The following is a 72089-nucleotide window of genomic DNA, read 5'->3' as shown; positions in this document are numbered from 1 at the left end:
CACTCCCTGCCAGCTCTCCTCACCTTTCATGGTGTTTGAGGTCTTGGGATTGAGGCTGGGCGTTTTCCAAGTTCATGCTAATCATTGAAGAAGTACGAGTGGAAGTGCGACATGAGAGAGAGTGCGAGAAGAAGAGCACGACGATATGGTGAACTCGCTCTACTGTAATGTGTAGAGCATAGTGAGTTCTTATTAGGTTTTTACAAAAGAATATGTGTACATACCTGGCGGCCCGCCCACTTACCTGGGCGACCACATTGGGCTTTATACCCCAACAACCTCCCACTTAAAGTCCAATGTGGTACTTTAAGTGTGAGAGAAGCTACTATACAAGCTAATATACAAGAGATGTAGAGAAGTGATGTACTACCCTACACCTATCTGCTTGCGAAAATGCGCAAAGCTGTCTGAGGGAAGTCCTTTTGTAAGTAGATCAGCAGGATTTTCTGTGGTGTGAACTTTGACAGGCTGAAGTTGCTTATCCTCGAGCATTTCCCTGATGAAATGATACTTCACATCCACATGCTTTGTCTTTGAGTGATAAACTGGATTGCGAGCCAATTGTATAGCACTTTGACTATCACAATATAACACAGGCATCTCTTCTTTGATTCCCAAATTTGTTACTAGTCGATTAAGCCAAATTGATTCTTTGCATGCCTCTGATGCTGCAACATATTCAGCCTCTGTAGTAGACTGAGTAACACAATCTTGTAATCTAGAACGCCATGATACTCCTCCACCAGCCAATGTAAAGACATACCCTGACGTAGACCTTCGGTTGTCTAAGTCACCTGCATAATCTGAGTCTGTAAAACACTTTACACTTAGCTCCTGACTCCCATAGCATATACGCATACTCTTTGTAGCTTTCAGGTATCTCAATATTCCTTTCACTGCCTCCCAATGTTTCTTGCCTTGGTTAGACATGTATCGACTTACTACTCCCACTGCAAATGCAATGTCTGGGCGAGTAGCAATCATTGCATACATCAAACTACCCACTGCAGATGCATATGGAATCTTATCCATTTCAGCCTGTTCTTCCTCAGACATAGGACAATCTTGTTTGCTAAGTTTCACATATGGTGGCAATGGAACACTCAATGCCTTTCCCTTCTCCATATTGAAACGTTGCAAAACCTTGTCAATATACTCTGTTTGAGATAACCAAATCAACTTCCTTGATCTGTCTCTCTCAATGCGCATACCAAGTATATGACTTGCCTCACTCATGTCTTTCATGTCAAACGATTTTGCCATCTTTGACTTCAAAGCTGAAATTTCTTCCAAGTGCTTGCCAGCAATCAACATGTCATCCACATACAAAATAAGGATCAACCAACTGCCATCATTAGCCTTCTTTGTATATAGACAGTGATGGAACTCACTACGTTTGTAGCCTTGAGAAAGCATAAACTTGTGGAATTTATGGTACCATGCCCTCGGTGATTGTTTTAAGCCATAAAGACTCTTTAACAACTGGCATACCCAATCTTCCTTGCCTTTCTCAACAAACCCTTCTGGCTGCTGCATGTAAATTTCCACATCTAAATCACCATGCAAGAACGTTGTCTTGACATCCATTTGGTGCAACACCAAATCTAATATGGCAACCAATGCAAGAAAGCATCTCAATGTAGTCATCTTGACCACCGGAGAGAAGACTTCATCAAAGTCAATGCCTTGTTCTTGCTTAAAGCCCTTGGCAACAAGCCTTGCTTTGTACTTTGGCTGACTATCATGAGCGGTGATCTTATACCTGTAAACCCATTTACAAGGTAGAGCCTTTTTGCCCCGTGGTAATTTAACTAGCTTCCATGTCTGGTTTCTATGCAGAGCTGTCATCTCTGACTGCATGGCGAATTGCCAATTCCCGGAGTCCTTCATTTGCACTGCTTCCTTGTAACATGAAGGCTCATTTCAATCAGTCAACATGAAATAGTTCATAGATGGAACAAACCTATCAGGAGGTCGCGTGACACGTCCAGATCTACGCACAATAGGTGGCTCAGGCTCAGCCACAACCTGTGGTTCCAATCTATCTTGTCCTTGCTCCTCTTGAGCCCTGACATTTTGTCTTGCACGTGCAGTTCCATCTTCTTGGAAGACAACTCTTCTAATCTCCTCAACCCTCTCTGGTTTAGAATGATATTTGGATTCATTAAAGTGAACATCATTGCTGCGGACAACCTTTCTGGATTCGGGATCCCAAAGTCTGTACCCCATCTCACCAGAATTACCATAGCCTAGAAAGATGCACTTTCTACTCTTTGGCTCAAGTTTGTTCCTAAATTCCTTTGGAACGTGACTATATGCCTCACAACCAAAGACTCTGAGATGCTTGTATGAGGGCATTTTGCCTGACCATACCATCTCTGGCACTGAATCCTTCTGCAAAATCTTGCTAGGAGATCTATTTACAAGATGAACAGCTGTTGATACAGCTTCATCCTAAAACCCATTTGGCAGTTGTGCATTAGACAACATACTTCTGACCTTCTCTTGTATGGTCCTATTCATCCTCTCAGCAACACCATTTTGAGGAGGATTGTAAGGAGCAGTAAGTTCACGTTTTATACCTTTTGACTCACAAAAGTCCTAAAAGGCCTTTGAAACATACTCTCCACCATTGTCAGTGCGTAAGCATTTAAGCTTCTTGCCACTCAGATTCTCCACAAGTGTCACAAACGTTTTGAAAACACTAAACGCTTCATCCTTGTGCTTGAGAAAGTAAACCCATACTTTCCTCGAGTAATCATCTATAAATGTCATAAAGTAAGAAGCTCCCCCTAGAGATAGGTTAGGCATAGGTCCACACAAATCACTATGAACAAGTGCCAACTGTGTATCTCTTCTACTGCTTCTATGCTTATGTGGCTGCTGTGTTTGCTTACCATACAGACAATGTTCACAGAATTCAAAATCATTAAATGAAAAGCCAGGCAAATAACCAGAACGAGACAAGATTTCCATTCCCTTCTTGGACATATGTCCTAACCGGCTATGCCACAAAGAAACGTTCGGCTGCTCGGTTACATTGATTACATTTTTAGAGACATTTGATACATAAATCATGTAAAGTCCTCCAGACTTTACTCCATGTGCTACTGTCATAGAACCCTTGGATATCTTCCACATGTTCTGTCCAAAAGTGGTGACGTAGCCAGCATCATCAAGTAAACCTGTGCTGATCAAGCTCTTTGTAATTGCGGGAACATGTCTCACATTCTTCAGCATGAACGAAGAGCCATTCTGAAACTTCAATTGAACATCTCCAACACCTAAGATCTCACATGTCTGCCCATTGCCTAGCCGAACATGATCTTTAGTGGTCACATAAGAGGTAAACCACTCCTTGTTTGGAGACACATGAAGTGATGCCCCTGAGTCTAGAATCCAGTAACTCAGTTCATTTCCATCAGATGTTGTAAGAAGAGCTGAGTCCATTGTATTCTTCAAGAAGTAGATGTCTCCTGACACTAGACTGTCATCCTCTGCAACAGTGTTTGTCACATTTATTTCTTGAATCTTCACTAAGGACTTGTTCTTCTCACCATGGTCTTCAGCTTTCTCTTTGCCTTTTTCTGCTTTCCATTCTCTGCAGTCTCTTTTCATGTGACCCTTCTTGCCACAATGGTAGCATTCTATGTCACTCTTGCCTTTAGCACTGCGGGACTTGCTACGAGACGGATTCCTCTTTCCACCTTTGTACTTTTCTTTGGTCCTTCCCCTGACAACTAAGGTTGTTCCTTTGCCTTTGTCCATTGTCTTTCTATTGTTTTCTTCAGTAAGCAGACTTCCTTCTACACCTGCTATGTTCAAACCATCTGGAGGTGCAGAATTACTCAAAGCTGTGCGAAAAGTGTCCCAACTTTCCGGCAATGTGATCAACAGGAACATAGCTCTAACACGTTCATCAAACTTGACACCTTGAGCTAACAACTGACTATAGATTGTGTTGAATTCATTCAAATGATTGGACATAGGTGTCCCTTCTTTCATATTCAAGTCAACAAGCTTCTTAAGCCAGTATACCTGTGAAGCTGCACTCTGCTTCTCATAAAGATCACTTAGCTTTAACCATGCTTGATAAGCCGACATCTCGTCTGCTACATTGAAGTAAACGCTTTCTGCCAAAGTCAGCATAATGGTAGAAAGTGCCAATTCATCCATTTCGCTCCATTCATCTTCGTCCATATCTTCTGGTTTTATCCCCTTGAGCTTTATAGGTTTTATCTGCTTCTTTTGTACCAACACGTGCCAAATCTACTTCTTCCACAATGGGAAATTGGTTCCATCCAGCTTCTTGATATTGTAAAGAGCAGTGTCCTGTGATCCAGCCATAGCTACGCATCACAGTGGTTTACTTTCCTGGGAAAAATTCGGCAGAGTTTCCCCTGTAAACTGACCTCTAAACCAATATCAACCTGTCAAATGAACCAAGAAAGCTTCAGATTCTGCATAAATTTCGGCAAAGTCTCCTTTGTAAAATGGCTCTGGTGTACTAAAAAACAGACCAAAAAACAGCTCAAAAAACACTGTCTCTCTGACACTATAAGCTGCGGGTAAACCTGTCCTACACCTGTACTGTCTCTCACTGTCCTGTCACTGTCCTATAAGCAGAGACTGCGACAATGCCTCAACGGCAGTAAAGCAACAATGCAATCCCAACTGTCTAACTCACAGTCAATACATCCTAGCTGCCTATCTAAGGGTGCTCGAGGGATCGCTCCAAGACCTGTATCACCGAAAGGATCTCAACATTCGAGAATCCCCCAGCTCAATAAAACCTCACTCGACCCTCAACAAAGGCTGCAGTAAATCTGACAGTACATAGACTTCCCACAAAGTCATACATCCACAAATTTCCCACTGTATGCTGTAACCGCTGCGGCGGTTGTTTGCTGCATGACTCACAGCCAGCAAACCCTCAACAGACATACATCATCTCTGACAATACATCCCATGTGGAAGTACCTGCAATGTCAGGATGAAATCTGGAATATCAAGCAGCAAACACAAGCTACCTGATGAACTAGTGGATGTTGCCTACAGTCTGTGTGTAGATGCGCCCGTGTCGTATGTGACACGCCTCCAAGAACTTTGAGCCGTCCTTCGATGTGTAGACAGCCACAAATCAACACTCTGGGAGTGTCGATATCCTCAGCACCTGTAGTCGTAGGCCGAAAACCCCAAATTTGCAGAGTCGGATCTGCACCCGCCGAGACCACGTAGTCGAAAATGGCCTGCGCAGACCTTTGTCGAAGCCGAATGGTGACCGAGATGACCTCAGAATGAAATTCTGAGCACGAGATTTGGGGCTCTCCCACAAGATTTGGGGCCGTGTCTTCGCCTGTCAAATTTCACTCCAATCTGAGCTGGTGACTCTAGCCTCCTGCACTGCTGCCCCGAGCCTCGATCTGAGCTCTGATACCAGTTGAAGGAGTACGAGCGGAAGTGCGACGCGAGAGAGAGTGCGAGAAGAAGAGCACGACGATATGGTGAACTCGCTCTACTGTAATGTGTAGAGCATAGGGAGTTCTTATTAGGTTTTTACAAAAGAATATGTGTACATACCTGGCGGCCCGCCCACTTACCTGGGCGACCACATTGGGCTTTATACCCCAACAATCATATTTATTGTTGTTGTTATACTAATGCTTGGTGAGTGAAGCTTTCCATCCTTACCTCATCAAGAAGGTCTCAAGGAACACAATAAGTTGTATTGTAAACAAGTCTTCTGTCTTCGAAGAATCTATAATACAAATGCCTATTGGAGGGGGTACCGGCTCTAACTAATCTGGTCCTCTATTGGTGTCAATTTCTCTAAACTCTCACTCTCTTTTACAAGTATTGTTCAGGCCATGTTAATGAAGTAATGTGTTAGTGTTTCTCTCTCCATCCAAGCACCCTCTTTCTCATTCTACATCTACACACAAAGGAATGCTCAAGGAAATGCTCAATATGTTATTCACTTTCGGCTCCAACTCGAGTTAAAAGGCTAATTCCATTACACATCATGCTCACAAGCTAACACACTTAGTATGCTAGTGATCATTCTCAAAGATGCTCACTAGCATATTGATATTCTTGTTACTATACCTGATATGCTAGTTATCATTCTAAGTTTGCGGGTGAGACATTTTCTATGCTTGTTAACATACCTGGTATGCTAGTTAGCATATTGGGTATGCAATCTAACACACTTTGTGATCATTCAAAGATGCTAACTAGCATACTAGGTATGCTTGTTAACATATCTGGTATGCTAGTTAGTAGTTTTGGTATGCTCGGCCGACCACTGTCTATGCTAATTAGCATAGTGAGTATGCTAGTTAGCATATTGGGTATGCAAGCTAATGCACTTTGTGTGCTAGTGATCATTAAAATATGCTCACTAGCATACTAGGTATGCTTGTTAACATACATGGTATGCTAGGTAGCAATCTGGGTATGTTGGTCGAAACATTGTCTATGCTAGTTAGCATACCCAGTACATACCTTGTATGCTAGTTAGCATATTGGATATGCAAGCTAACACACTTTGTATGCTAGTGATTGTTCAAAAATTCTAGTTAGCATACTGCCAGGTTTACTTGTTAACATACCTTATATGCTAGTTAGCATTTTGGGTATGGTGGTCAGTACATTGTCTATGCTAGTTAGCATATTTGGTATGCAAGCCAACACATCTTGTATATTACAGCTAGAATTCTAGGAGCATAAGTTGACCATTTATGGATATTGCAGGTTGAGTTGTTTTACAAGTTCAAAGAGAAGAATCCAAATTGCAAGATTGGCATGAGAATGTTTGAGATGTTGAAGGCATTCTTTTGTAGGAAGCTAAAGGTTAGATACACATGTTGTTGTGAATACCATGTGCAAATGTCCTTTCTAAAGGACGCATTGAACCACATGCGCTCTCGTGCTTTTGGGCTGCATGAAGCAGGTTGCAATTGTGTATGCAATTCTTGTGCAACCGGTGATAACAATAGCATGGGTGGCAAGGTGTCACATGTTGTTGTGAATACCATGTGAAAATGTCCTTTCTAAAGGACGCATTGAACCACATGCGCTCTCGTGCTTTTGGGCTACATGAAGCAGGTTGCAATTGTGTATGCAATTCTTGTGCAACCGGTGATAACATTAGCATGGGTAACGAGGTGTCACATTTCACGTTCAAGGTGTCACACAACTATGGGAGTCAGTACGTTCTCTATCCAAAGCAAGTAGATGCAAGTTTCCATAGAAGGGAATGTCTGATGGGAGATTGTAAGATATGTGGAGTGAAGAGGATGAAATTATGCTGCTTGGAGATAACAAAGCCAAGTAAGAGTATTATTGTGAAAGTATTTACGTATGTAGAAGAAAAAGACAAGCATTGAAACAATAAAAAAAAGACCCATGCAGGTGGTCACGCGGAATTATGCCTTCCATGGTCACAACTTTCAGGATCCAACTATCCTTGTAGCTAGACCATTGGCATGCTTCTATGATGCATGCATGCACTCAATTTGGAATTTCTGCATAAACATACCTCACGTGCAACCTTGGGAGTGGAGTATCACCTTTTAATGCCATTACCTAACGAGGTTGAAGTTGAGGTTGATTCTGAGCCGACAGGTGACATTCCAATAGATGAAGTCATTGTCTATGATGACTTCACGTTGAAGGGCATCATGATGCATTAAGTAGTGCTCTATGTGTTGGTGACACATTTGTGGTAAATCCAGATTCTTCAACCAATGTTGAGGATGTGGATTTCTACCTAGTCCAATGTGTTGCAGCAAGGGAGAAGGTGGAGAAGGGGTACATCAATGAATGGAGAAATGTAATTGATAGAGGCTTGTATGTTGTGAAAGAATTGTATTACAAGAAACTGGATGCATACACATTCAAGATAGACCAATAGCAACTTATCATCCACCTACTTTCACATCTAGTACGATGTATCAAAATACCTACGCAGCACATCCCAAAGATAAGGCAATTGCACAAAATCACCCCAGAAAGCCATGAAGCAATCTATAATAGCATGCCCTTTAGTTTTTTAGTTGTAAACTAAGGATTTTCAATAAACTTTTGTTGTGGGAAATGCAGTTATCTCACATCTGTGTCTCTTGTGTGCGTGTGTGTGTGTGTGTATGGCTATGGAATTTGTCGTTGCCAATCATGATAAATTCCTTGCATGCTTGTCAAGCCTATCTTCACAGTTATGTTTAAGAAACCAGCATTACTCAAGTGTATGCTCTAGTTGTGCTAATTAGCATATTGGGTATGCTAACTAGCTTACTCAGACCCTATGTCAACACAAATATAAGGTTTGCAAACTAGCATACTAGGTATGCTAATTAGAATACTTGGTATGCTAACTACCATACTTTTTATGTTGGCATAATGGCATATTGTATGCTAACTCCATACCAGGTATGCTAATTACCATACAGTTAGCATACTGGGTATCCTAAATAGCAGGTATGCTAAATAACTTATCACAACTATCTTCATAGTTATGTTTAGGAAAGAATAAAAGGTTTGCAGCCTAGCATATCGTATGCTAACTAGGATACTCGGTATTCTTATTAGCACAAAATATAAGGTTTTCAAACTAGCATATTGTATGCTAACTAGCATACCAAGTATGCTAATAAGAATATTGGGTATGCTATACTGGGTATACTAAATAGCAGGTATGCTAAACAGCATACATGATGTCCTAGTTAGCTTAGACCCTAAGCAAGCACAGAATATAAGGTTTGCAAACTAGCATACTGTATGCTAACTAGCATACCAGGTATGCTAATAAGAAGATTGGGTATGTTAACTAGCATACTCAGTATTCTTATTAGCACAAAATATAAGGTTCTCAAACTAGCATAATATGTATGCTAATAAGAATACCGGGTATGCTAAACTAGCATACTTTTTATGTTGGCTAGCTTACTCAAGTGTATTCTATAGTTGTGCGAATAATCATATGACATATGCTAACTAGCTTACATAGTATGCTAACATCTTACTCAGACCCTAAGAAAGCACAAAATATAAGGTTTTAAAACTAGCATACCAGGTATGCTGAAAAGAGAGTGAAAAGAATACTGGGTATGCTTACTAGCATACTTTTTATGTTGGCTAGCTTACTCAAGTGTATGCTAACTAGCTTACTCAGACCCTTAGCCATCACAGAGTATGCTATTTAGCACTGCTAAATAGCATGCCTGGTGTGCTAACTAGCATACTAGGTATGCTAAATAGCATACAATCAGCATACCCACCCAATATGCTAATTAGCATACCTAGTATGCTAATCTGCACATAACAAACCCATTTTGGTCACAAAAGAATCTTATAGCACAAAAGTTGGTTCTTAACATCTCAAATGAAAATTAGAACAGTTTAAAACATTGATATTGGGAACCCATCATGATATTACAGCATCAAATGGTGTTACATAGGTTTGAATTTTACAAAGAGTCTGCTGCTACTAACTCCATAAAGTTACATCACAAAAAAATACATAGCCAGCATTGATTGCTGCCTTTTGAATACACAATCTAGATTTCCATGCACCTTATGCAGAATGTTGGTGTTCCCTAGCTTGCCTAAGGTCAAAGGACTTTTAACACTAACCATCTATATTCTAACCCTTGTTCTTGTTTATTCTCCCACATTAAATGATTAGTAATATAAGAAATCATTTGGGTTGTTTAGATATTAGATTTTATGGCATTCAATATTTGGTATTGAATGTGTTTTACCATTGTATAACTCTAGAGGCTAAGTAACACTGTTAATCTTTTTAAATAGATTTGGGTATAAACTGGTTACCTTAAATAGGGTGATATATTGTTTTATTTGATAGCCAATTACTAGCACAAAATTGAAACATTCTTGACTCATTCACCACAATTTACTATAAATTTGATAGTTATAGCTATCTCCAACTTGTACAAGAATTATATATTGACAGCTCATGAGGTTCAAGTTATGATTCTTTCAATTACAGCTCTCTCCACGTGAACACATGAGTAAATTTTTAGATGTAAAATATTCTCCATCTTTAAAGCTACTCACATGAGCTAGGGTGCTTTGGGATAATGGACAACAGTTTGTGAGTAATCTGTGAGTAATCTTCTACTCAAACATACTCCAATTTGGTGTCATTAAATAGGTAGTGAATGTTTTCTCTTTTAGGCCTTGCCTAGTCCATTGGTCATCTGATGATGAGAAAAATTTACATTATTTCATGGATGGGACACATGCCTAGGATGACTTTATTTACCTTGACAATGATGAGGATAGAGGTTTAGACTTAGGACTGCTAGCCCATTACAATATCCTATTTCCTTGACCCTATAGGGGGGTGCACATAGATAGGTTAGGGATCTTTATGTTGTTTTTATTTTGTTCAATAAAGCTGGTACCTCTTTCCACTGATGTGCCCCTAGAGGTATTTCTTAGTGTTTTCTAGTGTGTACAGGAACACATTGCAGTAGTTTTCTTTCGAACATCAAGAAATATTTTTCCACCCCATTGATCAAATTGAGCATGATGGCCATTACAAACAAGTGTTTCTTGTCCATTATCATTTCTTGTTGTCTTTTCTTATATCCATGTTTGTCTGCTTAACCGTGATTGGTACCAAAATGCTCAACACATTTGCTTAGTATTCGACATTAGAATCAATATAATTTTATGTCATAGTCCCTTATCTAGGTTTATTAATCAAGAAGTCTGGCTAAGCTAGTTTGACCAAGGTAGGGCGCTCAGGGAGGTCACTATGTATAAATTATGTATATCATGTGCGCTCAAGGACTATTTCTAAAACTCTTTATCATTGAATTTTTTACAAATAAAATACACCCTTTTCCTATTCAATTTGTAAATTTTTCTCCCAATTCCATTGTTAACCCTCACGGCACACGGACACCCATCACCTACGATGGACGCGTATTATGTATTTGGTAGAGTCAGGTACCGGGCTTGTCGGACCAATAGGGAAAGGTAGAGTGATCGTCGATGAGAGGCGCACTTTAACTTGGACATTCAAGGGTTTAGTTGGCTAAGCATGGGCGCCCAAGTGTGAATGGGGTGAGCTCCTATAAAAGCCAACTAAACCTAATTTTTACTTATTCTCTCATTTGTGCAATTGAAGAGTGCTCTTGCTCCATCTCCATCTTCTTCTTCTTCACCTCCTTGTGTGTGTGTGTGAGAGAGAGAGAGAGAGAGGGAGAGTGTGTGTGCGATCGAGCATTACGAAGGCACGACGGCGGCGAAGCGGTTGAGCGCGGCACGACTGCAGCTTCTTCTTCATCGCGGCGAGGAATCCACCACAAAGGCGAGCGTAGAGCGGTGAGTGACACACCCTTTGTTTTCTTGAGCTTGCTAGTTTAGGCTTGTTGTGTGCTTGGAGCCGTTTGTGGCTCGCATACGGTGTATTGGCAAGTCCCTTGCTTCGACAGTGCGGCAAGGAGCGCACATTTTTGGCGCCGCTGCCGGGGATATGCCCTACACTAAGCTCGGTTAGCACTTTACGCTTCCTTGTGGTGCAATTTGTATCATAGGAAAGGCAGGGGAGGAGTGCGTGGAGATTTCTGTTTTTTGCGTTTTCTGCATTTGCTGTCAAGTTTCAATTTCTGCTATTGTCTGCGTTTTTTCAATTTCTGCAATTTCTGCGTTTTCAAGTTCGGCGTTTTCAATTTCTGCAATTTTCTGCATTTCTGTCAATTTTCTGCAATTTCTGCGTTTTTTCTGCAACTTTTTGCAATTTCTGCGTTTTCTGCAATTTCTGCGTTTTTTCTGCAATTTCTGCATTTCTGCGTTTCTGCATTTCTGCGTTTTTTTTAATTTCTGTATTTTCTGCATCAACAAAAAAAAAATCTAAGAAAAAAAAAGTTTTTTGAGAAAAAAAAAATAATTTTGAAAAAAAAAAGAAAAAAAAAAAAAAACGCGAGCAACGTGACTCTTAAAACGAGCGGGTTGGTTTGTATAAAAGATAGATCGGGATCATTTTCCCAAGCCCAAGCCCAAGCCCAAGCCCAAGCCCAGGCCTCAGTCCTCAATCTTATGATATATACTAGACTCACTCTTATATATATACCCTACTCCCTCAAGAGAGAATGAGAGCATGTGGGACAAGTCCTCCACTCTCCTCCTTTCTCTTCCCACTTGCACCCTTAGACTTTCTAGTTTGGGCCTAGTTCCCTACTGGAAATTGACAGTTTTAGGAATTCCGAGGGCATAGAGTGACCAAACGGAGGGTTGTAAAGCACGGCACGACCCTCTGACCGATACGCTCGTTTCGAGCTATCACACGGCCCATTCCACGACACGCTCTAAAAAATCTAGCAAAAAAACAAACAAAAAACACGCTAAAAACTAGTCACAAGGCCTCCTAGAGCAGCTTTTTGACACCTTAGGGTATCAGAAGCACATGCACTTACGCTCTGGGCGGGTGCTAGAACACGAGCATATTGAGGGTGCCTCTGTTCATACGGACACCCATTACCCATCCACGATAAGCTCTAGACCCTCAGCGGGGACACAAGGTAGCACCACCCAAGACCCTAAAATAGCCGCTAGTGATTCCTCCTCCGACTCAGAAATCATGGAAGCATACCCTACCCAAAACACTGAGAGAGAAGGCCATGCACCTCCCGAAGCTCCACAGCCTAGTACTAGTATGTTTAGCCGTTTCATGGAAACATTAGGTAGAGCTACTCGCTCGGAACCTGATGCAAATGAAGCACACGAAGAGGATGGGTTGGACTCTGACACACCTCTACGATACCCCATTGAGTGAAATAGTGCCTATGGAAAAGTGCTATATAACGCCTTATTGGACACGGGTGCTAAATACAATCTGCTATCCTATGGGGTGTGGTGTCAGTTAGGGAAGCCACCTCTATCTGAGAGTATTATCCAAGTCAAGGGTGTCAACAAGAAAAAAACTGCGGTTTTTGGAATCTGTCACACTTCTGTCAGTTATGACAATGGGGTGGTAGCTCAAGACTTTTTGGTCATGCCTACTGGAACTATGGAGGGTAATATAAACCTAGGCCGCACGTGGATGATAGCCACCAAATGCACTATTGATTGGGGGACTGGGGGTGTTACAACGCAAAAACCAACTCTTAGCCCTACCACTCAAGCCATAGTCCCTGAGATATTGCCCAAGGAAATAAAACCCAAGACATTGCATGTCCAGGAGATTGAACCATACGTCCCCATAGCCCAACTCTCTAGAGCTTCAACTAATGTAGTTGAAAGAAAGCTTGAGACACACAAGAACCATCCTAATATAACGAAGAAAACATACAAGTGGGTCCCTAAAGCTTCTTTAGTGACCATACCTAGTGCTAAAAAACAGAAGCCTTGTAAGAAACGTACCACTCGCTCCAAGAAAAGTAAGAAAATGTTGCGATGGATCCCTAAACGACTATTGGAAGCCCAAGGCTACTATCAAGGAAATGATTAAATCTGGGTTCCAAAACGTAGATTGTGCTCTTACCTGTCACCTGACCCAAGTGAGCCCAATCCCGTAGCTCCAAAACGAATCAATGATCGTGAAAAGAAAAAAATTACAGAATGCTACACACTCGCTCCCGAGCTAGTTTGGGTACCAAAGAAAGAACGAATTGTTTCACCTAGCTCAGGAAGGGGGGAGTCCCATGAAGATTCTAGCTCATCATGTAATACATCCATAGAGGTAAAAGCTTCTACACAACCTCCATCTATAGTAGTGGACCTCCATGAAGCTACAAAAGAATCCACACCTCCCAGTGTTCAAGAATCACCTAATGAACCACTTCAAGTTCGATCCTGGGAGAGTACCTTACCACCGTTGCAACTTGACGAGGCACCTAGGGTAATAGAAAACTACTGGCAAAAATCCTCACATATTACCAACTGGAACAATTGGTTTCAAAGGGTGACAAGCTCATTTCAAACGGTATGATCTACCCAAGGAAGGGGGGAGTGTTTGCTGATAGTCATCATTCACTTGCTTCCCTCTCAACCTTTTTCCCTGACCTCTCAATTCCAATCTTAGGGAATGTACATATAAAGCTTTATACTCACAAAAAAAAAAAAAAAAAAAAAGAGCAAGAGCAATTAGCAAACGAGTATGCACATTAAAGTCAAAACATTGACTCAGACCTACACATGTCACATCTGGTACAGTGAAACAGAAACCTATGCCATGAAACACCTTTGATCCTCATCACTTGAGTGATGGAGGGTAGGTAAGATTAGTACGATAGGAGTGTTTCTGTTTTAGAGTTGAGTGATTAGCGAAGTTCTCTTTTCCCACTGATGTGCCTCCTGGAGGTATTCCTTGTGTTTCATAGTGTGTACAGGAGCGTGTTGCTATTGATAGGATTTGGATCTTCATGGAACCTTCAGATCAAGCGCGACCATCAACACAAACAGGTGTTTCTTGTCCATTAGCATTGCCGTTATCTTTTTGCATCCATGTTTGTCTGCTTTGATTGTGATTGCTAGCATAATATTCAGCGCATTTGCTTAATATCAAACATTTAATTCAATGTAATGTTTTGTCATAATCACTTGTCTAGGTGTAAAAATCAAGCAGTCCGACTAAGCTAGTTTGACCAAGCTAGGTATTAGAAATCTTCTCTTAATACCATGGGGAATGCCTTCCTAATAAGCAATGGTTACTTAGGTTCTTAATCCGATTTAGGCAGCATTGTATGAAATGTACTAGGGCTTTCTAGTGGGCTTAACCCTATTGACCTTTAGCTTAAGTATTATAAAGGGAGTTTACTAATGTGATGAGCCTGGGGAGTGTAACAATGTTATATGACCCCCCAAAGTTACAAAATTTAAATGCTGAAAATGAACAAGCAAAAAATCAAAGTGCCACAATGTAAAATTTTAAGCTGGAAGAGAAATCTCGGCTTGATTTGGTACTTCACTCACATGTATTGCCTATGGTACTAGAGCCCTAGAGGTTCCCAGCGTGGGCGCTTTTCCTTGAAAAGCAAAAAACCCAAGGCATACAAAATAAGCACACACATCATAATTGAATCAGTGTGAAAAGACTTTGGGGGGTCAAAGAAAAAGTAATCAGACAGGCGATGATTTCATGAGAAATTCCTTTTATGGTAGCTTAACTACAAAGTCTTCTAGATATAGCCTCTAGTCAGCCCTTGAACATGAATACTTGGCTCTCGCGATTAAACAACTTAATTGACCACAGAAAATTAAGAAGCTTACCCATGGTATTAATATTCGATCTCTAGTGCTTTTCGACCGTCAAATTAGCGACCCCAGACTTGTTTAATTTTTTGCCTTTACATCTGTTTATGCATTTGATTACATTGCAATTTAATGTTCATTGCTACCAAATTGTTTGAAATTCTTTTACCAATCAATTTTTCTATCTAAAACTGCATATGCTTTTTAAGAGAATGCAATTACTGTGCCAATGTTGTTTGATTTTGCAGTGACTGAAGAAGGCTAAGGACATTCATCTCAAATGCTCTTCCACCTCGACGATCCAGCTTCAACTCAATAGCTTCCGAGGACGGAATCTACATCAGGAAGGGGGGCATGTTAACCCTCACGGCACACGGACACCCATCACCTACGATGGACGCGTATTATGTATTTGGTAGAGTCAGGTACCGGGCTTGTCGGACCAATAGGGAAAGGTAGAGTGATCGTCGATGAGAGGCGCACTTTAACTTGGACATTCAAGGGTTTTGGTTGGCTAAGCATGGGCGCCCAAGTGTGAATGGGGTGAGCTCCTATAAAAGCCAACTAAACCTAATTTTTACTTATTCTCTCATTTGTGCAATTGAAGAGTGCTCTTGCTCCATCTCCATCTTCTTCTTCTTCACCTCCTTGTGTGTGTGTGTGTGTGTGAGAGAGAGAGAGAGAGGGAGAGTGTGTGTGCGATCGAGCATTACGAAGGCACGACGGCGGCGAAGCGGTTGAGCGCGGCACGACTGCAGCTTCTTCTTCATCGCGGCGAGGAATCCACCACAAAGGCAAGCGTAGAGCGGTGAGTGACACACCCTTTGTTTTCTTGAGCTTGCTAGTTTAGGCTTGTTGTGTGCTTGGAGCCGTTTGTGGCTCGCATACGGTGTATTGGCAAGTCCCTTGCTTCGACAGTGCGGCAAGGAGCGCACATCCATTTTATGGTACACTTCTATATGTGAAAATGTGAGAAAAAATTTAATTTAATAACCTCTTATATTGCACACATGTGATAGTCACATAATTATTAAGTGACCCCCCGTCCCCCCCCCCCCGAGCTAGGGCGTTGGAGATCTTCTCTTAATACCAAAGAAGATGCCTTCCTAATTTTCAATGGTTACCTTAGGCTCTTAATCCGATATTATGAAACATGGTATGCAATGTGTCAGTTCTTTCTAGTGGGCTTAATTCCTCGTGACCTTTAGCTTAAGTATTATAATGGAAGTTTGACTATTGTGATAAGCTTGGGAAGGATAAGAATGTCAAAATGACCCCCTAAAGTTACAAAATGGAAATGCACTGTCAAAAACAACCAAAAAACAAAAAGTAAAAGTTCCAACAATGTAAAACCTTAAGCTAGAAGAGAAATCTTGGTTTGAGTTGGTACTTCACTCACATGTATTGCCTAGGGTACTAGAGCCGTAGAGGTTCCCAGTGTGGGCACTTTTCCTTGAGAAGAAAAAATGCCCAGGCATACAAAATAAGCACACACGTAATTGACTTTGAATCAATGTGAACCAAAGAGAGCCCGAAAGATCAATTAAGGCTCTACGTGGAAACAAAACATCTATCATAAACACTTTGGGATCAAACAAAGGGAACCATTCAGGCGATGATTTCATGTGCAATTTCCTTTATCGTATCTTAAGGAGATGGTCTTCTAGGTATAGCCTCTTGTCAGCCCTGGGACATGAACCACTCTGCTCTCATGATTAAACAGCTTAATTGACCATAGAGAATCGAGAAGCTTTCGCATGGCGTTAATAGTTGCCCTTTAGTGCCTATTGACAGTTAAACTAGCGAGCCTAGACCTTTTGATTTGTTGACCTTTACGAGTACTTATGCGTTTGATTCTATAGAATTTTTATGTTTATTGCTCAACAGATTGTTTAATATTTTGTTACCAATCACTCTATGTGCTTGTTCACTGCATATGATTTTTAATTATCCATGTTCTTATGAAAATGCACTTAGTGTGCCATTTTTGGTTGATTTTGCGGTATTCAAGTGAAGCTAAAGAGTCGAGCTCTTTGTAGAGGACCAGTGTAGCCTCTTGTCGTATTAAACTTCTTGATTGAGAGTACGTCCATGGGCCACTACTCTCATCAAGATTTTTAACTATTATGAGATCGATCCGTGAGGACCCACCAAGTTCCTACTTTCAAACACACCTTCCTAAATTTTGAGGTCGGAATTTACATCAAGAAGGGGGGCATGTTAACTTTGGTCATCCTCGTTATTATTATTGAGCTATAGGCCGGGGTTGTTGGCTCCATACATGTATTCATGGGTGATCGCTGATGATAGGCGCACGCCACAAAGAGAGAGAGAGAGAGAGAGAGAGAGAGAGAGAGAGAGAGAGAGAGAGAGAGCATACTAACTGTTGGCCAAGTGTGGGCGCCCAAGTGTGGTTGGGATGACTCACATAAGGGCTTGTAACCCTAAATTTTATCTCATTCTTGAATGTATGGTTTGCTTGCTCTCTTTCTCTGCACCGTAGACTCCTATTGTGTGTGAGTGTTTGAGAGCCTGTGTGTACGAGCAACCTTACGGCAACGGCGAGGCGGCTGAGTAGGAATGACGACGGGCTCCTTCTTCATGGCGGTGCAAGATTCCTACAACGACAAAAAAACAAAGGTGAGTGACACACTGTCTGTGTTTGTGAGCTTCCCCGCACACAGGTTATGTGTTTGTAGCCTTAGTGGCTCACACACAGTGCACAACAACTCCCCTATGACACGACATTGACCAAGATTGCATATGAAGCTATTGGAGCAAAAGGAGAGTGGATAGACCCACCCACACATAATGAATGGTTGAGATTAAAGGAAGATATAGACGATGAACCTTCTACAACAGTAGCACCGCCTGTCTCTACACGGCTTCAAAGAAAGCTTGAGACAATACCAAAACAAAAGGTAGAGGATCCGCCAAAGAAGAGGGGGAAAACTATAATGACCAAGGAGGAAAGACCAAAAGAAACCAACAATCATAACGCATCCCATATTGAAAGGTTAATAGAGTAGTTCAAGATTGAGAGCAAGCACAAAGAGTATTGGGTGCGAGACCCAAAGAAAATGGCTCTCGACCCTTGGAGAACCAATTTGACCACTATATCAAGGCCTATGAAGAGACCGAATGGGGAATTGAACAGCTAATCTAGAGCCATTTACCATTGAGGAAGTCCAAGACATTAAGAAGAAGCTACAAGAGTAGCCAGAAGCAAGAGAGCAAAGAAAGAAAAAGAAGAAGGAGATACCAAGGTTGAGGGAGGAAGTGTGACACCACCAGCATCTCCCCGTCAATTCAACCGACCACCAAGCCCAAAACCCCCAACATCCCAGCAAAAGAATCTGCCAAAGATGAAATCTGAAGCTTAGCCAATGCCGGAAGAAAATAAAAAGACCAGAAGATGCACTTATGAAGATCTCCTGAAAGCAGGGTACACATCCGAGGATGCTTTTGAGACTGTTTACGATACATCTAACCCACCATGGGCGGTACAAAAAGAAGAGAAACCTGAGAAGAAGTCTAAGGACCGCAGTACACAAGAAAGGGCACCTGAAGTGCATATATCATCGCTCAAGGGACCAGGGATGATGCCAGTCCCGCCAGTCCCGCAATGGAGAACCCTGGAGAGACTGTGGTGTTCCCCTCCAGTAGGAGTGTTGTTAAGCATGGGCCATCAAATCCCCTAAGCTGGACCACTGACAAAGCCTATAGCAAGGAGTGTGGTGGCAACTAATGAAGAAGATGCTAGAGCTGCCAACAAGATTTAGACCAAATCAGGACGGGATCCCTCTCTGTGGTTGAAGAGAACATTAAGCTCAAAAGGAGAGAGGAGAACATGATGAAAGAGCACGACAACCTTGAAGGAGAGCTGCAAATATATATTCAAAGAGCACAAAGTGCTAAGAGAGAGCAAGATGCACAAAGAAAAGCGCTACAGGAAGCTGAGGTTCAACGAGACACCCTCACACTGCAAATAGGGGAAGTGTCAAAACAAATAGCAAAGCTACAAGAGAAAAAAGACAAGACTCAGGATGAGCTGGAATCAGCTAGAGACAAGATTATGGAGCTGAAAGACAAATTAGAGCTCCAAGGGCTTACCATACAAAGGCTAAGAGGAACCCCAAGGGTCACTAGAGCAAGCACAAGAGCACATAACCAAGTTATACAAGCCTTGGAAACCCAAATTGTAGATTTACAAGAGAGAAATAAAGTTAGAGCAAAGGCAAAGAATCCATATTGCAGAAGGGTCTTTGGCAACGGAAGAAAGATTAAAAGCACACCAGCAAGAGCTCCAAAAAGAGAACGATGAGCTAAAGCAACAATTGGAGAAGATGCAAGAGCTACTGCTCAATAATGCAGAAGAGGCAACAAGAAGAGATGAGGTGGTGCAACAACAACTATTAGACCTAAGACAAGAGGTAGCGGACACATGTCCAACCTACAGAGGACATGTGCTAACTGCGGAAGAAGAGAGCCGTCTCCTCAGTTTAATAGAGAAAGCCACGGAAGATAGTGCTAAAGATGCAATAGAATGGGAGCAGCGGATGCTACACTCTGTAGGCGTCCTAAAGATTGATACAAATGTGGTCAGAGAGGAATGGATGCAGTCCTTCCTTCCCTACACTTTACTTAAATATGAAGTGCTTACAATGAAGAAGCGCATCCAGGCAAAGGAAACACTACCTCTCTTTGAAGGTGATATCAAAGATCAAGATGTCTCCAAAAGAATAGTAGACTCACAACACAAATGGAAAAAGGTTGGCTCTGCAAGTACCCATCATACATTGTATGTTTGGTTGATGCACCAAAGTCAGTGTGGGATGATGTTTGCTTTTGCTCGGTGCCAAGAATGAGAACCTGGAAGGATCACTCCAGATTACTAGAGAAACATCTGAATTTGGCTTAACTATCCTAAGCTTCCACCGCCTAAAGAAGGAGAGAGAATAAGTGGAACTTACATGGTGAAAACCATCACGGGCGCCATTAAGCTTTTCACTGGCTCTCCAGATTTGACACGTGTAATGCTTAGAAAGATATGCAAAACACTGCTAGCCTGCATCGAAGTGTTCACGCTACAAAAAGCTACGGACTCAAGTCTAATGTCAACGAGCGACACCCTCCTCAAGCTGGATTACAACCTCTCCACCCAAACCATCACCACAAGTGCTACATCATTTCTACCAGAGATTGATGTTCCTACCAAGCTATCACATGCAGGCCTTTGAAGAGGCATTTTATACATGGTTTTTCACTTACAATAGCAATTTTTTTGGGCCAACAGTGAGCACCGGCAATATAAGCTAGGAATCATATTTGAAGATGATTAAGCCACCAGGGTTCTATTAAGCAAAAATTCAGCTTGGAGAGCCTACAAAGACAAAGACAAAGACTCGTCATGTCAGGAACGACATGGACGCGAAGGGGGAGAGTGTTGACGGTTGAACACGGGAAAGCCACATCACTTTTGTATTATTTAATTTTGATGAGAAGCGGGATATTTTGTAAGGGTTAAGAGATCATTTTTTGTGGGAATGAGACTCTAAAGAGGATTGATATAAGCTAATTTTTGTAACCCTAAAACAACTTTTGAATTAATCAAACTATTGTGTTCACTATGATGTGTCTCTGTAACTGTGAGAGAGAGAGAGAGAGAGAGAGAGAGAGAGAGAGAGAGAGAGAGAGAGAGAGAGAGAGAGAGAGAGAGAGAGAGAGAGAGAGAGAGAGGTCTTATGAAGCCGACACCACCAAAAAATTAGCAACGGCGAGGGCTACGCTTCAATGCCAAGCTTGTAAAGTTTTGGCTCCATCGCAAGGCGAGCTCCCATGACCTTCCGAGTGAGTTATCTTGCAAACCGTGTGTCTGTTTTACAATTTCTTTATATTGATGGATTCACGGTGAGTAGAGCTACATGTTAGGACCATATGTGACAAAAAATGATGACATGTAATACACTGTCTATCTTCATACGTGTTTGCTTCAGGGAGTGGTTACATGCATGATATCGGGTCAGAGTCCATAGGGTAGTGACCTCTTGGTAAGTAGAGTGTGCCCTATGAGTTTCGTGGCGTTTTGAGCACATTTGGTCTTGATTCGGAGAGTGTGAGTGTTGTAGGTTGAGTTGCATTCATGAGCACATAGGATGTCCATGTTTGATTTCCTCGAGTAGTGATTTTCTTAGAAGGTCGAGTAGGTGATTGACAACCATCCACTTGTTTCCATGCGCCTACGGGTTGAGCTTTATCCTTGGTTGACATTTAGTTTTTTGGCCTTGTTCTCGCTATGCTAGTGTCTTCTCTAAGGACTACACCTTATAACATGGTGTTTGGACTTAATGCTATTTTACCCATAGATTTTCTGCTTCCAACCTTGTGTGTGGCCTATATGTAGCACACAAACTTGAATAAATTGGACATGAATGGTCTGACCGTTTGGACAACCTAGAAAAGTTGGGGATGAAATTAAGTTAAAAGCATTGTCGCGATATAGGCCTAAAAATGATGCATGAAAGAGTTTCATGACAAGCATGTGAAGCCTAAAGACTTTGTTCCAGGAGATTATGTGCTTGTTTACACTCTTAAGCAAAAAACAAAGAATTGATAAAGCCATTTGTGAGGCCCTAGGCTTAAAAAGGCTATATCTTGAGCTAGAGACGTCATATTTGAGCATTTTAAAGTGCTATCCTACGATTTTTGGACATTCCGGATGCATCCGTGGTATTATTTTTGTGTTTTGAAAACATATCTTATGTGTTTTGTCTCATCTTACATCACATCACTCATTAAGATTCATGGACATGGATTTTTGTGTAATCTTAAGTTGGGCTCTCGAAAAGCATTCTAAACGAGCATCCATTTGAGTGATTGAGCAAACTTTTACGTATGTACTAGAGAAATAAAATTTCAAAAAATTAGTGATGTTTTTCAAAATTACCTCTCTCTATGTTGAGTTGTATAGGGCCCAAAATTGAGTCCAAAATTCTCCTAATGCCACAACACTCTCCAAAGTCAGAACCCACTATAATGGTATGGCGGCCTAAACCTCAAAAGGAAATCTAAGCAAATAAAGGACATAACCTTTCGATAATTTTCTAACAAGCTGTTGAACTACAACACTTACTACATGGTATAGCTCTCTTACACAAGAACATGCAAACGACACCCGTCGAATGCCCTGAAGCAATTTGCTTAAGACCCACCTCTTGCACATCATTACTTCTTCCATACATTGACCAAGTATGCATACGTAGGGCCACCTACAAGGCCTTGCATAAGGCACTACTTTGATGCCCATGCACATCACAACCCTGATGACACACTATCACTGAGGAGAACTTCCACTAGGAGGGGGGGGAGGCATTTTTGAATGCGTTGAATGCGGACCTAGTAATCAAAGGAAAATGAGGCATTGTTTTATCGACTTTTGTGTTATAATTCTCATTTGATTTTTCCTTTTTGACACAGTTTTTAATTTTATGCCTTGAGAGGATGAGGAAATTCAAGAGTAAGGGAAAAATCCAAAAAATGAGCCCTAGGTGTGTGTAAATAAGCATATAATAATGCTTTTTGCTAAAAGTAATGATAAAATTTGGAGCAATCCATAAAAAATCTACAAATAAAGTCTTTTCTTTAGAAGTTGACTTTTTTAATTATCTAGCTATTTTTTAGAAATTTTAAGTCAAATTTTCTGTTTTTCTCTATTTTATGTTGTTTTTTTTAAATTTTGTAAGCAATAAATGGCAAAAAAAAAACAAGATACAAATACAAAGATTCCATAAAGAGATAGGAACCTTCAAAAGTCAATTTGGAACAAGATGAGCAAGTTATGACCGAATTCGTATAAGTTACGGAAAGTTGTTTTTAAGCCAAAAAGGCTTGATTTGACAAAATGGATGGATCTTGGTCATCCAGTGTCCAATTTCAAAAAAATTTGACATGGTGGTCATCAAAATGGGAGATTAGAATTCTCCATTCAACTAATCTACGGCTACTAAAGCCAAAGACAATCAACAAAGATTGGTATACTCGCTCACTCCCACTTTCTCTAATCCAATATGAGTGTCTTTGTAGGAAAGCTACCATTGAGCATGAAAAGTTTGAAGCTCAACCAAGTGAGTGACAATCGAAAAATGGAGAATGGCATGGCTCGAAAAGCATCCTGAGTGTAGACTTCACATGATGAGGGCACTCACTCCACTCGAGAAAAATGTCACTTTCTGCCCAATGTCGCGAGTCAGGACTTGGATTCAACATGAAGCACTACAAAAAAGACACTGCAATTGACTGAATTACCTAACTCTACCAGGTCCCTGAGACAAGCAAAGATTATATAAGAAGTATATGCTCAGCACTCTCACTGCACATATAAAATAGTATGAAGGCTTGCCAGATGCTCATGAAAATATGCAAGATGATTGCTGCTTGCATCATAATATACCATAAACCATGGGTCTCTGAAACTCCATGGCTATCATTCTTGGAGGGAAACAAGGGTTTGGTCTACGACCTCAGTAAGTAGCCCATCAAGAAAATTCTACATGGATTCTTTGAACGCCTAATGTTCATGCCATCCTACTTCATGAAAACATTTAAAGAAGCATTCTATATAGGTTTTTTCACAATGAATACCACTCTTTTCCAACTAGAGGTCAATGACATTTAGGCAAGGTTTGTGAGTTACCATGATATCGGACCCCACTAGACTAATACCATCATACCCTTTGCCCTTGAAGATAGAGAGCTATTGAAGAGCATATCAAGAAGGATTACAAGAGCAAGCAAAGCGCTACATACTAAGGCGATTATTCATTCGACAACTGCATTGATTTTAACTCATGTCGAGGACAACATGCAATGGGAGGTGGGGAGTGTTGAAAGATTCCAACAACAACAAAGGCTAACTGTGTACCCAAGAGAGTTTTTATCTTTGTAATGCCAATTGATTGTACTATTTTTTCCCAAAACCTGTATCCCATTATCATTTTGTAGCTCTCAAGAAATCAATGTTATGAGCCTAAGATGTAACCCCTATTATTATTGCAGCAAATTCAGCCTTTGTACATAAAACCCAAAGCTAGGGTATAAAAGGCAACTTTGTAAAGTTTTGATGATCATCATTATTATGAATGAAATGAGCAGATAAGGTTTTCTTTTGTACATCGTGTGCTTCTTCTTTTTACTAGAAGACTATCTCTTTGCACTACACTACACGGTTGTCGCATCGAAATTTTGAGGGCACCATTATGTTAGTCTCGTCGAGGTGTGCGCGTGGATATCTACATTGCGAGCGCTTTTGCGAGGACTGAGCATCAACTTCCACGACCTTCTAGGTAACATATCTCACCACCTGAGTGTTGGATTATGATTCCGTCGACTATACGAGGTTCACAAAACTTAGGAGAACCTAGTAGACATGTATGATGTCTGAGTTAGTGACCTCCTATTAGCTTACTGAAGAGAATCACATTTTTTTCCCATGCTCAAATTGTATGTTTGACGACCTAGATCTGTTCCGTGTAGTGTAAGTATGTTGCCTATTGAGATTGGAGTCGTTTGGAGTCGATTTGCTAGTGTATTTACATGTGGATGTGTGAAGGGATTAGAGGGAAGATTCCAGGTTTTCAGTAGATAGAATGCACATTGAACATCGAAGTGGAATATACTACATTCAAACGAGAGATTGAAAACCTCTTGGCGTGCCTCCATGCCTTAGTCGAGTCGCTTGCTCCTCAGGATTGACATTTTAGTCTTGGTTCGGTCTCTTTTTGAGATGTGATAGGTGTTGACTTTTGGATCCCTAGACACACCCTACTTGAATGCTCAATTTTTGATCCCAAGAGCTCGATTCCTCCACATTTTCAGGCATGAGCTCTCCCTAAACACATTCCTCGCCAAAGCATGAGGCGGACCATCTATTGTGATGCTCATTTTCACAAATTTTGAGCATTGAGAGCCGCTTATTAGCTTCACACACCCGCATGATATGTTTTCTTTGGTCCCATAGGTCATATTTGACTTGTGAAGATGATAATGAAATCTCTCTCTCTCTCTCTCTTTTCATAACACCCACTTGAGAGAGAGAGAGAGAGAGAGAGAGAGAGAGAGAGAGAGAGAGAGAGAGAGAGAGAGAATGGAAGAGCCTGCATATAGAGGAGCCAAAAAAGCTTGCTCAAGACAAAAAAGCATTCGCTAAGAAATGCTCACCAAAACAGGCGTCCCAACATAAAGAGTTGAATCCCTATCACAACTAATAATTTGATTCTAGGATAAGAGCTCAATCCCTTTTAGAAATCTTGGTTCCATACTCAACCTCAAGGAGTTGTTAATCCATGGCATAAACTCAAAGCAATAGTCTACACCTCTCTCACGGAAGGCATCCATACTATGGGCATGAAGCTACACCCTATAAGGGAATAGTGTAACACACTACTAGTAATGGTATGCACACAATGCAGTCTCACAACGTATCATCCTCAACCTTGTCACTGTTTGCAGGTAGCTTAATTGACAGGAGAGGTTGCTTTTGAGCAGTAGCAGCCGCTGAATCAAACCACAAACGAGGTTGCCTTCCATAACCTATCTTCGTTGCATTGAACAACTTCAACAATAGCTCTATTGCAATTATTTTCCCACTATGGGTGTAAGTTGTTTTTAACTTTGTGCACACTTGTTAACTATTTTTACCCTTTTTTTACAACTTAGCCTCCAATCACGATGTCGTTGCTTTGATAAATTATTATACTTCTTTTACGACTTAAAATTAATGTTTTTTAAATGCCCCCAAGTGCTCTATGCCAAGTGGCATCACTCTGCTGAAACTAGGTTGCCTTCTTGTGAAGGTTATCTCCACTGCATAAGCAACAAATGTACTTCTTCTCCCGCTCTTGGTTTGGGTTGTTTTTAACTGTGCGCACACTGTCATTGTTTTAAACTTTTTTTGCGACTTATAATTCATGACTTTTTCAAGACTCCAATCATGCCATCGTTGATTTGATGAACTATTATATTATTTTTACGACTTAAAATAGATCACTTTTAAAAGCCTCCAATCAGTGTATGCCAAGAGGCATAGCTCTGCTTTCAACGTTTTCTAAAACTATGCATAGATATCATGGTAATGATAGAGACCATAGACCAACAAACCAAAGTTGTTCTACAAGCAAACCATAGTTGTGATTGATTTTCAACCAAAATAGATACCTTAAATAGGGTCATCGAGATTTGTCTAGTATTTAGTGACTAATGTTATTCTACGCGCAAAAATTAAAATTGGCAAGAAGATCTTCAAACCTTGAGAGCCGGAGTTATAAACTTTGTAGTGTGGAAACCTTTGTCACTGTAGAAGCGTCCTTAATTGAATTCAAGCTCAACTTAGCAAGCTGTTTAAGATCATGAAACAACATATATTCTGTAGAAACTGAGTTCTTGTTGAAAAGAGCATTAATTCTTTGAGTCTAGGTGTACCATAAGTAGGTGTTCTCCACAGATTCCACAAGGGAATGTCCAAGCTTCTACATTCCCCCACCAACAGTTCTAAGTAGGTAAAGGGTTGAAGATGAAGTGACAAACAAGCATCGTGATTTTGAAGACCTCCAGAGAAGAACTCCATGGAAAACTTGGAGAACCAAGCTTCTCAAAATGTATTCTAAGGATAGACCCTTCATGATTCAGCTCTCCATGAAGTTGTAATTCCTTGTTTGGGACTGCCTCTTTCCCTTCCTTCGAGGCCTTGTATTTTTTTATTTCCTCTTTAGTTATACATTCTGCAGATCCTTCAAAAAAAACCTTTGTCACTGTAAAAGATTGCAATGGGGTGCAACCGCCCCTATTGAACATAGGTACAAACTAAAGGGGCGTTAAGAAGTTCATGCAAATGTGGACATCGACCACACCCAAAACCTCTATGAGCCAACAAGGAACTTGCTTTGTGGAGCATGAAAGAGTAGTGGGAAACAGGGCTAGAAAAATATGTATTTCCTAACCGAAGAAAATTAGGGCAAACTTAAAATTCTCTCGGATTTTAGGTCAAAATTTGAAGCTTTTGCCGGTAATTACACTAAAACTTGTGAAAAATTCTCGATTTTCTTCAAGGCAAGCTCAAAATTTAACCGGGATTTTAGAATTTTAGCAAGCTAAAATACACTAGACCCCGGTTTTTTTCTAACATTGATGGGAAAGAGCTCTTCACTTGACCTAGAAGTCTTCTCAAACCTTCCAGCATTATGATGAAAGCAACGACAGCAACGACAATTAATTTATATCATTAGTGTGAGTGGGGAAATCTGGAATATCATCAAAATAAGAGATCGTGTTGGTATTGTGGTATCAAATGGTTGGCCAGGGGGTGGCCCGAGTCAACGCTCCTTTTGGACGGCTACAGGACGTTGGAAAGAGGATAGGCGTCAGATGGGAGGGGTTGGATCGAACGGCGCATAGCGGCCGGGTTGTGGAGCGCACTACACACCCACGGTTTGACTGGCGCATTACAAATTAAAGGCTGCAGAGGCAGCAGAGCAAACGCCTTGACCAAGGCCCGGCCTGAAGGCAGCATTGAATAGTGAAAGTCGAAAATTGGCATCCGGGCCCGGGGGCAGGAGGCAGTGGGCCGGCCGCCGTAGTGGGAAACTGTTGACCCCTGCCTCTCTACTCTAGTAGTACTCTCTCTTTCTCGCTGACTCCTCTCTCTCCTCTCTCTCTCTCTCCTATGTAGCTCAACTACCTCGCAAGGTGCTTTTTCTCTCCCGATGACTTCAGAAGTTAAGAGAGAGAAAAGGGCGCTTCATTTTCTCACATCCTTGTTTCTTTCTTCTGTAGACTCGTAGACCCTTCCCCCCCCCTCTCTCTCTCTCTCTCTCTCTCTCTCTCAAGAAACCGCTCCTTTGTCTCCACTTGCCGCATATCTGGGGCATGCAGTTGAATCGAGCATTGTTTCACAAGAGTTTACTTGCTGTGTTGCTAATCTTGGCCCTCTAGTTCTTCGGTGTTTACCAGTCATCTCCCTCTCCCCCTCGCATCATCCACATACAGGTCGTCATCGCCCACCAACGCTCCTCTTACTTTCCCCGCAAACCCTTGGTGGGTCTCGTTCATCTGTTTGTTCAAGAACGTGGGCTGTCCGATCTCCCTCCTTCTGTGCGGCTATGGCGTTAGAGCTCTTGGATTACAAGAGCTCTCTTCCAACCTTAGAGAGGGATAGGGATGTTCAAGAGGCTGCCTCTGCTGGTTTAGAGGGTATGCAGAGACTGATGCATTTCTTCTCTCACCAGCGGAATTTTTCTCAGCCCCAGCAGCAAACTTCTCTGCAAGAAGCTTGTTCGAGCGCAACAGATGCGACCCTAGCCGAGTTCAAGAAGTTGATTGGTTTGCTAAGCAGATCTGGGCATGCTCGTTTTCGAAGATGCCCCGGTGGGGCTGCTGCTTCGTTCGGTTCCCTTTCGGAGGCTTCCCTTATGGAAGCTCCTGGAAGCTGTAGCTCATCAGACCTGGATTCTAACAAGGGCTCATCATCATCCTCACCAGAGCCTTCCCCGTCCATTCGCCAGAGCCTTATGGAGATGGCTGTCTCCACAGCAGTTGCGCAACCAGAAACTTTTCAGATGAACCTTCCCAAAGCCATCTCCGGTAGAACTGAGCAATGGTCTATCATACCTCACAATGTTCCATTCAACTCCAACGTTAACCCTTCTTGCAATGCAGCGTTACTTAGCACATCTCTTTACGGGCCTTGCATTGTAATTCCACAGCAGCAAAGTGGCTCTAACAGAAACATCCTAACCATAGCTAGTGAGAAAGCATCACAACATCAGCACATCGATGGCAATTCATTTGCAAGAGGGACAGCTCCATATTCTGTTATTGCATATCCCCAACAATTATTTCCCCAAGGATCAGCAGTTGTGAATTCCAATGAGAAACTATCACATAGTCTTCACATGGAGCCGTCTTATGGTAAGAGTAGTACTGCATATTCTCTGTCAGAGCACTCTTTGAGCTGCACTCCTCCGCTTTCGACAGCTACAGGGTCATTCATGTCGTCTCTTAGTATCGATGGCAGTGTCTCTAAGGATAAGAACTCTGTCTTTCAGCAAGTATTTGGAAGTGGAAGTGGCCGACCCCCTCTCTCTCTTAGCAAGAAAAAGTGCTCAGGTGGAAAGTCTGATGAACCCGGTGGAAGATGTCATAGTTCTGGAAAATGTCATTGCTCAAAGCGAAGGTAATTAGTCGCTGTCTTGTTGCTATTAAAGTCAAACTTTTTGTCTAAGCTGGCCTGATACTTGCATCTGCGTGGGAAATTATTGATATGAAGGTAGGATGTGTATGTATTCTTGTAGATCATATATGAATGTTTGCTTGGGCGTATAGTTATGTGTGGTACTCGTTTTTGTAATTGCAACAATTGTATGTCATTTGCATGGTTCCTTAATTACTTGTTTGGGTTATGTACCCAGGAAGTCCAGGAGCAAGAGAATAATTAGAGTGCCTGCTATTAGTGCAAAAATGGCAGACATACCGCCAGATGATTTCTCTTGGAGGAAATATGGGCAAAAGCCCATAAAGGGCTCGCCTCATCCTAGGTTTGTTAGCAAGTCTTTGCGCCTTGCACTGAAGACTTTTCTTTCTGTGCACTCATGTTGGGTCTTTTTTTGCTCAGGGGCTACTATAGATGCAGCAGTGTGCGAGGTTGTCCAGCTAAGAAACATGTGGAACGGGATGTGGACGACTCCAATATGCTGATTGTAACTTATGATGGTGATCATAGCCATGGGCAAATGCTGACCGAGAATAATACGGCGGTAGTGGTGGCCACTTAGAAATACAGATTTTAATGGCGAAAAGGCCTGTAGATGCCATCCCTTGTTTGTGCCTCAAGCATTTTGGAAAACACTTCAGGAGAGTAGCTGAGACTTTATAGTTAAAAGGCCCTCCGGAGGCTATGTGGGCAGAATCCTACTGAAAAAGGAATGGTAAGAGTATATGTTGATGGGACATCCCAGAACAAAAGAGCAGTGTACAAAATAGCTTTTGCAGAATTGGTGTAAGTTTATTTGTGTTCTCGACGCGTGTCTAGTGAAGCTCATGGTTGCAGTTGAGTAGCTCTGTTTGTCTGCTGTTTTAAGGATGCAATGATGCCGTGAATTGTTCGCACTGACGCAAGAAAGCTAAAAAGCCATTGCTCTTAAGATATATTTTGCAAGGACGGATCTAAGAGACTCCAATTTGTAGGTGAAACTTCAATACAACACCCTTATGTTTCTAGCCATTTTTGAGGCGACATGAATTTTCTGTGTTTTGGTTACGTAGGGATGTTTTGGTTCTGACATGAGAAACCTATTACTTCGTCAGGTGTGACGTGAGTGATCCTTAGCTACCATTGTGGGGTGGTTGACTGGTATAAGCAAGTTCGTGTGCTTTTGAGCTTAGGAAGAAAGGAGTGCACGGTCTTCTAATGAAGATCTTGTGTGGAGATCTATGGTAGCCAATTGAGTGAGCATTGACATGTCAGGATTACATAGGATAGTGCATTGGATGAAGGGGGGTGAGGAGGGGTGAGGAGTTCCATGGTGTCAAGTCCCTACTTGCGGAACACAAGACAATTGCTGTTGTAGACGTTGTGATTAAACTAAACCTGGGCACGAATTAAACTTGGATTGCATGGGCAACAAATGTTTACCTAGAATAGGGGCTTGCAAACAGGTATGAGTACCATGTGGCACATGGTCATGCAAAATTCAAATGGAAGCTTGGACTGGGAGATATTGGGTTCAAGCTTGGCTCTCACAAAGCGGAGGAGGTGGGAGAGCTTCTGTATGGCTTTGTTGTAATCGTTGTTTGTGTTTATTGCGTCTCGAGATTCCGTGCATTGTTGTGTTGAGGCATGTGAGTCGTTAGAACTTAGGCAATGGTCATGTGAGGCCTTGGTTATCAATTATTTGAACAAATAACTAAGCCTCATTCTTGGTCACACGCAAAAAAGAGCATTAATTGACTTGCTAAGCCTACCCTTTGTAACTACTAGCTCGTGCGTCTCGTCTACCGACGGGCCTCGCTCGCTCTTACCACCTCACTTTGTATGTGTGTGGATCTTTATACATTTTTCCATGACACATACACGATTGACACTTTCTATCTTTGGTTCCTTTAAACTACTTCTGGTACATTCAACCCCTTTTGCGCGTGCGCGCACACAGAGATTACATAAAAGCACATGAATGAAGACATTTAAAAAAAAAACAGTTTACATTATTGCCAAAAAAGCTCAAGAACATATCTGTATAGAACTCAGTCGTGCTATTTCAACTGGATCAAGATATTGCGTTGGGGCTCTACAAACTTCTCTTAAATCTATTTTTTGAACTCAACTCAAGTGAATCTTGTAATGACGAATCAACCCAAGCTCTTGTTTTAAGAGCATAAGCATAATGTTGGAAAAAAAATAAGGATCAAGCGACTTGATGTAAATTGTGTCCAACTCTTCATCTACATATGATCCCCAAACAGTGTAGTTTTTCTCAACCACTTCCCATACCCATTGCCATCCCCGTTCAGCAGGTTGCAATTTTTTTTCAAAAGCATCAACAATAATTTTTTTTACACTTGAAAAAATATTTATAATTTCGTGGGTTATTTAATTGGCTGCAAGAAAAGAAGACAACATTAGTACTCAGCTTAAAATGAGAGAGAAAGAGAGAGAGAGATAGATATGATGAACATGGTCACTTAAACACTTTAAAAAAGTGTAAGCGTAATGCGAACACTTCAATTACTAATTGTCATGCCAAAAAGTGTCGAAGAGGTTCATTAGGTCAAAGTCTTTACAACAAAATCTCAAATTTTTTGTTTACAACGACTCATATTCTACTTTATAAGTATCACTCCAATATACCGCATCGATAAAGTTCACAATTAATTTCAAAATTGCAAACTCTTCATCCGAAATGTAAAATTTGTGATTGTGATATATCTTTCGCAACTGAATATCATAACCACAAACATTGACATAATAAATATCAACCATATGTAGTTTTAGTAGGACTCATCAATTTTATTTTGCTCAATATTTGTGATACTTTGTATAGTGTAATGCTTAACCGTTCACAATTTCTATACCACTCACCAGTATATGAATACATCCAATGATGCCACCAACACCATGTATCATATCTTTGACAAATGTACTTTTCTTTAACTTTCAAATATATAATCATCTTTATATGTATTGGGAGAATAGTCAATACATCATGACCCATGTTAACCTACATTAGCAATTCTCAAATCTCTCTCTCTCTCTCTCTCTCTCTCTCTCTCTCTCTCTCTCTCACACACACACACACACACACACACACACACACACATTACTCTCAAGATCCAAGGTCCGACACGTCGAACATTGCGACCGAGGCGTTGAGGTGATTCACCCAAAGAATAGATTCTAAACATTCATTCATTCACTCCATAGGGACCGTATGAAAAGCTGCAATTGAGAGGGCGTTGCATACCTAACTCGTACAGTGATTCGCATATCATCTATATCAAACTCTGTGATAATAACCTATAACACTTCTAAAATATCGTGCTTTATATAATGCCAAGACAGAATGTCTGCAATAATATTGAAGCTTGAAATGAAAATAACAACCAATCATTTAAACATAAAAAGTAACAACACATTTAACGTCATATGGATTCAAGTTCAAGCTATACGCACGGAAGGATCTCAAAATCCTCGACAATACGAACAATATCCTCAGCATGTGCAGTACCCCTCCACAATGGAAGATCTAGAAAAAATGTTACATGTGTAAACATACAAAATAAAGGCCAAAAAGTTCTCATTCATGGTAAAAGTAAGTAACAAAGATAAGATTTTACATTTACATACCTCTAATATAAGTAGGTACATCATTGACGGTGTACGAAACCATGATGTGTCGTGCCATTCTTTATCTGCTATAACATCACAGATTTGGAAGTTTAAGAGAATAAATATGAAATAGAATAAAGAAGACTTTGAGGTTCATACCGTAGAGAATCATGTCCTTTCTTTTGTTCTAGTGAAGGATTTAAGAGAGAGAGAGAGAGAGAGAGAGAGAGAGAGAGAGAGAGAGAGGAATGAAAGCAATTCAAAAGACTTTGAAATTTCACAACTTCACAAAGAGACAATACAAAATAGTTATTGAAAGTGTAGCCTTCGAGAGACCACATTAGATATTCTATAAGTCCAAGGACCTATGTTGTATACATTTTGCAAGATATGGGGTGGTGTTTCAACTTAGTAAATATTCTCAATCGATATGGTGTAGTTGCGGTCTCCAGCAACTCCCACCTGTTGTGCATTGACTGGTCTTTCGTCACTCACAAACAAAATATTAATTTGAATTTGACGATGCTCGTGGTTCGAAGAAAAGGCAACATGGTAATATCCAAGAACTTCCATGGACATATCTCTACCTAAGGACAACATTTCATAAACACCTACGATGATAAAACCTCGATAGGAGTGATCTCTGCAAAGACATCCATGAATTATGTAGAGTAATAAAAGCTTAAAACTACAAATATACCATATATAAAAACTCTTACAATATAATATAAGTTTGATCAAATAAGATCACCAAAAACATAGCAGGAACTCTTCTCCTCTATTGCGGTGGATCTTCAACAGAGTAAGTCAATGTATAAGCCAATCTTCTCAAGAAAATAATAGGTCAAGTTAATAAACTTATTTAAAAAAGAAGATAAATACCTCGAATGAATTCAGTGATGTGACCCACTACATAGGAGGCATTGCGTCGAGGATCCATCTGTGGGCAATAGTTTGATCTAAGAGATATGAATAAAATTTAACATCAAGTGTGTCTGACTTTAAGTGAGAGCCACAATGTCAATTTGAACTTATGGTTATGAGGTCGCTAGTTGTAATAATTCCTTGAATACAATGTTTGGAGTGTAGTAACACTCCGCTTGAGTGTTTTCGATATTGACAACAATCCTCTTAGAAGCTACACTTCGTACACGTGACATTGCAACATACAACTGTCCATGAGAGAAGATTGATGATGCAAGATATAGACCAAGTATTCTAAGTGTTTGTCCTTGTGCTTTGTTGATAGTCATCCCAAAAGCAAGTCTGATTGGAAACTGACGACGCTTTATTTGAAATGGAAGCCCCTGATGGCTTCCAATAATAAAGTCAATCCTCGGAAGAAAAACTCTCTCTCTAATATTTGATCCTGTAACTATCTCTGCCTCAATTACCTTATGATGAAATTGCTTGCATATCAATCTAGTTCCGTTGCATAATCCATGTCTTGGATCCAAATTTCGTAGCAACATGATAGGAGCAATTTTTTTCAAGACTAAAGCATGAGGTGGAAAACCACCACCAAGAGTAAGGCTATTCAGATATTCAATTGTGTACAAATGTGTGTTTTTCTCTGACATACAAATTGAATATGCACTCAGATACTCTTTGCAATCTCCATGCATTCTTTGCAATGCATAGTCATTAATTAAATCCACCTCTTTATTCCGTGGAGCAAGTATTGCTCGATCTCTGAAAAAACTTGCATGATCTTGCAAATGACACAAATCTCCATATATAAAGCTTAGAAGATCTGCCAAACTATTTCCTGGAAGCATCATGTGTGAAGGTATTTTGACTCTATCTAAGTCTCCTCTATCATCCATAACCCCATTGCCAATATCAAGTACCCAACGGGAAAAGCTTTGTTGAAGTGAATTTGAACCGCAATCAACTATACGCATATTTTTAGAAAGCCTCAATATCTTCGTATATTTCCATATGTGAGAATGACACAACGAAGCATTTACAATGTCTGTACGACTACCTTTTGGTACAACAGGTAGTATTTGTCGAAAGTCACCTCAAGCAAAATAACTTTTCCGCCAAACAAAGTATCTCGGTGCATAATATCTCTTAAAGTTCTGTCCACTGCTTCAAACGCATAGCGATGTGTCATTGGAGCTTCATCCCATATAAGTAAAGCTGCATTCCTTAGAAGTTCTGCAAGTTGACTATTTACCTTTATATAGCACGTTGCTTCGGAGTGAAGCTCCAAAGGTATCTTAAACCTAGAATGAGCAGTTCTTCCATTACTCAAAAGCAAAGCTGCAATACCCGAGGATGCACATGCAAGAGAAACTCTACAACTTCCTCGCACTCGTGAAAGAAGTGCATTATATAAGTAAGTTTTTCCCGAGCCACCAGGACCATCTAGGAAAAATACCTTCCCTGAATGTGTGTCAACAGCTTGTAGCACTTGGTGATAAGCATCTCGCTGATCCTCATTTAAGGAAGTCTCCATACAATCCGCTATACTACTCTGTTCATCAACATTGAACATTGTTTCTTCAGCCATAGCACCATTTTCACTTAAGGATACTAATGTTGAGTCTATTGCTGGCAACATATAATCACAAAGCCTCTTGCCATGTTGTTGCAAAAAGCATTCTATATGAAGCAAAGCTTGATTTTTTGCCACATCAAATCGCACACTTGCATCTGAAATACTCATCCTTAGGGCATAAACATAGTCCTCACAAAATTCAGTACAAAACCTGTCCCAAAGAGCAGCCGGATGAAGTGGCTCACAAAAGACTAATATGATTGTAAACAGTTGTCTCAACTGCATTCAATTTTGAAAAAAAGATGCCTCTTGAAGGCAAATTGACCATTCTTCATCATCTTGCAATAATCCTCTAGCTATACATGCCTCCTTGTATGTATCATAGATGTGACCATCATACATACGCAAGTCTTCAAAACACTTACATCCCTTACAAATATTGAGAAGCATTCGTAGGTAATAAACCTCACCAGCAGTAGGGACAATATTATACATTCTTCCAATAGAAACACCTTGTTGTCGTGGAGACCATGCCTTTCGACTTTTATTCCATACCTAACTATTTGGAAAGTCAGTATATGTGAAGCTATTTGCTTGAGGATAGTTTTGATTTGCAACAAACCATTCTGTCAAGGTAGTTTTTCTATTTTGATCATTATCTAGCAAATGTGATACATCATCACCATTTGAAACGTAACCATATTCTGCAATGGAAGGTGTACTTGCAATCGTTGAATAGCTGGCCTTTCACTATGCATGTCAAAGCCAAATATTCTCCACATAGCCTCAGATGCAGAAATATAACGTGCATTGATATAACTCTTGATCTCATCAGTAGCTCCTTCACCATCTTGAAGGACAATAGTGGCTCGATCATGTCCCTTGTAGACATACTTATAAAAGTATTTCACGGCAGTGAGACAGTTGAGCAAATCTCCACATTAATATGGGCTTGGTATCTTAATGATAAGAGAGTTCTATAAGGAACAACCCAACGATTATCTAAATTGTAATTTTTAGACGTAACAAACCTTCCATCATCTCTTCTCATATACACAGGATATCCACTTTCGTTTATATTTGTAGACGTAGAAAATGTTTGTGGAAACTTGAATCTACACTTACCATCAACCATACATGGAGAACGTGGGTTCAAATGACCACATGGCCCATGAACATTACAACGACTCACTGCATCAAATAATTCTGGAAACACATTCTTGTCGGGGAGCTCTACACAAACCAACTTATCATAGTGTAATGTATCTGTGGGTTTATATTCGGATGCAAGTATCAACAATATATGTGCATGAGGAAGACCTCTCTTCTGAAACTCAATCACTGAAACATGTCCAATTATCTCCCCAAATACCTCTTGCTTGATAAGTAAATGCATCATATCTTGGAACTTCTGATAAAACACTCGTGTTGTCACATCAGGACGATCAACAGTACTTTGTCCAGGTAGTAATGCATCATTTATTTCCTTCCATCGTGGATTACATGTGAATGTGATGAAGAGATCCGGTTTACCCCTACTACGAACAATTGCCATTGCATCTTGAAATAGTTGGCACATATATCTTGGACCTCCAACAAAAGACGAAGGCAAAACAATCCTATAGCCAACATTTTGACCTTCAGTCCTCTTTAATCCATCTCTAGCCTCAACCATGTCAACCAATCCTTGATACACTTCACTACGAAGTGTTTTTTGGTTATTTCGCATCCACAAAAGCCTTGACTCCTCTGAAGTACTATAAGCATCCACGACATACTGTTGTAATAGCCTACCTCTTCGAAGAAGACACTCCACAGTATCATCTCTTATTTGTAAGCGAAAGACATAATATTGCTTTTGACTCAATTTTTTTCCATCGGTAGTCTGTAAATAAAGATGCCATCCATCCTCTCCACTTGGAAATAATAAAACATACAATAAGGACATGTAAGCTCGATGTCAAAAGGAGAGGGTGCAAATATGATCTAGAGATTCTCAAATATAGACTTGGTTAAAGTCTCTATGAACTAGTAATAATGCTTTGAAGCTGAAGAGTTAAGATAAAATTTTCATGAATTTGGACATTATTTGGGATTACGACGTATAATAGCGTTATACATATAATTTTTAAGAAACAGACATATAATTGCAACCCAATTTTTGATACAAATTTCAACTAATTGTATTCAAATGCATACCAAAACCTACTAGCGCATGAATTTTTGGCTCCTAGCTGTGTCAAAATATAAGAATCCAAACTTTCTACATCCTCCTCCATGCTTGTTAGATGGTTAATCTGTTAGATGCTTGAAAGATGGTTAATCTATTTTTCTCCGTGAAATTCTCTAGCATTTGTTTCCTCTTTGCAGCTTGTTCTTTGGCTACTTGATGTGCCTGTTGGACAACTTTGTCATGCTTGTCCTTCTTGTTTTTAGTTGCATATTCTATTTCAAGCATTCCTTGAGTTAATGGCAAGTGATAATTTTTTAATCCAAAACTACTAATCAAATTGGTCATTTCTTGTCTATCCATTGTAGCAAGTTTTATAGTCCCACTTGCTGATATAAAATGAATCACAAATGGTGCCATACCTCGCTTTTTTCAATTTCTTTGTCTTTTATTTACGAGTGTAAACAAGCACTTTATCACTTGGTAGAAAGTCCTTAGATTTCACATGCTTGTTATGAAACTCTTGCATGCATCGCTTTTGAGCATATATTGCAACTACTACTCTTAATCCAATCTCATCCAACTTCTCTAGGTCATCCAAACGATCATACCATTCACGTCCAACCCATTCAAGCTTCTTAGCTACTCACAAAGGTTGGAATAAAAAAATCTATGGGTAAAATGGCATGAAGTCCAAACACCATGTTATATGGTGTCATACCTAAGATTTTTGTATGTAACTCTATAGGCCCAAACTGCAAAGTGTAACTATTGATCCCAAATTTGATCTATTGTTGTTCACAATCTTGGTTGAAACTCTACACAAAATTTTATTAGTACTTTTGGCTTTACCATTAGCTTATGGCTGATAAGGAGCTAACTTTCTATGTATGACCATGAATTCAAGAAAGCACTCAATGACTTCAATAACAAAATGTATCCTTCTATCACTAACCATTTCAATAGGTAAGGCATACCTTGTATAAACATTTTCACACAACGAGAGAGAGAGAGAGAGAGAGAGAGAGAGAGAGAGAGAGAGAGAGAGAGATCAAAAGCATTAGGCCAAGTTGAGGGATTATTTCACGTGCCACTCTCAAGGTGCATAAGTAAAACAATGGATCTTTAAAGGCAAGATGGGTGACACCCACACGCTGCACGTGTGTCCATCTTCCCTCTCCCAGCTACGGAGCTTACATGTTGAAGATAGCAGTATCTAGCAAAAGATGTAAAATAGAGGGAAGCTAGGATTGGTCTAAAGAAATAGCAACACTGGAAGCAGACTCTACTCTAATGGTGGCACCTTGATCATCAGCAACATTGCAAGAGTTTGCCTCCACTCTCGCATGCTTTGCAGATCTTTCAAGCTTCTCCTTGCTCTTAAACTCAGTTTACAACTATTGCACAAGTTGTATGCAAGTATCTTTGCTCAACAAAGTAGTAATATCAAGATTTTTTAGCTCTTGAAAAGTCTTTGCAATCTACCCAATAGATTACTTGACCAAGTTCAATAATGAACCTGATCTCGTTAGTGATATGTCAAAAGGAGAGGGTGCAAATATGATCTAGAGCACACTCTAGCTTTTCCAATCTATACAAGAAACACTTGGTGGCTATGACTTTATAGCTGCCTTGTTAGTCAAAACATGAACTCACCAAATTTTTATCGCACTTAACTATGGTATGAGTCGTATGGACTCAATTTGTGACAAAGAAACATGGATCGTGATCCATGTACCTTTGTGTCAAATCGTATTGGTACATAGCTTCCCCTTAGTCCACTCATTCCTGCTATATGGTTTTATGTGATTTGGATCCATTTAGGTCACCAAAAAGTCCAAACCCTAGGTCTGCTTTGTGGTTTTTGGACTTGAAGTGCTTTTGCCCTCTTCTGACCCACCTTTTGAAGCTTTTTGGCTACTTCAAATGCAAAATTTTTATGGTTGGTGCTGGTTGGGACGGTCCCGCTCCCATGGTTACTTCCTCTTTGAAGCTCACACTTTTGAATCCATTAGCCATATATGTGTACGATCTCTCCGAAGAAGTATCAAAAAGACTTTCCTCTAAGATCGGCTCTAAGGTCAGCGGTCTCCTTGATTGACACTCTCTTTTGTTGAGATATGACTAACTTGGTCTCAGATAGTAGGGTTTCTACTCTAATATAATCTACCTGATCACAAATACATCAAAAATCACTCTTGCAAAACCCTGACTTGTAATCTTTGTGATGCATCCAAATTCTTTGATTGATAGCACTTTGAGCCACACACTCTAGCTTTTCCAATTTGTATAAGAAACACCTAGTGGCTAGTTTACAATTGCTATGTTAGTCAAAATCTGAACTTAGGAAATTTTTATCGCACTTGAAATTTTTGTTTTGCTTGCAAAATCCACAACTCAACTCCAAATTCAATATTGAAAAGACGACTATGCTCTTGGGGACTAGTGCTAGCTATGGTATGAGTCGTCTGGACTCAATCTATGACAAAGGAACATGGATCGTGATCCATGTACCTTTGTGTCAGATCTTCCTAAACTTGGTACATAGCTTCCTCTTAGTCCATTGATCCCAATTATATATTTTTGATGTGATTTGGATCAATTTAGGTCACCAAAAATTCAAACCCTAGGTCTGCTTTTGGTTTTTGGACTTGAAGTGCTTTTGCCCTCTTCTGACCCACCTTTTGAATTTTTTCGGTTACCTTGCTTTTAGAGGTTTTGTTTTCAATGGTCTTTGCTACAAGTCTGTATGGTCTCTATCCAAAAATTAAAAAAAGTACATGGATCACGATCCCTGTTCCATCACATCTCGACCCCAAATTTGGCTCAATGATTACTTACACGGGCTTCATGTAGTTAGTAAATACATTCATCTAAGGGGAACGCACTGACGGTTGTGCTTGATCATAACCAAGAAAAAAGCATCAATGACCTTGAACCAAGGGTGAATTAGAGAAATCCCACCCTTTGAACCTCAAAGGTTGAAATCACATTTAGTCTGATGACCTCAATTGAAAGTTTGAACCGATAAGGAAAGATATTTTGGGGTTAAGGGTCCTATATGCGAAAAAGTGAATGCTATCACCCTCTTGATTGGCATCAAAGAGTAAGATTCCTGTCTTGCTGTCGATCTCAAGCGGGAGGGATGTCAAGAATTGTGGTGTATCCATTTGGAGATGGTGCAACCAATGGTCCCCAGCGTGGCCCTCACAAACTAGACAATGCTCCAAAATTCATTAGCATGTTTGGAAACAACGAGAAAAATGTTGGGCCACCACCATTCAAGTAGATTCACAGATCCCTCAAGCTCAATTTCATGTGATGATAGTAAAAGATGTAGCAGACAACATTATATTGGGAATGCCACTATCCCAAATAGTTCTAGAAACATAGAGTTTAAATGAGATGGAGTCTTCAAAGAAAGTAGATAATGAAGAGAACTAGAGATTGTCACAGAAAAAAGACACACAAATTCCTCAAATACAGTACAAGTGGAAACCAAGGACAAGTTAGAGTTTATTGAACATGTTTCAACCCCACCCAACAAAACCTTAAATGAGCTTGAAGCAAAGCACACAACAAAAATTGTTGTTTAAACATAAAAACTAGAAACCACAAAAGCTATAGATAAGGAATTACCATGACAAAAGGTAAAGGAGATCAAGGCTACAAGAAACCAAGAATCGATTAAAAGTCCAAAGGTGCATCAGCACTGCTAACTGAGGAAACAAATGTAAGTCCTAATGGAACACATAGTCACAAATCACCTTCCATAGAGACCCAGCTAGACCATGATGAGAACACAAAAAAAATGATAGGTATCTTCAATAGAACCACAACAAAGATAGTTATAGTCCTCAGTAGTGAAAAAGGAGAAAGTTTCGGATACAGTGCTCTACTAGATAAAGCAGCAAAGTGCAATATGGTTTCAAATAGCATCCAGAGAATACTCAAGGTTAGTCCATGCAAGCAAGATAGCAAAGCAATCCAATGAATTAATACAAGTGAAGGGGAAATGGTTGCTACTCTCAGTATCCAAAAGCATGAAGAGCACAAGTAAAATTTCAAGTGATGCTTTCAAAATAAATAACTGCAGATATTATCCTTGGTAGTCATTGGTTAGACCAACACAATACTTACAAAGACAACAAAGTGCTATTACTCTCCTTTCCAAGTGGTGGAAAGCAAATGTTACAAGTGCCCCTAATGTTGGATTCAAAGGTCCAAGTTTCACAAGAATCATTGACATATTCTACAAACAAAGGTAATGCTAAAGTAAACCCTCCAATGACTAGCATAATAGATGTGACAACACATGCCTCTACATCAAAGAACCTTGCTGTATCAACTCCTTCAAGAAATTCAAGCTTTAGAAGGACTCAATCATTAACTAAACCAAATAGAAACTCAATGGAGAACCCTAGAAAGCAATGTTACATCAGCCCAAGTACTCATTAAAGCATGAGAAAATCAAGAAAGCATTTGTCCCAATCAGTCTAGCAAAAGTTAGTGATCCAGTGTGGATTGAAGACAAAAGATCAACACAAAAAGACAAGCACATGAGGTGGATATATTCACAATACAGTTTGAAAGAATAGAAGTACTACAAGGGTAATAGAAAAACATGGATACTAAAGCCAAAGATCATGGCATATAAAGTGCAATCAAAACCCTCCCAAAGAAGAAGGTCAGATAGGTTTCAACCTCAATAACGTTCTTGGATACCTAAGAATAAGCAATACAAAAGAAAAACATTGGATGCTGCTACTTCCACCATCCTCAAGAACATACAAACCCAAGGTGGATTCCAAATATTCTTCTTCTTGCATAAGGATTCTACATAGGATATACAATAATTTGGCTATCAATCAACCAAAGGCAAATGACACTTATAGACAAGCTACATGAAGATCACAAGAGATCAACAAGACCTCGTGCTAGAAAAAGTCACCAAAGAATCTACAAAGGTAATAGAAGGATTTGGACTCCTAAGTTTTCCAATACTCATGGTCAAAAGTCAAATACCGGTAGTCAACATAGGCTTACAACAAATTTGTAGGCTCCTTTCAATAGGCCTGACTGGAGAATCAAACGGGTGGAGTCTTCATAGTCAAAGAAGGATAACCCGACTGACTATGAAGGTGATTAAATAGGTATAACAAAAGAAACCTTCAATGCGAGCTTGGTCCTTCCATAAAACCCACTCTTTTAGGATTCACGATTAAATATACCTGAAGAATTGATTGTGGTAAGCACAATAATGTAAACAGTCAAGTCACCAGGGTGCAAGAAAACTCTTTGGCATATTCAGAGTTGAGTTTCCATGAAATGAGAAAAGCACTAGTCCCAAAGATTCAAGTCTTAATAAGCTCTATGCTATGAGTCTTAGCTACGTTAAAGCTAGAAGGAAGAGTTGAGCTTATCTAAGTCATGTTGTTAATGCTAGAAGAGATGGGCATGAGAGTCAATGTCTATTAACTTGATAATGATGGAGTGGTGTAAAGTCCTACACTCACTCATAGTGCAAAAAAAAAGTAGAGCACATATCATTGAAACCCAAAACCCTTCTTAAAGGGGTGCCAACTTGTAAATCCATGTCATATGCTTTTTAAGCTACATCTTCTTTTTAAAGAACCCTTCTTGCACAACATATTTTTTTTCATGCATTTATGTGTATGCGCATAGGATGTACCATCATTGGACATATGCATTAGACACTCATTTTTTCTTCTACCTATGCACTTTGAGTGGACTTCAATAGATACACATAGAAACTTTCCATATTTATACCCTTATATTTGTTGCCATTTTCTTTCCCTATACATCAACAAATACACCCTTTAGTATTTTATTAATATTTTCCATGCTAATAAGGACTCCAATAATGCATGTATCCCAAAGGAAGCTTTTTCTCCAATGGGTTTTTTCCCTTTGGATTATCTACATACTAGACCCTAATCTAGATCCTTACCATTCTATTTCTCTTGTACATACTCTTAATAAATATGATAAAACCTCACCATCATACTACTATAACAATGGACAAAGAAACAACGTTGACTCACACCCTCCTCACACCGTAGATATCCACCATTTTGGACATTCAAGATGCTATAGCGGAGTGAATCTCACCAAAACGTTCCTCGACCAATGAAGACAGTACAACCCATTGAGAATCAATCAACAACCTTCCAACCTCCTTCGACAATTATCAATAGTGCTCAAGGATGAGCACCAAAATCAAAAGGGGGGAATGTTAACTGAGCCAACATTAGTTAACAGGATTTGCTAAAAGCCCAACTACGAACTGCACATCAAGGATGGATACAAAGAAGTAGTAAAGATTGTATTTACACATTTTTTCAATATGGTTGTGTAATGTAATTTCTTGATTTATTGCAAGTCATTGTAATAAATGTGACCTATTACAAGCTCAATGAGAGTTCGAAGCTATAAAGAATATATTAGCTAGTGTGCCAAGGTAGCAGATACAGTAAATGTGGATCCTTAAAGGCCTTGGAAGCCCAAACATTGCACATTTTAACCCTAGGTAGATAAGACACTATGTAAATGGAATTGGGGCTCTCATCCTCATTTGTTGAGAGCACCTCTAGTGAGAACTCATGTAATGTGTAGCTGTGAAGACTTGATTAATACCAATCATTGCTCTTAATTCTAGAAGATGATAGGCTAGGACTATTGGAACGTTTGTGGACCATTAAAATGTAATATTGAAAGTACCACAAATCGTAACCTCTTTGTTCTACATGTCATCAAAACATACATAGAAATACTTTAATATCTTCTCCTAAGACCTTAAGATCAACCTCCTATCAAAACAATAGCATTTAAGGGTGAAAGCGTGGTTTGGTGGTACAAAAAAGGACCTATTTTACTTCTACCAATGAAAAAGTGGGGACTAGTAAACTTTTTGTAGTTTAGGTCAAAACTTTTTGGACCTTGTGTTTTTAGATTCTTCTTTTGAAGATCTATCCACTGATATATAGTATGATAGGTAGTTTTTCATGTGACATGTAGAAATTGTAATTCAAAGGTTTGTCAAAGGTGCTGTCAAGGACAATTCTTTTTGTACCACCAAAGCATGCTTTTAGCCTTAAACTTGAAGACATAAGCAAAGTAGTAGATTAAGGCTTTCATAGCATAGACATGAACCTTTACAAAACTAAAAGTGATAATACTCAAGAGATAGAGCAAGAAAAGAGAAATGCAATGCACTTGATGGAACTTGATTTTGATTGCCAAACTACAAGAGATGTTGATTACTAAATAGCTCTATTTGCTTCATTTCTTCATTTCCTCACCATGCAAAATGTTATCATAATGTGTCTTGTTATCCTATTAACCTAATGGGAGAACCTAAAATAAATTCATATCTTCAGAGATACTTCAACATCTTTGAGTAGGACATTAGCAAAGAAAATCACACATTACACATAACACTATAGAGTAGGAGTCTCCCATTCAATTTTTTTAGAACAAAACTTTGGAGTCACATTCAATCACAAATGGAAAAAGGAGTCGATTGTTGTGCAAAGCTGCAGGCTGATATTTCATTTTGAACAAAAACAGTTTCACATAAACTTCAATTTCTTGAGAAACAGTTTTACATAACCTTCGATTTCGCCAATGACTTTGAGCTCCACATGCTTAATGATAATAAGACGTCGTGCGACGTAGCATGAGAAGACGAGAAAATAAAAGAGAGTGACAGAAGATAATTGCAAACCAAATCAACGACGAATTCTACTACTCATGTTATTGAAGTGTGTTACAATAGCATTGAGCCTATTTAGTTGTATCTTAAGAGATGCCACCTCTCTACGTATACTGTGAACTTTCTCTTCAAGCTGAGAGATTTGGAAATCAGTGACATTTATTTGAAAATCACTTATCATGGTCTTAATATTTTCTATGGAATTGGTTATGAATGTGCGAAGTGTGGTAGAGTCCTCGACAGTGTCTCCACGAAGCTGGTGCCACATCTGCAAGAGTATTTCCTGCAGTCTTTCCATCGTTGCATCCTCTTCAAAGGTTTGCTCTTCAAAATGTTGGGTATCAGCATTTTCGTGGGGACTACTCTCCATGGAAGCTGCAGCGGACAAGAAGATTGTGAGATAACGCTAACAGAAACAAAAGTAAATGACATGACAACATCTACTATACATCGTTCTAGCTAGCAATAGTAGTCACTCCTCTCTTCGTTACAAGAGGAATGAAATCAACGCCTAAGATGTCGTCGCTTTCATGGTCACTGTCGTCGAGGACAATGGTCTCTTTCTCTTTTGAACTTCCCGGGTTGCCGCCCAAGGTGTCATGCGGAACGCATCTAGATTCACAGGGTAGGAGGGCGAAGGATGCCGTGGGATAGCTGGATTTGTGTGGTCACTGTAAACAAACGAGGAACAAGTAAACAACCAATGATGACAGAGAAGATTTTGCACGAAACAAGAGAGATCCTTCTGCAAGCATACCTATGAGTTTCTTGCCAGCGTCTGAGAAACCAATCGACTCGAGGTTGCGCATTGGTGTATGCTTCATCGAGCACAAAAATATCGATCACATCCTGATACGAAACTGTGGACGGGAAGATCATGCACTGCCAGAGTGCCTTAATCTTCTTCATCGGCATGCCACGGCCTTGAAAAGGCGTTATCCAAGATGAAGAGGGATAATATTTGCCGGATCTCAACATGTGATGCAAAGTAGAGAGGAAGTTGTTACCGACTGGATGTTGTAGGTGGAAGTTCCAATACATGAGCGCTCGGTCGAAGATGTTGGTGTGCGTCAAGCAGACGCGGTTCTTGAGCTCATCAGCCCCATAGTGGTGTAGAGTAGAATACCCTTCTTGATATCATCAACGGAAACATTGTGTGCGAAGTTTTCGTAATGTGGCTGATCCATGTCTTTCATGCAGTAACCAAGCATGCCATGGAATGTAAGCATATTTTTTTGCTTCAAAGCACGGCATAAAACGTTAGCGCCTACGGGGCTATCTGTCTCCCAACCCAAATACTGCTTAATTTTCTTGCTAACGGCAACAATAGATGTCGCCATCACGCGCACCACCATCTGAAAGTGGAGGTGGAAAACAGTGCCGCCGCGCTCAATGGAGCACATGCCGGCAATTGCCTCCTCCTCCAAGAACATTTTAAGCCTCGGAAACAAGGCAACATCGATATCGCTACCGCCTATTGAAACTGTCACACTCAACTCCAACATCTTCTTCGGCTTGCCTCTTTCCCTTCGAGCCATTTTCTCCTCCTCCGAAATTCTTGGCCTCCCACGACCCCTCTTCGAAGCAGAAGGGCCAACCGCTTCACAGGACCGCGCGAGGTTTTTCATTCTAGCCATGACGCGGACGAACTACGCAAAAACTACTTTTACCAAAGAATACAATAGGTGTAACCAATTTGCCTATTTGTCAATGTAAATCGCAATCACCTTCTGCAAATGCTAAGTTTCTTAAGAAACTAAAAAAAAAAAGAGGTTATTACCTTCTGCGTGGGGTCGGCACCTTATGGAATTAATTGAAAATGAAGCTTTCACAGCATCTGCGCCGATTAAGGCTGCAAGAGTAACAGGCTGGCTCCGCTTGAGCACCCCTGCCTGCACCGCTTCAGTCTTGATGACCCCCCACCAACTGCGCTCTCTCTCCCTCTTGACTCTTGCGGCAACTGCTCACCAGCGTTGTACAGGCTGCGCCTTGGTGACGACGACCGCTATGCAGCGTGCAATTCTGACGCTACTGCACTTGCAACGACCTCCTTGACGCACGGGGAGGTGAACCTACGACAAGTGCAGCAGGTCTGTCATGCACGCTAGCCACGACTACAATCTCCCTTTTAAATTAAACAGCGCAGCCTCAAACTTGTGTTCTCGACGGCCACGACTGAACCATGCACATGCATAACCAAAATAGCTGCCAGTCCAACGAAATCGATTGCTTTTCCTTCTCCAATGCCCCTTCGCTTTTCCATCTTTCGTTAATGTATCCATTTTCTGATTTTACGCGAGCTAGTACCTCCTACTAACAACTAGCTTTAATATCTAGGGATTCTAAATAATGACTAGTAGGTTCAATTTCCTTAGGAAATCTACATTTACATCAAAATTAAATACCTAGGAATGATCTTTAGGCTTAGTTCCATAGGCAATCTACATATACATATAAATTATTTGGGACAATTTTAGTTACAACATATACTTGTGATTATAAGAGTTACAAATAAAAAGAATTTGACTAGTAGGGATATCCATAAAAATTCACCAAAGTAAAAGTGAATAAAATCAAGAGGTAGAGCAAGAGAAGAGAAACACAATGCATTTGATGGATCTTGATTTACATTACCAGATTGCAAGAAATGTTTCTTATAGAAGAACTCTGCTCACTTCACTACCTCTCTTACAAAGATTAACCATACAATGTTAATTGAGTTCTGCTAACAATCGGCTTTTATACCTAGGGATTCTCAAAAATGATTTTTGGGCTTAGTTCCCATGGGTATCATACATCGAAATTAGGTGAGACAATTCCAACTACATCATAACATGGTGGACTTCATCTATTTTACAATATGGTAATCAAAATAGGATTACAAATGAGGATGATAGGACTATTGCATGCTAGCCACATGCAACACTAGGTGGTGCCCCCTATTTTAAAGGTGTTGTGTCCCATCCTAGATCCATGATGTGGAGATGGCAAGGTGGTGGTGTGTAGTGGCCAGGCCACCCTCGACATTTTCAACTTTTCCATTCTCATTTGGTGCTTTCTTTGAGGATTGACAACAAGAAGCATTGAGAGACTCAAAGGGATGGGGCATACACATTGAGACTGAAAGGGATGGGGGATACACATTGAGATTGATATGCATTGGGGTTTTGGGATGTAAGGTAGTGCTTTTACCATGCACAAAAATTGAAGGTAGAGTATGAAAAACCACACATCATGCTTATGAGGCGCTCATCCATATAGGAAACCCTAGCTTATCAGCGTCTTGCCGTGTATCATATGGAAAATCACCTTATGTATATATATCTACTCACCCAAACTATTATGGAAAATGTCATATTGATTAATTCATTATTTTTATTCTCTACATGTGTTTTCTTGCTCAAGCTCTCACATATTTGTTGGGTGATATTCTTATTAGGTGATATTTTGTTGGTGGTCTGATTCTACATAAATTGCTAGCACCAATACTCTAACTTGCATAGGGAATACCATTTCTTGTATCTTGGGTCATTTTTCTCTAGGTGTTCAATTCTCTCTCTCTCTCTCTCTCTCTCTCTCTCTCTCTCTCTCTCTCTCTGAATTAGGGTTGCAAGGATGCACACATAGGTTGAAGAAGATAAAGAAGCTCAAGGTACAAAAAAAGAGTGTATTTTTTAGTGCAAAAATGGAAAGATAAGGTAGCCCTAGAGTGATGGGCGTATATACAATGCACATGGGAAAAAACCTCACATTGAGGGAAAGAGTTCCTCGACAGTCCTGTGTTCACACACATCACTACCATATATATGCTAACAAATCCCACATGGGTCTGATTTGGTGAATGAGAGTTGGAACACAGTGTATATAGGGAAGTATTGTGACATGATCCATGGATCTACAAAGGGAAGCAAAGCCCAATGCTTTATAGAAAGCTTCAAGCTTCTCAGAAGGCAATGCCTTTGTGAGAAGATCTATGAGATTTTCTCGTCTTAGCACATAAGCCAAGATGATCCTCCTTCTGAGCGTTTCTCCCTGAAATAGTGGCAATGAACCTCAATGTGCTTTGTGCAAGCATTAAAAACTAGGTTCCTTGCAACTGCCAATGCATTTTTACTATTAGTATAGATGATGTTGGAAATGTCATTTCCAAAACCCAAATCGTCCATAAGGTGCTTGATCCATCCACACTCAACCATAGCTATGAAGACTTTGTTGTCTCAACCTCACAACTAGAAGTGGACATAGTAGGTTGCTTCTTACTCAACCATGATATGCATGAACTATCGAGCATGAAACAAAAACCACTCGTGGACACTCATGTGACATAACAACCAACCCAGTTTGAGTCTAAAAAATCATGAAAATCTTATGGAAACGATTTCCCCTTGAGGTAAAATAACTCAAGATTTAAAGTATCCATCTTGATAGCTTGCTAATGCTTAGACCCTTGGCTATGCGTAAATCTACTAACCTGTGAGACTGCAAACTTAATATCCGGCCTAGTATCACATACACAAATAAGGAATCCATAAAGAGCGACATCCACAAGATCTCCATCATCATGAATACTCAATTTAAACCTATTTCCATTTGAGTAATAATAGATTTTGCAGTCTTGAAGTTCAAACTTACATAGTAATCTCTCTATGTATCTTACTTGATGCAAAGCAATACCTCCATCACACTTATTAAAATACATGCCCAAATAATGATGCAAAATCCCCAAGTCTTTCATTTTGAAAGTAGCATTCAATTCAGCCCCAAATTCAACAATGTATGTCTCATTTGGACTAGTGACTAGCAAATCATTTGCATACAAAATGATGATGAGATATACTTCACCCTCACATTTGACAGAAAAAGTGCTCAATTGGACTATTACAAAAGCCTTGTTGAACCAAATTAGTGAGCTTATCCATATAACTCTTTCTTGGATTTGTATACTTTCTTTTGTTGTCCTTTTTTGACAAAAAGAAGAGGATGTGTTTTGTATACTTCTTGAAATATGTCACCACTCAAAAAAGCATTAAAAATGTTAGATTGATGTACATTCCATCCAAAGTTAGTTGCCAATGTGCACAGAAAATGAACAGTAGTCATACGATAAGTGAGAGCAAAAGTCTCTTCATAGTCAATGCCATTTTTTTGTGCATAACCTTTTGCAATAAGTTTAGCCTTATAGAGATCAATGTCACCATTCAACTTACGTTTCAACTTGTAAATCCACTTTGTACCAATGGCAAATCACATAAATTCCATGTTTCATTTTCTATACGTGCATCATATTCTAATTGCAATGGAAACATCTAAATGTTCTAAATTATGTGCTTCATCAAAAGAAAAGGCTCCCCTTCATCACATAAACTAGAAACAGCCAAATCATAATAATCTAATGCATATGATGCATGGGGCGAACTTGAATGAGTACAACTAGACATAAGTGCATCCAATTTATTGTCACACAAAGTATGCACCATCCCTTTTCCATATCATGTACATATGTATCAATAATAGGTTGATATGTAACATTTTTTAAAATCCCCATAGGCTATATATACATTTGCCTCATTGGAATCTACATTTAAGTTTCCACCATTAAAAGAGGCAATAAAGTATTATAAATTTCCTATGAGATTACATTACTATCTTTGATACATGATAACAAAGGTTGAACAAAATCTTCCACAAATGTAATATCTCATCAAACCAAGATACATTTTGCTTGTGGATGGTATAGCCTGTTACCTTTGCTTTTAGGATTATAACCAACAAAAATATATTTTAAAGCCTTATCATCCAATTTTTTGCACTACTTTTGTGGTACCAAAGCATAAGCTAAGCAACCAAAGACATGCATGTGACCAATAGATAGATTGTTATCATGCCATGCTTCATAAGGAGTCTTAGACTACAAGGCTTTGGTGGGATACCTATTAAGTACATAAGTAGCACATATGACAGCCTCAAGCCAAAACAAACTTGGTAAATCTTGACCACACATCAGGCCATCTTTGTCAGCGACGTGTGTGATCAGATAATTAAATTGATTGAGTACATGTAGAAGGAAATCCATCGATGACAAAATCCTTTGTGCCTACCTGATCCAAACATTCCCTTGACCTCTAGGGAAGCTGGAATTGTGTAAAGATACACTGCTCTTGAAACTCAACAAAGACCTAGGGAAAACCCTATCCTCAAATACATGAACCTCCTCAATTTAATGGTGAAGAAAAGGATAGAAAAGGATATCCTATCTATACTTTCCTGCAAAAATGGCAAGACCTTGATAGGTTAAAAATACCCTAGCTGAGTACCTATCCCTTGAGGCTATCTGTCATTGGGGCAAAAAACCTACAAATGATGGATGGGTCTCAAGGCACTAGGAAATATTTCAAGGGATTAAGCTCAATTTGAGAACATTTTTGTGAAATAATTTCTCCCTAAAAATGAACCACAAAGAAACTGGGAGGATTGGGATAAAGCTATGCAATGGGGTAGGCCTTTGCTTACCTCCATTGTAGAGTACATAAAAATAAACCTCAAGCTTCAAGGGATAGGGGACTTTTGTAGAACAAGAGAGTTTATACGGGAATTACATAAACACTTCAGGTGAGAGGTGGAAAGTATGCACCTAAATTTTGGATGAAGCAATTATGTTTGTACAAATTTATGAAGACAATACTTGCTTGAACGTTTCTATCTTACTCAGATTGAGCCCAAAGTCCATAGATACGGGGGTATCACGGCCTTTTCTAAAAGGAAAGAGGAAATTTCCATTAAATAAGGAGGGTAAACCATTGTCTAAAAAGAGGGTTTCACCAAGACCTTGGTTGAACCAAGCAGATTTTGCAAAGGCTAAAAAAGAAAATTTATGCTTTACTTGTTTGTCACCTGACCATTATCAATGGAACTATCCAAAGAACAAAGGGAAAAAAGATGATGAAAAGGGTAAAAGTATTGACAAGAGTCATAAAGAGAGGCAAATACATATGGTCCAAACACTTTTGATAGATGGTCATGAAAAGTATAAATTCATACGAGTGTTGCATGAGGACAAAGAGCACCATTGTTGTTTGTCAACGAGCATGTGGAAATCGAGCTTTGATCCACATGAGCTGGTGAAAATGCATGGATTTGTAAATGGAAAAAGGGTTCTAGTCATGATATATGACTCTACCACACACAACTTTGTGAATTATGCTCTTGTCAAGAAACTTAAACTTTCTCAGCAACAACCAAGTGCTTATCAATATGTCATCTCCATGATGCATGTGAAGACAAGAAGATATGGTATCCGATTTCGAAGTTGAGATACAAGGGTATAAAGGCATGATTCACTTCCAAATTATGGATATGGATGGTGCAAACTTGGGTTTGGGAGGGGAATGGTTGTGGGGACTAGGACCTTATTTGAAATGGAGCTACCAACAAAACTCACTAAAATTTGAAAAAGAAGGTAAAAAATTTTCTATACAAGGTGAGCATGATTTACATAATAGTCCTTTGATATGTTCTTTTGAGATTCAAATGTTTGTAAAAAAAAAGGTCTTGTGAAGTATATATGCTTTGGTGTCAATATATTGTATATAAGGACTCTGATGTAGAGATGAAAGATCAAAGATCAGGTTTCCTATTCATCTTTGTCTTCCCATAATGATTATGAGAATGATTTGAAAGTCTTGCTAGAGGAATTTAAAGATGTTTTTCCTATTGATATGCCAAAAGGTTTATCTCGTGAAAGAGGTGAAGTAGATCATGCTATTGATTTAATTAAAGATGAAAAGCTTGTTTGTAAACTACCTTATAGATTAGGCCAAGCACAACACTTAGAAGTAGAAAAGAAATTGCAAGACTATGTACATAAAGGTTTTATTAAACCTAGGAATTTTGCATGGTCTTTGCCAATCTTATTGGTGAAGAAAAAAGATAGTTCTATGCAACTTTGTGTCAATTATAGAGCACTAAATAATCTTACACAATTAAGTACAAGTTCCCTAACCATAGGATTGGGCTTTATTGAAACAAACTCGACTCTATCCTCCAGGCTCCAATAGACAAATCAAGACCTTCACATCATTGACCCTTAGTTATGATGCAATTGTGAGCACTTCCTCATAGGTTCTTAAAAAATTATATGTAGGCTTCTATGAATCAAGCTTAAATTAGAAACTTGTGGGGTAGCAAGTTTGGAAATTCAATGAACTAATCTAAGAGTGTTCAAGCATTGGGATATCTTGGTGTGTGGCAGTAAGTAAGTAGGGTTGATCTTCAAAACAAAAAAGTTAAAAAAAGTCTATGCTGGGAAACTTTGCAAAACTATCACATGCACCATGTGGATTTCTATGCCACATCTCTTTTGAACATACATAATAGATTGATTGGAACGTCATAGCCTCTTCTTATCAGCTTTGGATATATTGAATTTGATTGCTTCCACTCCAATTCCTTACTTGCCTACAGGCCCACCAAAGAGGCCTCCCTATCCACAACTATGCATACCCACCTTCTTTGCTGCCACTTGTCTTTTACACTTTATTTTCCCTTTCCTGACCCATTTCCCTTGGCTTTCCTCTCGGCTTTCTTAGACGACATCTCACAATATTCTCGCTAATGAAACATTTGTGCCACCGATTTGATATTTTCTTGGTTTTAGGGGCGTAAAAAGTTGAATCTTCTAAACATATCCTCAAACCTTAGAACCAGAATGTCTTCTTCATATTGATCTTATTTAGTCCTTGATAGTCCCCACGCTTGCAGTTATTGGCCCTTGTTTTGCATAAGGAGAAGAAATAGGTCATATCACCCATTTTCCATAAGCTCAATGAGTTGCATCATTATTTCTTCCTATCGAGCAAGGTACAAACTTGGTGGGAATTGAGCTTCTTCATTTAATCTTAAGCTTGTGAGCATCTTCCCCTCACAACGAAGGATTTTGAATAAGTATGTAAACAAATAATAAATGTTATCCTACTTCTTCATAAGATGAACTTTAACCTAAAAGAAATTACACAAGCTCTCATGTTCCCTAGCATGTGGGCAGAAAGTTGTTGCCTTTACACAAAGATGCTTTTCCACCAAAAGATAGTGTCTTTGACATAAGTAGATTATAAAACTTATCTACTACCTAGTACAAAAATTTCTACCACGTACAATAGTGCCACCTCCAACATTTCCATGTTGATTTTGTTCGCTTAGACATGCCAACGCTATCTACATGCAATGCCTTTGGGTAGGTTGGAGGAGAAAGGACCATGAAAGACATAGTTGGTGGTGGGGTGTGGGGGGGGGGGGGGGGGGGGAGAGAGAGAGAGAGAGAGAGAGAGAGATGCCACCACCTTCTTCCTCGAGGCTGAGATCTCCTATAAAAAATTGATTGCTTTTCCTTTGAGGATGATGCAATGCCCAAGCATTTTGTGAACTCAAATTGATCAAAAGACATTTTTGCATGCTTCAATTTTCCCTTCCTTGTTGTTTTTTTGGGATCATCGACACTCAGTTGCACATAAACCTGAAATGCTCTGTAAATGAGGCTATTGTGGATGTCAAAGAAAGAGAGGTGAACGTCACACTTAAAAAAAGAAAAAGTCATCCCACATGTTGATCGAAGGTGCGAACACATGAGCTCTAGGACGCCACTGAGATGATATAGAGGGAGAAGGATGTGAGCAGTCACATATGCAAGGGAGAAAGGCTGCAAGTGGAAAACATGGAGCAGTTGTGTGTATCGGCCTATTGGCTTGGTACAAATCCTTCTTCTAAGCACAAGCTTTTAGTCCAGTCAAAAATGAAAAAAAATCATCGCTTTTGAGTACTCCTCATTATGCTCTTTCTGTCTATGCTTGACTTGCGTGGCAAACATTGTTCCTTCCTTGGATTTTCAGTGGATTTGTTGCAGATATGTGGACACAAAGTTGGTGATAGTACATTTGGGAGGACACTAGATAGAGGAGGCGAAGAGTAGGTGTAACAGGAGTGCAACACGCAACCACAAAAGAAGCAAGGCACTATAGTGTACAAGGACGAGAGCATGGATCAAACTAGAAGGGATGGGCGGTGTGAGAAGCACCATCCAATGATAAAACCTCTCTCTCTCTCTCTCTCTCTCTCTCTCTCTCTCTCTCTCTCTCTCTCTCTCTCTCTCGTGCACTATGTCATCGGACCGCAAAGAGCACTGGCCAGAGCAAGGAAAATCTGCCATGTGGTGGGGGAGGCAGAACCCCTCTTTTCTTTATATATAGTATAGATGAACCACAACATATAATTATAAAATTCTACTCTTAATATGAGGTTCATGTACATAGCTCAATGGTAGGGTTGTGAGCTTGATTAAGAAACAACACAAAGTACTTTCCTACACCAATCATTGTAGTAAGAACTATAAAGAATCAAAGTATTAATGCTTCATTGACCCAAGGAATGGGAGACTTGACAGATCCATGAGAGAATGACCAAAGCAAAGGTACACAGAGAGGACATCACCGACAAAGAATGGGAGTATGTACGAGGTTGCATATCAAAGGTAGATTACTCATACACTTACACCATATTATTTATTTTTTTCTTGATTTTATCTTTGTAGTTGATTGCATCATTTTTTCTATTTTATAATGTGTTTCCTTTAACTCTATGTGGTCAAAGGGTAGACACTTTTGTACATGCCACCATGGATTGTGGTGTCATGGGGAACATTGACTCAAATAGTGATGGAGCCAGTTACAGTAGGACTATTGAAAGGATACTAAAGGTCAATTTTAGAACCTTTCATACCTTCATCTTTGATTGCAAGTGGTTTGCAAATGTGTCTAGATGGCATGAAAATAGAATCAGACGGTGGACTCTAGTGTGCATCACATGGGGAGGTATGACAACTTAATTTTCCACACAATTGTGAGCAGGTGAGTGATTACCTTCTTTACATTTATTTGTTTGTCATGTAAGACCCATATCACTCACTTTGAGCTTCTATTCTACAAGTCATCTATATCCCATCAATCCACCGACCAAAACTTTGGTTCGTAGTTTCAATAACACCTCGAGGAAGAACCATTTTTGTCACTAATGAAGTGGAGAGGGATTCCAAAAATTAATGTACCTCTTTTGAGAACTTTGACTCAATGATATGTTGACCAAGGGGGTCGAGATGCGATTGTAGATTAACCTTCTTGGTTGCTACAGTTTCATTCTCATTGCAAACTTCTAATGGTTAAATTAGATGACCTTCGCGGTATAGACCTCCAACATTTGCATTTCAAATATTTTTACATTTTTACTTACAGAGGGTTATCATTTAAGGATCTCAAGGAACGTCAAAAAAAATATACAAATTAAAATTAAAAATAGTGTGTTATGAATTACCCTTTTGGCCCTCTTCAGTCATGGGATCTTCATAGTCGATGTAGTTGTTACTGTCAGAAGCTTAGGTGTAGGTGCAGGAAAGAAAAATGGATTAGCTTTGTGGGGGAGTTTGGGGCTTTGCACTGTGAGGATCTGCACCTTGACAGTCTTCTCTTGCAGTTTGGAGCCTTCATTGTCACACACCATAACCTCTTTTTCCTCCCCTATCCTTAATCCTTTGCAACTCTTAACCTGTTTCTTACCCTCTTCCTCTGATTTTTCCTTGCACCCAAGGGCATGGTTAATATTCCCTGCACCTGGGGCCAGGCTTGTAGGCTTGGAGTTCGCTTTAGTCATCATGGGAAAATCCTTGGCGAAGTGCCCAAATTTGTTACACTCGAAGCATGCCCCAAAGTAAGTCCCAAAGTTGAGCGGTATAATAACAAGTCTAGCCCCAACGTTGATCACCATGCTTTCTGGAGGTGTCTTAGCCACATTCCAACCTATACAAACTCGATTAGAGGACCTTCCTAAAACCCTCCTATTAGGGAAAAACAATGGGGTGCCCAGTTGGCTATCCAACAAACTGATATTATCCCAGAGCTAATGACAGACCCACAAACTTGACCCAGACAGGATGAATCCCCTCAAGGGACTCTGCCAGGTCGAACATTGGCTCCCATGGTGGAGCGCATATTGTTGTCATGTTAAATGAAATGGGCCACATACCAAGAATCTTTGAAACGTTGAATACCTCCTTGAATCTAACTGAGAAGAACCCCTTGGTTAGGTAGGTAGTATTATCAATTGCTCCTCCATGCCCAAGGATTTGTGGCCCTTGAATCCATTGCGTCAACTCGTTCTGCTTCGGATTCTCCCACTAAAGCCAAACACAAGCGTCAGCTAGGCTTCCATGGCTAGTTGTTTTTTTATCAAAGCTGGCGGAATCGCGATAGTGACAACTTCCGTGACCTCCACCTATTGTGGCAAGGGCTTCTTTAGAGCAGTAGAGGATCTATCCGCCTATCCGTGTTTGACTACCCCATTACTATATGCTTGTGAGATAGTCATTTTGTTACCATTCAGGCCGGTATCTAGTTGCTTGTTAACTTCCTCTGCTAAATTGCATAGCCATAAATGAATCCAAACTACAAGTGACATACTTTGTCCACATGTGACTATCGTGTCATTGTTCCATCCATGTCATTCTAGAAGAGTCACCTGCAGTTGGAAGCTCAGAAGCCACATATCCATCATTATAAGTAGGCATCTCATTAACTTTGACAATCTCTCTAATCTAATTAAGGGAGAAAAACAATCAACTCTGTTTAGGCAATGCTCAGATCATTTCTATTACGGTTGTGATAGGTTTTGAGGATTCATTTGGATCTAACTCTAAGGGGATAGTAGCCTCAGAGCTACCAACGCCAAGATTGTTTTCTCAAACTTTGTAGAACTAACAGTATTTGTGATCAAGCAAATACCCTTCTTCCCAGTGCTTGTTGGAAACGCCTCTAACTTCACCTGCCCACCGGCCAGGGTCAAAGGATGAAGGCTAAACATTGATGTGTCCAGTGCAAAATGGCTTCTAATATTAGCAGTGGAAAGTTCATTATGTCTTTTATCAGACATAATGACAAGCTTTTGTGATTTAGAAAGGCCAAAAATAGTAATATGCCTAGACATTGTGAAGAATACTCTTAAAGAAACAGTTTGTAGGACAATGCTTTGTTATATTTCAAAGAAGGCTAACAAACTCATATTATTTTAAAAACCTTTATTTTTGGCCCATCAATGCATCACATTGAAGACTCAAAATGGTGAGTAAAGAATGTTTTTTCAATTTTGAGAGCTGAAAATCTTCTGAAGAGGATTTTCTGATTATTGAGGTTTTATTATATTATCTTTTTTAATTGCCAAAATAAGATCTTCTAGTATATCTTGAGATTTTAAAAATTCTAATATACATATTCAAATTCAATTATCCTTTTGGTAGTTCCAAATAGTACTCAGATCCAATTAAGAGAAAGTTCCAATGTACATTAACATTAATTAAAAACATTTTTCATTGAAATTAAAAGGTGGTTTAAATGAGAAAGTTAGAGATGACGTGACAAGAGAAACATCAGTGAGGAGAAACATAGTGAGAGAGCTTTGGGAAAAAGAGGGAGAGAACTTTTTGAAAAAGACAGAGAGTGAACTTGGAGAGTGAGAGAGTGTTGGAGAAGACGAGAAGCTATGGCAAATCGCTCCCAAGCTCCTCCCAAGTCGTCACCCCGTCTTCTGACCTCGTCCCATCGTCGGCTTGTGTCCTTGCGCCGCTCACATGGTGCCTTTCTCATGGCGCTCACATGCACACAGTCCAAGGGATCTCCATCGACGCGGATGCCTTTGCATTGTTTCTGTGTCAGACTTTAAAATGCTTTCGTAATCAACGGTAGATTGCTTTAATGTTCAGCGGTCCAATGTTTAGCTTTAATGTTCAATGTATCAACTTCAAAGGATCTGCGTCAACGCAAAATTCCTTTGGAAAATTTCATCATGCCTTTTAGGGTGCGACAACGTGGCCTCATTGCGTGCGTTTTTCTTGCATTTTGAAAGCCTATGGGAGCACAAAATAAGTCAAGCAAGGGGACTGCACGAAAAAGCCAAACTTGTGAAACATGGACTACCAAGCAGTCTAAGGGATGTGCGTCGATGCTAATTTCCTCACACTACATTATTTAGGGTCTAGCAAGCATTGTGAGGCTACACTTACTTGAGGATTTAGATTCGCCATGAGGTCACATGTGAGTACTACATTGTGCGGTCACATGTGAGGACTACATTGTGAGGTTGTATGTGCTAAAGGATTTAGCTTCGCCATGAAGTTTTGCAATAAAGTACCCCAAGGGATTTGCGTCAACACAGATCCCTTCGGACTGCTTCATTGTGAAATTTCATGGTGAGCTTAATTGTGCAGGTAGAATTTTTGGAAGTAGCTAGAATTGAATGGCTTCCGGTTTTCATTGTGAAGTACCTAAACATTTATCATTTTCGGACAATGTTGTGTTTTTTAAATTGGTTTTCCATATGTTATAAATCCTCAAATGAGGTGGATCTTGAGGATCCTTATGTATTATTGTGGGACGCATGTCTAACCTCACCATCCTATCTTATTGCAGTATTAGCGAGATCCACGATTAATTTGTCAAACCATGGGACGAAGCTGACTCGACTAGTGCATAGAGGCTATAAGAGGTTGTCAATCTCTTGGAAAACAACTAACAACTCGCGTAACTCAAGCTACACTCAAGTGACTAAAATCACCAAAAGCCAATCACTCATCGGCAAGCAAATCACATCCGTTACAACATCAGATGACACCCAAATGTAATGAAACTTCTACGACAAGTTTATAAGACCTAAGCACACATGCTTATGGTCTCAAACCCCACTTTAAGTCAAGTTCCAAAATCGTGATTATTAACAGCAGTGGATTTTTGACCTAGTCATTTTTGACCCAGAATGCATCTAAATGCTTAGCAATGATGCCCCAAACACCCCGCCTATGCTGAGTTTTTGATTTAAAAGTGTAAATTCCTAGTTATGATGAAATTAGGCCGCGGATCGGCGATGCCAAAAGCTACGAAATACTGTGAATGGCTTACGTCAATGCGTAGAGCTCTTACCTGCGGTTGCAATGCAATAGACGCAATCGCAATGTGACAACCGGAGAAGGAGTAGGAAGCGCGAGAAGGAGAGAAGTGAGCGCCGTTAGCTCACGCTGTGTATTTCTTATCCAAAAACTTACATAAAACTTACAAAAATTATTTTTTATACCTTAGCCAAGGGTTTTGGGTGGTCAAAACTAACAATTGGAGTTCAACCAAAGCTGGGTAATGACTGGCTGATACAATCTGGAAGCTTGTAGCCCCGGCTCATTAATTATAGAGTTTATCCGAGAAAATAGGAGTTACAATATTCTGGATTTATCAAAATAATAAATGTTTTACAAAGAGAACTCCAAAAAATGGTGTCTGTGTTAGCTTGCTGCTAACCTTTCCCCCCTCCTCGCCTGTGTCGTCCCTTGACACAACTTTATGGGCTGAAATAGTCTTCGGGTTGACAGTTGGTGAGGCGGTCTTTAAGTGCGTCGAGTGCCTTCTGGTATCTGATTCTTCTTTCTTTGTCGGACACTTGCAAAAATTGCATTATCACTTTATTCTTCAGCTCCACCACTGAGTAGCCTACAAACGTGGATGTTAGGTTGCTGATCACCGGTGCAAATATCTTCGTTCGCCAGGTGAAGAATCCAGTGTAGAAATCTTCTTCAAAGGCCAACATATTATTCGATGGCAAGAACATACACCTAGCATAGAATCTGTAAAGGACTTCTAAAGGTTGCCCACTTAGATCGTAGCTTAAACCTTTGTTTCCTTCCAAAAATGATAGCCATGGGGCTCCTGTTTGCTCAGGCTCATAAAAAACTTGAATGCATATGAGCAACATTCTGCAAATTTTATATAACATGGCACATGAGAGATCTAACAGACTCTTGAAGAAATACATGGCACCCGTTAGGATTTTCACCATGTATTCCTCTGTCGCTTGGCCTCTCTATGGAGCTGGAAGCTTGGGGAAGTTAAGCCAAGTTGGCCTCTTCTTTTGTGGTGCTTCATGCGCTTGCTATGTCCTTACTCTAGGTACAAGACAGAAGGTTGGATCTCTTTGAAGGGCTGCAGGTGCTCTTGTGAACAGAATCAGGTATCTCGGATTCTTATTCAGCCAGCTTAACCTCCACTTTGGTGGTCTTTATCTGTGCCATCTTCTTGCATATCTTTGTACAACCTCTCTTTTACCTTAATAATTCCACTTTGATGAGAGGGTACGACAAGGATTGTTGATGCCATTGAGCATTAATCTGATTGGGAGTGAGTTGAGTGACGTTGATCGAGTGTAAAACTCTCAACTCCCAGTCCATTGCGGCTTTCCACTTCTCATCCACCTCTAGGGTGATCTTCTCCTTCAGTGCGTCTTCTTCAGCTTTCGACGGTTGGACCATTGGCACTGGACCATTGGCACTGTGTCTTCATCCGTGATGTTAATATGAAAATCTTCATCACCACTCGGCTCTGCTATGGACCGCGTCTCAAACTCAGCAAACGAGACCGAGGTTATGTCTATCTGTGGCGGCTCAGAAGTTCCTGCCTCTTCTTGCGTGTCTGGTTTCCCATCTCTGAGGAGTTGATTATTTGCTTGAGTTCAGCTATCTCTTTTAGGATCTCCTTCTCTCTCTGAACCCGCATGATTGTCAGGTCCCTGCGCTGTGATTGTTCTAGCTTTAATTCCAGTTCAAGGTCTTTGTTTTTCTTCTCTAGTACCTTGTACACTTCGTCAGTTCCTTTGATCGAGGCCACGGCTTGATTTTCTCTGATTTTTCGTAAGAAAATTGCCTCATCATTTATCCACTATTCAGAGTATTGTAACGAGGCATTGGCAACATCTAATTGTACCTAAATTTTTTGAGCTGACAAAGATGTCGTAAGAAGTTCATTCGTAACTTCTATCAGCTGTTCATCTTTTGCTTTGCAGGCATCAGATAATTTGGTGAGTAGATCACCTAACTCCTCCATTTCTTTTTGTTGCATATCTCTGGCTAACTGATGTTGTTCCGCTTCTGCCTTCATCTCTTGCACCTGCCTTTGAAGATCGGTGATGACAGTCATCCTCTCTTCTAACTCTTCTTGGAGAGCGTCGATCACCATCTCAAGTTCCTTGGCCTTTGTGTTGCGGTTTAATGCTGTTAAACAGAGTCTCTCCGTCATTTCTTGCATCTGCCATGCATATTCATTGACTTGGACTATTACCTCGTCGTTTGGCTACCACTCATCCTATCTTACCAGCTGAGATGTGCCTGCAGCCTCATGTGTGGCTTCCTGCTGTGTCGTAACTGCTGGTGGTTCTTGTGTGGAGGTAGACAATCGGTCTTCTTCTTGGTCATTTTGAGGCTTTGATGCCTCGGCAGTTTCTGGCTGAGTAGAAGTAGAGGGTGTTGTCTCAGACCTTGTTGTCTCTTGCGGTGCCGGCCTTTCTTCCTTCTCTGGCTCGGGTTCTTTCTCATGTGCAGTGGTAGACTCTTTTTCTACATCTACTTTCTTATTAGACTCTTGTTTAGATTCACTTGCCTTTTTCTCTTCATGCTTCTGAGTATCTTTGGCAGCCTTCTCCTGTTCCAACTCGCATGGTTATCCCTTCTGTGGGCAGTCTAAGTGCCTCTGCCACTATCTCTTTAGTGATCACTACTTCAACATTGTTCCCTTGGGTGTCGGATATTTGTGCAGTTCCATCTTCTTTGATTGTGGATAGAAGCTCATAAGCCTTCTAAAAATCCACCCCGCAAGGCTCTTGTTCTTAGAAATGCTTGAGCCCCAGCCTGCGGTTAGCCTCTTTTGTCTTTGGCCTCGCGGCTACATCATAGACTTCTTTGGGCAGGAGTTACATCTCCACCTGATTCCCCTCTTCACTTTTGAACCTGCCATTGAAAACTGTAGTGTGGTGCTCTTCCAACTGTTCTCTGGAGAGGTAGGATGCCTTTGTTGCTTTGATTGACTTGGGGTCTAGTTGATAAGCGGGCAGTTCCTATAGTTTCTCCTTTTGGTTGAGCTTCTTTTTAACCCTCTCCGCTGCTTGCATGGCTCTCGTTCAGTGAATAGAGTGCAAAGTTAGCAGATTTGTCAGAATTATCTCTGAAATGTCCTTTAGGCTGAAATGTTGACAATTTGATCCAATTTGCTTCAAATCAATTTTTGAACAAGCAAAGATGCATAAAAACATGCAAGTAACAAAACTGTGTGGTCAAAACAAATATCTGCAACCAAAGTAAATAATCGCGATCATTTATAGCTGAGAAAAATTTTCAACTTTTTGCAAACTTGGCTTTATAGGCTTGAAGTATATACCAAATACATGCTCTGAGTGAAATATGGGCTCATTTGGATGCATAAGGTGAAAATGGTACCATATTTTGGCTTTAGGTCTCTGAAGCAGTAGATATAAAGAAAATTTGAGATTTTGAGCTCCAAATTGACTCAAAATTGGCTAGTGGGCTTAACACATCACGTACTTTGGATGTATGATGGCAAAATATCAAAATTTCCTAATTTTGACCAGAAAGTAAATAATCATGATTATTAACTTTTCTTCCAAAATTAACGTTTTTTGGTACAAATTGGTTCTAGGCATTGTATAGACCTTGGGTATGAGATATGAAGTGATTTGGATCAAGAAATGTTGTCCATAACCCAAATTTTGGCTTGCAAAGACTTCTTTGCGTTTTTTGACAATTTTCCAAGTAATGGGTGGCCATTTTGGCTCATACTTGATTTTTGGCATGTAATAGGTGTGTACACATGATAGGTGAGGTGAGGTGACAATTTGACAATTTCCAAGCGAAACTGATGCAAAAGTAAATAATCGCGATTATTTACAACAGTGACAAAATCTTTGCAAAACCTACAAGTTTTAACCTAGACAAGTTCTAAATTGAATTTGGTCAAGTTTGGTCATGCCCGCATCACTTTATGCTTTGTCGACTCTGAAATCACCGTTTTTTGTGACTACTCTATTTGTTGGGTTGGTCGGTCAACTTTGAGGCTTTGGACTTGTCCGCAACATAGTCGTGAAGCAACCTGTCCAATTCTTGCTCATTTGGAGTCAGTTTGACCCCGTATGTCGAATTTGACGCTTTGTAACCTTCGAGCCGTTTTCTGCTTTTTGAGGGCTTTGCTTGATAGCTTTCACCAAACCAATTATATACATTGTATATGGACCTCATAAGCAAGCCATCTGTGGACTTAGGTTAGAATTCTGGCATTTGCCAGAAACCTAAATTTTCTACTGGGAACCCCCTCGACCCCTGCCGAATGGTCATCTGATGATATAGAAAGGTTCTATTATGTTAGGGCATGCTATGGTTCAAATCCCATCTGATTTTGTCAAGCTGACAGGCCGCTATGGTCAGTTTTAATTCGTAGGTCTTCGTGCACTACTTGGCTTCTAGAATTTTTTCTAGGGCTTTAGGCTAGCTACTGGCCATACAAAATGGATCATTGTCGAGTAAAGAATTTACCCCTCATGTCTCGTGTGAGACGGCACTGAAAATGGTCAATTGTGGGCTCCGCAAAAGTCGCGCAAAAGAGGCCAAAATCTCTCTCTTCAAAGGCTCCTAGTGCAAATGAGGTGGTTTTAGCCTACCTTGGATATCTATACCCGGACTTCCCGAACTAAATTTCCCCAGATTCCCCCGTTAGTCCTACTAGGCCATGAAATCTATGTTATACTCAAAAAATTTCCTGATCGGATTTCTGTAACTCATTCTGCAAGAATTTTGCAAAAGTAGGCATGGCCGCCTAATTTAGGCTTCCTGCTTCCATCTTCTGAATTCATTGAGAAGATGGAAGCAGGAATTTTGCAAGAATTTTACAAAAGTAGGCATGGCCGCCTAATTTAGGCTTCCTGCTTCCATCTTCTTCTACATTGAAATTTTTTTTGCTTGTTCACCTTGTCTTTCTGATCACCTTTGTGTCTTCTGTTTTTCCATTTGAGCCTCTCTGCTATTTATTATTAACTTTTTACCTATTTATTTGAAAAAATCAAAGAAAATAGCAAAATGCTCTAAAAAGGTACAGTAAAAATCCAATAATTGAGAAAATCCCTTGAAAAACACATTTTTATTATTTTTGGTTGGATTTTTCTATTTTTAAGCCTCACTATCAATAAAAATGATGAAAAATATCCCAAAAAGGACTATTTTTGATGATTTTTTGATAGTATATACACTATTTACACTCATCGGAAAAATATTATCAGTGGATTTTCCCTTGATGATGAATTATAAGGACATTATTAGGTAATTTTGCAAAAAATTACACTTTAACATCAAACTTTTTCCTCCCTCTTCAAACATTGCCCTTAATTACTTAGTACTTAGTACTTAGTGCCCTTCCACTCCTCCTAGATGGCATACTCCGGGACGACTGTGTGCATGGGTTGAACAATTGTGTCTATGCATAGCCATGGTTGGCTCTACCATGTTATGAAGATAAATGCAATTCAAACCAATATGTTGTGCAAGAGCTGGGTCTTGAGTAATTAACTTAAGGGTTTCCGATGTCGAGGTTTGCTGTTGATGTCTTCCAAAAATCAAATCTTGTAGCTTGTGTGCTCTCTGTTTGATTGTACCATCAGGATGCTTTAGCACACTGATTGCTTGAGCTGTTGATAGCACTTTTGAGTGTTGTCGAGCTTTTTCTCGCCATTGGTTGCTTGGTCGGCTCGGTGCTACATGGTGCGGTGGAGTCTGTTGAGACTTAACTCGCCATTGCTGATTGGTTTTGCGGTTTGTGGAGAAGATAAGTGCTCCGTTTTCTTCCAAACCATTTCCATGTTAGGTTCCTTGCTCGGAGATACTTGTCCCTGTGTTTTAACCCTTGGAAACTTCTTTTGTTTTGTAGGCGGGTGAAGTTTTAGGGCCACATGCAGGTTGCAGCTTGTGCATAGTGATGTTTGTGGGCCCATGCAAACACTGTCCTTGGGAAATTACCTTTACTTCATGACTTTCATTGATGATTACTCTAGGCATGCATGGGTATTTCTGCTTAAAGCTAAGTCAAAAGTTTTTATGTGCTTAAAATAATTTTTGGCTATGGCTAAAAATGCCTCAAAATGTACTATGGGCACCCTCCGTTCGGATCGAGGGGAGGAGTATATGTCTCATGAATTTAATGAATTTCTTGCTAGTCATGGGATAAAACACCAATGTACATTGCCTTAGACACCTCAGCAAAATGGTGTTGCTGAGAGGAAAAATAGGTCAATTACGGAAATGGCACAATGTATGGTCAAAAGTCAAGCTTTGCCACATTCTTTTTGGCTTGAGGCCATCATGTGTGCCACTTATGTACTAAACAGGTGTCCTACAAAAGCCTTGCAGTCTATTACTCAATATGAAGTATGGAATGATAGAAAGCCTTCTATTGAGCACATGCGTGTTTTTGGCTGTTTGGCATATGCTTTGGTGCCACAAACACAGCGCAGAAAATTGGATGGTAAGGCTGTCAAATGTATTTTTGTTGTTTATAGTGCCAAAAGCAAAGGTTACAGGTTGTATCATCCACAAACAAAGCATATTCTAGTTTCATGTACTAGAGACAATAATGTCAACTCACAGGACATTTATGACACTTTGTGGCCTCCTTCCAGTGGTGGAAGTTTAAATGTAGGAACCCCTTTCTTTTGATGAAGCACAACACTCAGAATATTGGATGGCTGCCATGCAATCAAAATATGATGCACTTATAGAAAATGACACATGGATTTTATGTGATTTGCCTCCTAGAAAAAAGACCATTGGTACAGAGCGGCTTTACAAGTTGAAACGCAAGCCAGATGATGAGATTGATCACTATAAGGCTCGACTTTTTGCAAAGGGTTATGGGGGGGTTATGCACAACAAAAAGGCATAGATTATAAAGAGACTTTTGCTCCCACTTGTCGTATGACTACTGTGCATTTTCTATGTGCATTGGTAGCTCATTTTGGTTGGGATGTACATTAATCAGAAATTGTTACTGCTTTCTTGAATGGTGACATATTTGAGTAAGTTTATCTAACGCAGCCTCGTGGTTTTGTCAAGAAAGGACAAGAGGACAAGGAGGCAAATGTAACAAAGCTTTGTATGGGTTGAAGCAATCTCCTTGTGCTTGGTATGAGAAGACTAACACTCATTTGGTCAAAGGAGGATTTCATAACAATTCAACAGAAAGCACATTGTATGTCAAGCGTGAGGGTGATGTGCTTTTCATTATTGTTCTTTATGTGGATGATTTGTTGATCACTGGTCCCAATGAGGCAAATATTGTTGAATTTAAGGCTGATATGAATGCTACTTTCAAGATGAAAGATTTGGGGCTGTTGCATCATTACTTGGGCATACAGTTTAAGCAATATGATGGTGGTATTTCCTTGTGTCACAAAAGTTACATAGAGACATTGCTATGTAAGTTTGGACTTGAGAATTGTAAACCTATTGCCACTCCCATGGAAACAGGTTTGAATTTGAGTCTACATGATGCTGGTGATCCTGCTGATGTCACTCTTTACCAAACTGTTTTTGGATGCCTCATTTATGGATGCAACACGAGGCCGGATATTCAGTTTGTAGTCTTGCAAGTCAGTAGATTTATGCATAGCCCAGGGTCTAAGCATTGGTTGGCCGTCAAGAGGATTTTCCGCTACTTGAGTGGCAATTTACATCTTGGCTGGTTTTAACCCAAGCGGGGATCATTGCCACCAGACTTACATGATTTTTCGGACTCAGATTGGGCTGGTTGTTTTGACACATGAGTGTCGACAAGTGGTTTTTGTTTCATGCTTGGCAGTTTATGTATATCATGGTTGAGCAAGAAGAAACCTACTCTGGCCACTTCTAGTTGTGAGGCTAAGTACATGGCAGTCTTCAAAGCTTTGGTTGAGTGTGTATGGCTCAGACGCCTTATGGCTGATTTGGGTGTAGGACATGACATTGCCAACACTATCGACACTGACAGTCAGAGCGCATTGGTAGCTACAAGAAGCCCAATTTTTCATGCTCGAACAAGTAACATTGAGGTGCATTACCACTATGTCAGGGAGAGGCTTTCAGTAGGAGAGATCAGCTTCGCTTATATGCCAACCCATGACAACCTTGCAGATCTTTTCACACAGGCATTGTCTCATGAGAAGTTTGAAGCTTTCTACAAAGCTTTGGGCTTACTCCCCTTTGTCGATTGATCATGTCCTCAGCGCATGGCACTTCCCTTTACTCATGTGCCAGCTCTCATTCACTGCATCACTTTATGGGGGGGATTTGCTACAATATACATGTGGTAGTGATGTGTGTGAACACACTAGGACCGCTGGGGCATTTTTCCCTCTTTAGTAGGTTTTTTCCCCCGTGCATTATATACACGCCCATCACTCTAGGGCTATCTATCTTTCAATTTCACATTAAGTAATAGTACACTCTCTGTTGTGTGCCTTGAGCTTCCTTTATCTTCTCCAAGCTGTGTATGTTTTCATGCAACCCCAGTTCCAACAATTATCCCACGATATCTTATTAAGTTTAAAAACTATTCTTTTGAAGATGCTAGATGATGCAAGGAACATAGCTTAAAGATAGTATGAACCTTGTCAATGCTAACAATGCTACATTACAGTAAGCAAATGTAAATACTTTTCAAATGAAAATTGTTTTTGTCTTATAAGACTAAATTTCTTCTTATTGTGCACAAATTTAAGTAGTATGCATGCTAAGAATCATGTTTGTGATGACAACGTCTCTCAGACACCAAGTAGAATTTGTCACTCTACTTTGGCCATATGATATGGACTCAAGAGTAGACATGCTTGCGGCAGCTAAGTCTCCTAGGCACCAAATGGACTAGTCATCCATTTTGAAATGATGTCGTAGGGTACAAAAGGATCCTCTACCTGCTAAGAAACATAGACTAATGACTAAGACTTTATCTCCTCTACCTCATAGCCGAGGACGACTATGATTTCAAGAGAGAGGTAATGTCATAAAATCTAATATCTAACTAAACCAAATGATTTTCTGATATTAAATTGATCCTTTAATGTGGGAGAATAAAGGGAAACAAGAGTTAGAATATAGAAATGTTCTTATGGATCTATCTCAGCACGGGACCAAAGGCAATGGGTCCAAAATGGGAGATGGTCTAGCAAAGAGCAATGCCAACTAATGGAGCTTAAAATATCTTAGGGTTAGCTTCATTTAAGACCTCCAAAGGTTAGTGTTAAATGTCCTTAGACCTAAGACCTTAGGGTACTTTAGACCTTAGATAAGAAAAGTTTGTGCTTGAGGTGCTTGTCGTGCTTGAGATGACTAAGGTGCTTGAGGTGCTTGTCGTGCTTGAGATGACTAAGGTGCTTTAGGTGCTTGTAGTTTGTCGTGCTTGATGACTAAGGTTCTTGAGGTGCTTGTCGTGCTTGATGACTAAGGTGCTTGAGGTGCTTGTCATGCTTAATGAGTAAGGTGCTTGAGGGATTCATGGCTAAGGTTCTTAAGGGGTGAGGTGTTTCAAAAAGTCAATAACATCCCTAAACAAGGGGGGATGATCCCTACAAGTAGGGGCATGAGAGAAAACACACTCTCAGTCAATCAAGGCAAGCCAAGTCTAAAGAGGCAACAAGGACACATGTCAAGTTCCTCCCCATGTTGCCCTCATAAAATGCCTAAAGCCTATTGGTTGGCCTCTAAAAGGGGTTCCAATAAGATTTTAGTGTGTTTAATTAATTTTTTAAGCATTATTCAAGCCCTCTCTTTCAAAGGGGTAAGAAGGACACTTGCCTAATGCTACCCTTGTTGCTTGATATGCACAAAGCATGTGATTGGCCAGCAGGCTTGACCTACAAGAGGGGGTCAACCCAAGCAAGGAGGGGATGTGCTTGACCATATACCCTTTCTCATTCACTCACACACACTTGCATTCTCATAGTGCGTTGTGCAAGAACATCGTCTCCTTCTCCAAGCTTGAGAATTTGAGAACCTACACCAACAACTCTTGGATATGGAATGCAAATCCAACCAAGAGACATGCTTCAATGTTATGCTAGCCATCTTCTTCATCTCCATTACTATGCTACTATGCTATGCTAAGCTTTGTGCGTAATGGTATGAGAGGACACTACATCTTTCTTGTATGTTGCTTCCTCTTCCTCTTCCCTACCCTCATTCCCTACTAGCTCTCTCCACCTTCGAAGGTGTTTGAGGTCTTGGGACTGAGGCCAGGGACAAGTTAATGCTTTCATTAGATTAAGTTATGGGCATAATTGTGGTGCATGAAGCTCTCTATCTTCATTGCACCATCAAGGTCTCGAGGAACACAAAGCTTGTAGTGTACCAAGTATCTCTTTATGGGAGAAGCTATAATATAGAAGCCTTTTGGAGGGGGGACCAGCTCCACATAAATCCGTTCTTCAACTGTTGTCAAGTTCTCTAATTCTTTCTCTTGCAAAGTATTGTCCATGCCAAGTTAATTAAGTAGAATGATTATGTTGCTACCTCTAATCAAGTTCTCCCTCTATTTTCTCAAAGTATTCTCATAAAAATGCTCACTACATTTTTCTTAATTCCGCTATTCTCAATGGTCATAGTCCATTTTTGTTACAATCGTACTCAAGAGGAGCACTTAGAACATCTTAGAAAAGTGTTCCAATTTCTCAAAGAAAACTCACTTTATGCAAAGGAATCCAAATGTGTGAACTCTTTGTTGAAGAAGTGAAATATCTTGTTCATAGCATTTCTAAAGATGGATCCAGAGAAAGTTCAAGCTATTTTGCAAAGACTTGAACCTAAGGACCTAGATGACCGGTAGATATTCTTAGGAATGTGTAGATTTTATCGTAGATTCATCAAAGATTATGCCAAGATAGCACTCCCTATGATTGAACAACTGAAAGGAAAGGGAAAAACCTTTGAGTGGGGAAAAATCAAAAGAAAAGTATATAGAAATTAAAAGTAACAATAGCTACGTGTCCAATTTTATATATAGTGGACCCCAATAAACCTTTTGTGGTTGAAATAGATGCTAGTAATTCTGTTGTTGGTGCGATTCTAACTCAAGAAAGTCGACCAATAGATTTTGAAAGTATAAATTTAGACCATGCACAACAAAATTACTTAGTATATGAGAGGAAGATGTATGCTATTGTCCATGCATTGAAGAAATGGAAGCATATTTATATGATGCTAAGGTTATGATAGTGTTTGATCAAGAAATCATTAACTGTCTTTCCAATCAAATAGATTCAAAGGGTTGTAAGGACATATGTTTTGAACTCTTACAAGATTTTGATTATGTACTTAGGTATTGCAAAGGGAAATATATTGTAGTAGTAGATTCCCTTAGCATGATGCCTATGATAAATGAATTGAGTTTTACTCGACTCCATAGTGATATACTTGAATCATTGAGAGAGAAATGTCAGGTTGATCCTACATATTCCAAGATATGGGAAATCATCCATAAAGGGGATCCAGAAAAAGAGTTTTACAAACTCTAATACTAAAGAGATTTGTGGAGATATGGCTTACAAACTCCAATTACCATAGAAAAGTGGCATACATCCACCATTATTCCATGTTAGCAAACTCAAAAATAAGTTAGGTCAATTTGATAATCCTATTCAAGATTATCAGATAGTGGAA

The 72089-nt window shown here is 40.0% G+C and overlaps 3 protein-coding genes across 3 annotated transcripts; 1 reads left to right on the top strand and 2 right to left on the bottom strand.

The window, feature by feature from the left end:
- Positions 1 to 28229: 28229 nt before the first annotated feature.
- Positions 28230 to 30290, top strand: LOC147451725 (putative WRKY transcription factor 11). The gene is made up of 3 exons (XM_086517626.1): positions 28230 to 29446; positions 29682 to 29807; positions 29885 to 30290. The coding sequence occupies exons 1-3, from the start codon at positions 28374 to 28376 to the stop codon at positions 30042 to 30044; spliced, it is 1359 nt and encodes a 452-aa protein (XP_086373752.1). The 5' UTR covers positions 28230 to 28373; the 3' UTR covers positions 30045 to 30290.
- Positions 30291 to 46016: 15726 nt separating this feature from the next.
- Positions 46017 to 46483, bottom strand: LOC147451724 (uncharacterized). Its single transcript, XM_086518808.1, has 2 exons — positions 46263 to 46483; positions 46017 to 46176 (listed from the first exon to the last, which is right to left on the bottom strand). Exons 1-2 carry the CDS (start codon positions 46481 to 46483, stop codon positions 46017 to 46019), a joined length of 381 nt encoding a protein of 126 aa, XP_086374934.1.
- A 92-nt stretch (positions 46484 to 46575) lies between these two features.
- LOC147451723 (uncharacterized) lies at positions 46576 to 47133 on the bottom strand. The gene has a single exon (XM_086518807.1). The coding sequence runs from the start codon at positions 47131 to 47133 to the stop codon at positions 46576 to 46578; it is 558 nt and encodes a 185-aa protein (XP_086374933.1).
- Between the last annotated feature and the right edge of the window lie 24956 nt (positions 47134 to 72089).

This window comes from Adiantum capillus-veneris, chromosome 8 (genome assembly GCF_014529385.1).
Source record: "Adiantum capillus-veneris isolate H3 chromosome 8, ASM1452938v2, whole genome shotgun sequence".
Classification (NCBI taxonomy): domain Eukaryota; kingdom Viridiplantae; phylum Streptophyta; class Polypodiopsida; order Polypodiales; family Pteridaceae; genus Adiantum; species Adiantum capillus-veneris.
This window is presented reverse-complemented; position numbering and strand designations above follow the sequence as displayed.

What these genes read in the sequence shown, in the direction of transcription:
- LOC147451723 (XM_086518807.1), bottom strand. Translation starts at nt 47,133, where the DNA reads ATGAAAAACCTCGCGCGGTCCTGTGAAGCGGTTGGCCCTTCTGCTTCG.
- LOC147451725 (XM_086517626.1), top strand. Translation starts at nt 28,374, where the DNA reads ATGGCGTTAGAGCTCTTGGATTACAAGAGCTCTCTTCCAACCTTAGAG. An exon ending in TGTCATTGCTCAAAGCGAAG is followed by an intron (nt 29,447 to 29,681) that starts GTAATTAGTCGC and finishes TTATGTACCCAG; the next exon opens with GAAGTCCAGGAGCAAGAGAA. An exon ending in AAGGGCTCGCCTCATCCTAG is followed by an intron (nt 29,808 to 29,884) that starts GTTTGTTAGCAA and finishes TTTTTTGCTCAG; the next exon opens with GGGCTACTATAGATGCAGCA.
- LOC147451724 (XM_086518808.1), bottom strand. Translation starts at nt 46,483, where the DNA reads ATGTTGAGATCCGGCAAATATTATCCCTCTTCATCTTGGATAACGCCT. An exon ending in CGCTGGCAAGAAACTCATAG is followed by an intron (nt 46,177 to 46,262) that starts GTATGCTTGCAG and finishes GTTTGTTTACAG; the next exon opens with TGACCACACAAATCCAGCTA.